The 72,089-nt window shown below is 40.7% G+C and overlaps 1 protein-coding gene and 1 long non-coding RNA gene across 3 annotated transcripts; both read left to right on the top strand.

Moving 5' to 3' along the window:
* The first annotated feature begins 15,046 nt into the window (after positions 1 to 15,046).
* LOC133821455 (uncharacterized) lies at positions 15,047 to 16,816 on the top strand. Its single transcript, XR_009887591.1, has 4 exons — positions 15,047 to 15,177; positions 15,258 to 15,332; positions 15,801 to 15,862; positions 16,581 to 16,816. It is a non-coding gene; the product is annotated as an uncharacterized LOC133821455 (long non-coding RNA).
* A 12,387-nt stretch (positions 16,817 to 29,203) lies between these two features.
* On the top strand, positions 29,204 to 33,898 carry LOC133823315 (uncharacterized). 2 transcript variants are annotated; one of them, XM_062255977.1, is made up of 9 exons: positions 29,204 to 30,207; positions 30,292 to 30,377; positions 31,066 to 31,145; positions 31,512 to 31,567; positions 32,268 to 32,316; positions 32,537 to 32,683; positions 32,826 to 32,921; positions 33,304 to 33,399; positions 33,505 to 33,898. In XM_062255977.1, the coding sequence occupies exons 1-9, from the start codon at positions 29,822 to 29,824 to the stop codon at positions 33,772 to 33,774; spliced, it is 1,266 nt and encodes a 421-aa protein (XP_062111961.1). In that variant the 5' UTR covers positions 29,204 to 29,821; the 3' UTR covers positions 33,775 to 33,898. The 2 variants fall into 2 exon arrangements, with proteins under 2 accessions (XP_062111961.1, XP_062111962.1); XM_062255978.1 differs by having other exon boundaries at positions 29,206 to 30,207; positions 32,537 to 32,677.
* The last annotated feature ends 38,191 nt before the right edge of the window (positions 33,899 to 72,089 follow it).

Genomic DNA, 72,089 nt, shown 5'->3' with positions numbered 1-72,089 from the left:
AAAGGTGGTGAGCGCTGGCGTGCAGGCGCCGACTCGTTGCCACCTTGAGCCTCTCGCTGAGAACCTCCCGCAGCTTGTACATACCTTCTTAAGTGTCCCTGTCTTATCGGAACTCAATCTCATCCTTCAGCTGGTTACACTCATTGGCGTCGTGCCCGTAGTTGTTATGGTAACGACAGAACTTTGTTGAATCTCTCTTGGAGATATCTTTTCTTATGGGTGTAGGTCGTCTGTAGGGCACGCTCGAGATGGTCGCTTGGAAAACCTCGGCTCGGCTTTCAACAAGGGCAGTGTAATTGGTGAATTTTGGTTCATACCAATTATTTTTGGGGCACTTACTCTCGGAGGCCGAGGGTTCGGCATTCGCCCGCTTTCCACCGTTCTTCCCATTGCTATTCCCGTTGCCTTTGTCGTTGCCATTGGGCTTAGACCCATTGGCGGCTTTGGTGGGTTCTTCCTTGGGCCCCTTGTCTTTTGCTGGCGACTTGCCTTCATTGGCAATCGCATCTTCGAGCTTGATGTACCGATCAGCTCGATCTAAAAACACCTGGGTACTTTTAACCCCATGCTTCCTAAGGCTACTCCAGATGGGAGAATGGCGCCTAACCCCAGCAGTTAGGGCCATCATCTTGCCTTTATCGCCCACAGTCTTGGCTCCTGCTACGGCTCGCATGAAGCGCTGAACGTATTCCTTTAAAGGCTCCCCCTCTTTCTGGCGTATCTCGACTAGTTGGTTCGCCTCGGTGGGGTGCACACGACCCGCGTAGAACATCTCCCAGGATACTATACTTGCAGGAGGGAACTTAAAGAACCACTCCTGAGCGGCATAAGAAAGGGTCGCCAGGAAGATCCTACAGTGAGCGTCTTCAGAGACTTTCTGAATGTCCATCTGTATCTCAAACTTGTTTACATGAGATACTGGGTCTCCATACCCGTCAAAGTTTGGCAGAGTCAGCATCTTGAACTTGCTGGGGGTTTTTGCCACAGCAATCCTTTGTACGAAAGGGGTGCCTCTCCTCCGATCGTACTCGATATGCGATGTCCGCCCCTTGACCAGCTGCTGCACAACCTGGTTCAGGGCATCGATTTGAGCCTAAATGACTTCAGGAATTGCTGGGGCCTCTGGTGCCGGGGGAATGTACTCATCGTGCCTTTCTCGGTGGTCATTGAGTACATCCCTTAAGTCATCGTGTCTTCGCCGCTGCTCGCTGGCTCCGAGTCGACTAAAGACGTTATTTTTTCTGGGCTACCCCCCAGCATTATGTCCTGCTTGTCGGTCTTCTCTAGGTGGGGGGCTTCTACCTCCACCTCTCTCCTCGTTCCTCCGACCAGCATTCCATCTGCCTGAGTCAGCCTCATTGTAGCCGTGGCCATCTCTGAACCTTGACTGGCTATGGTGGGATTGACTGTTTCCTCTATTGCCTCCTTGGGCTGGCATTTCCCGGGCGTTAGGGGGAGGCCTGCGTTGGTCGGTGGGTCCCTGTGCATTGTCAGGTCATGGGGGGCCCCTGACCGCAGAGCCTGTCTCTGAGTTCTTTCTATTGGCAGAAGGACGTTGCCCCCTGCTCGGTGGATGCGGCTCTTCACCCCCTTGGCGTCTAGAGCTGCGGGGCTGTTGCCCGGCCCTATTCTGCCTCGGGCGCGAGGGATTGCCTCGACCAGCTTGGGACGAAGGCTGCGTCTCAGGATCCCTAGGTGGGATATCATCCTGAGGCATTGGTGGCTGCTCCAGCCTCTGAGGACTTATTGGCTGGAGCGAAGGGCTAGGATTGGGACCTCTTTGAGGTGGCCCGCTTGGGGGTTGATCAGGCTGCGAGGCAGGCACAGCATGATTCCTAGCCAACTGGAGGGCTACTTCAAGGGCTGTCATGGCATCCCTCTGACGACGGTCCATCTCCGCCTGTCGTTCGCTCAGCTCTTGGCGCTGGTGCTCTATTTCCCTCTGCTGTGACGCCATTATCTCAGCGGCACTCTCCTGATTGGCCCTCAAAGCAGCCAACTCATCTTGCAACACCCCCAGTGTTGTCTTCAGGGTCTCAGAGTCCACCTCCTCCTCATCGAACTTCAAATGAGGTTCGTCTTTAGCCATATTTGGGGGAGGAGGCTGGGATGGTGCAGCGGCAGCCTGTCCAGTCTTCTTGGTAGTCTTTGCCATTAGATTTTCTTGGATTCAAGTCTCTCAATGAAAGCACCAGAATGTTGACCTTGATTTTGGTCAACGACACGGAGTATAGAAAATGACAAGAAAGTAATATAGAGCTTGAGAAAATGATCTAATGGAAAAACAAAGAACACAAAGATTTATAGTGGTTCAGCCCCAGTGATGGGTAATGACCTACGTCCACTTGATACTATTATTAGTATTGAGCTCCAAAGGTGTCATCAAAGAACTAGGGTTCCTGAGTTTCACAGACCTTGGAAGAAGAAAGCAATACAAACGATGGATAATAGTACTATAATTCTGAAAGAAAAAGATCGATCCCCCTCCTTGAGCTATTTCTCGTGTATTTATAGGCTCAAGAAGGATTACATGAATTAGAAAATAATATCTATCCTTAATAAACGGATCTACAAGTCATAATGAAGAGATATTCTCAGATATCATTACAACTGTATAGATCTTTACATAAATGAACGGAGTATACAACCAGTCTGGTCGTATATAAAACATGATATTTCCATGTGGAAATAATGCTGGCCGATAGGCGAGCCGTATCTCTTCTACGTGTCCACCACGTGTCGAAAATCCTTGCCACATCATCAGCCGCTGATTTATGGATAAACAGATGCCGGGTTTGCTCAACATATGTCCACTCACAAGATTCCTACTTATATCTAAAACATACAATACATTGGTCAATAAAATCTTCTTTCTGGATGTGAAGTAAAGATCTGCATTCCCATTGCCCAACACCTTGGACCTATGCTCATTGCCCATTTGGGTCTCATGACCATCTCTGTATTCTTCAAAGGTTTTGAAGACCTCTCTATCATAAGTCGCATAAATGGTGGCACAAGTGTCAACCAACATCCTAGCACTTTCCCTTAGATGGCATTAATCTCACTCAAGGTAGCAACCAACTCTTCTTCTGTTGTGTTGACCTTGGATCTGTTGCGCACCAATTTTTTTTTTATTATTAATTTTGTGCTTTGTTTTATTTAATTGTTAAGTGTTAAGAATTTTTTTATTATTTGTTAGAATTGTTGGTAGAAATTGTTTGAATTTAATTGTTAATTGTTTTCTTTATTTATTAATTTTAATTTGTGAATAAATGAGTTTTGGTTGAATGCACCAAGGTGCATGGTAGGTAGTGATGCACCCTACTGATTAAGTGTGTGCATGGTGCACTTGCATAGAATTTTTTACACACTTTCACTTTGTTTTATTAGAATTATTTTAGTAAATTAAAATGAAGAAAAAAATAATAAAGAAGAAGGAAAGAGGGTGGACGGCAATGAGTGCGAAAAGGGAAAGATTTTTGTTCCCATTTATTTTTCAATCAAATAAAATAGATTGGTTAATTGAAGTTAAAATAGGGAAAGGTTGTCATCTTTATATTTTTCTACCAATCAAGGGAAAATCAAATAAAATAAAAATAAATGAAAATAAACAAGAAGAGGAAACTTACCATTTTTTTGTATTAGGCTATTAATTGCTAGGTTAGACTAAAAAGGGAAGAGATAAAAGAAGAGAGCCATGTTTTGCATGGTGGCTGCCGAATTCAAGAGAGAGAGAGAGAGAGAGAGAGAGAACGTGAGCTAGAGAGAGAAGGAGAAGAAGAAGAAGAAGAAGAAAGAAAGATAGAAGAAGGGAGAAAATTGCAAACCTAGGTGAGTTCTTTAATTTTTGGTAGTTTAATCCTCTCTTCTACACTATCGTCTTCTTAATCTAGTTTTCATGTTAATGTTGTATTTTTTTTATATGGATTTCCAAACCTAGGGGTTTAATTGAAGGTGGTGACCATTTTTGGATTTTGGTTTCTATCAAGGAGGTAGTTGATCTCTAAACCTTGATTTTTATTTTTGTTCTATTTTGATAGGATCTTGAGGTTTTGATGTCTATTTGTGTTGATTTGATTTATTTTGAGATACTTGAATATGATGCATAATGAATTATGATTATGATTATTTTGTTATTTAAGGAAGATGTATGATTAAGTTTGACAAGAGTTTCGGTTTTGATCTATTAAGATATGATGATTGTTGATATTTTATGCTTATGTATATGTAGGTTTTGTCCAAGCATGTGTAGGGAATTTATATCACTTTTTTTTATGTTGCTATGTTGGATTCATGTTCTAGGGTTCTTGTTTTCTCTTGAGCTTTGAAATCACCTTTGGATTTAAGAGATGGTTATGATATATTTTGAAAATAGTACTATGAATGTTTTGGCCTTGTGAGTATGTTTTAAAGTGGTTTGATTAATTATTGTATGCTAATGGTAATATTAAAATACTTAAAGGAGGTGTAGAAACATGCTAGGGTTTGTGTTTAAATTGTGTTGATTAAACATGTATGATTAATGTATAAGTTTTGTAAAGCATGATGAAAATGATGAATTTCATGACTTAATATATGCTTGCTGATTTTTGTGTATAAATAGTATGAAATATGATGAAAATAATGATTTGCATGCATAAATATTTTTACAAGTGCTATGATAATTTTATGAAATTAAAAAGGTAGTTTAATTTACATTAAAATGATATTCTTACTCAAATAATACCTAAAGTTTTTTATATATATATTTTATGAGGAAAATATGAGTTTTAATTCTACGATGGTGATTTTTGAGGGTTTTAATTGTTGCTGGAAGATTTTGGTAAAAATTATGAAATGTTTTTTAAATAAACGGAAATTGTGTGTTTGTTGAAATAATATAATACCCTAAACTATGTATATATTAAAAATGATATTTTAAATGTAACATTGAATGTTCACATTTTAATGAGTATGATTTTCTTTATTTTAATTTAGAAAAAAAGTTGAGTTTAAATTCACTTGTGATTTTTAAACAAATTAAATGGTGGCTGAAAGTTTAGTTTAATAAATTATTAATAATTATTTTGATTATCACATATGAATTTATACTATATAAATTAAGCTTTAAATAATACAAGCAAAAATCTATTTTCTCACACTTAAAATAATATTTTTTCTCACATCAAATTTTGTAATTTTATTAATTTAAATAAAATTGTTATTTTCTATAAGAAACATGATATTTATAAGTACCTTTAGATAAACTCAAGTTTTTGTTATTTTCTATGCAAATCTAAAAATAATAAATAGAATTATTATATTTTTGAAAATGGCTAAATAAATTATTTTTATGAAATAAGCATAATGTCTTAAGATGTTTAATCAACTTAGGGATTTAAAGGAAATAAATAATGGTGAGAAATTATGACTTCTAAATCTTTATATTGAAAATGATAGAAATAAGCGCATAGAAATTATTGTTCTTAACGTCACTTTTTAACAACGTTCTCACTCATGCATGTCGTATGCAAATGCACTGTTACATTCAAAAATATGTCTAATATTCAGCCCTATGATTTTTACTTGAAAACCATGCATGTATAATAGGTAGAAGTTGCATTATTCTTTTGTGATTTTATGTGAAAAATGTGCATGTTTGGAAAATGTGTAAATTTCACCATGTGTGCATGGCCCATGCACCCATGGGGTATATGAGTTGGGCACAAGAAAGTCTTATGTGATACTAAAGAATGTTATTTGATTATGGATATATGCTCGTTGTGAAGTTGTTCAATTTTTCTTTGCTCGGACCCGAGGTAAGGAAGTTAGATAGAATTCTATTTATTTATGTTATGACTGTAAGATGGGTTTGTTTGAGGTTAAATGTTATGTATGATGATGTATCATGTGATATAAAGTATGAAATTTTATTTTAAAATGATATGATGAACCATGTATTTCCTTTGTGTTGATATGACTGGAATGCATGTATTTTGTATGTTGTATGAAAACCAGATGGTTGTTAGCGTGTTGAACGCGACACGACAAAGGGGTTCACTAAGGATATAAAGACATAACCCGAGTTACTAAGGATATAAAGACGTAACTTATAGGGCGGACGCGCCAAGGTTATTCAAGGACCAGAGCCTCCTGTTTACCTCAAGATGTGACATGGACAAGAGAGGGGGCCATATTCACAAAGATATGATGATGATGTTTATGATGATGATGTTTGAATATGTTAATGATATACGATGCATGATAATGATGTATGATGATAATGTTTATGTACGATGTATGATGATGACGTTAAGTACGATGTATGTATATGATGTTGTAAGAGTCTTACGATATGATTATGTTTGGTTGTGTTTTTTTTTTTCTTGTTTGTTGTTTGTACCTCCTTAATGAGCTTTTAGCTGTAACGACCCAAATTCGCTAATAAGGCTTAAGGGCCTTGATTAGTGTGCCTGGAGGGCATAATGGGAATTATGACGTGACCTTAATGATTAAGATGCATGATTATGATTTAAAACATGTTATATGACTATTTGAATATCTGAGATGCATGACTATGTGTATTAGTATGCATGTAGGCCCTGATTAGGTTAGAAGGGCATAACCGTAATTTTGGCCACTATGGGCATAACTGTATTGACATATGTGATAATTGTTGAGACCACATTATTATGTGGATATATCTGTGATCTGTGACTCGAGACGATCCTAGTGAGCAAAGTAGCGAAAAAGCCATGGCGGGGATTTATACCGGGCTCGGGGTGAGCCTAGGGGTATAAATGGGAATTTAGCGAGTATATTGGGGTCTATTTTGACATCAAGGAATATAATTGGTGATTAGTTGGGTATCGGGAATTAAGCGGTAAATATTTGAGACACTCGAGGAATTAGTGGGAATTTGGTAAAATGACTAGAATGCCCTTAAGTGGATTAAAGGATTAGAAATAAAGGGGAGGGCATTAAGGTCATTTGGCTTGTAAGGGATAGATATGCTAAGGCTTTATGTTAGTGGAAGTGGTAGAATGTAATAGAAGTCTGAAAAGAAAAGAAGAAAAAGAAAGGAGAAAGAAAAGGAAGGAAAAACAGAGTTGTTTTCCTAGGAGTCGGTTGGTGATCTCCTTCACCATTTTTGGGCGTTTTCTTGGAGCAAAATTCAGAGGGGAGCTAGGTCAACTAAGTCATAAGGTTTCTGAGCTAAGCTAGAGGGTTTGACAAGGGTTTAGCAAGGTTAGGTCATCACTTGAGGTAAAATTCTGTAATTCCTTCAGTTTTGGTTTTGGTGTTTAGCAAAGATATCTAAGCTGTGTTGATGGGGAATTCTAGGGAAGTTGGAGCCAAGGGTGGAGGAAGAGCAAGCCAAGGAGGTCTAGAGGCAACTTGAGGTCGAAGTTCCATCAAAGGTATAAACTTTAAGCTTCTAACTCTGATGTTTTGACTGGTTTCTGCTGAGTTTCTGAGCTTAGGGTCAGCTATGGTGAATTTTGGGATTAGAGATGCATGTGATTGGGTTTTGAGTATTTTGAGTGCTTGGGATGAGTGGAGTATGTTCATAAGGTTGTTTTCGAGTTTGGTAAAGGTTTGGAGAAGTTTTGATTGAGTTTGGTTCGAGGAAATCGCAGGAAGGGAAATTTGGAGTTTGCCTGTCTGTGACTAGCGCTACAGCGCTAGCCTTTGGGCGCTATAACGCTAGGCCATGCATGCTGAGGGGATTTTGCTTCTGTTTGTAGCGCTGTAGCGCCCTCCTAAGAGTGCTGTAGCGCTGCCCTGTTTTCAGAAGGGGATTTTAGGGTTGTTTGCAAGGGTTTTTGACCAAGGGTTTGGGGTTTGTGATGGGAATAAGTGCTCCCGATATTGTATTATGCAATGATGGTATTACGCCATGGGACATGTGATAGCGGCCTAAGGGTGCCGTACACTATATTTGTGCACAGGGCGCGGCTCGACCACTGGTAGCCGAGGACAGCTTAATATTCACTGAGATCGGTTTAAGCGGGCCAGAGTCAGTGGGATAACGGAGGGAGCAGCCTGAGGGCGCTAGCCCTAGTTATCATTGTGAACTGTTATATGATATAAGTTAACATGTTAGTATGTTGAATGCTTGATTATACTGTATGATTATATGGTTGAGAATATGTGATGCAATATGAGACATTGATTTGTTTGTTGATTGCTTATGCTCTGCTGTTGTGTTTTCTTGTTGGGCCTTGGCTCACGAGTGCTACGTGGTGCAGGTAAAGGCAAGAGAAAACTAGACCAACCCTGAGATGGAGAGCTGCGGGGTTGAATGTACATAGCCAGCTGTTCGATCGCCATGGTCGAGGAGTGGATCAGGACAGGGATTGCCTAACTGTCTATTTTGCTGTAGTATGGCTTGTTGTTGTATCTAAACCTTATGATTTCTGTAAACGGTCTTTAAACTTAATATTTTTGGGATCCCGTGTAAACAGGAAATGCTTCTTAATGAAAATGTGGCTTTTGAGGCCAAAACATTTTAGCCTTAGTTCCTTTATAGTTTCAATAACACGTTTTTAATTAAATGACTTGACTAGCAAGTCTAGCACTTTATAAACACACAGTGTAATGGTCTTGGCTATCCAGGGCGTTACATTAGCTCACCCCCTTACTTTCCCCTTTCAGGTAATAAATAGGGTTTCTCATTGGCACACGTGGTGATGTGGGGAGTTCCAATGTCAGGGTGTGTATGGCGTGGGGGTATCCTATGGGCGAGCAAACGATCAGCTTAAACGCCAATTTTGAAGAATGACGTTATGTTTTATTTTGTTTTCAGAACTTATCAGTGGAACTTGAACTATATTTATTTTCTTTAAAAACGTTGCATGAGAACTTTTATTTTATTTTAAAGTATTGGGCCCAACTTGCATGTTTTAGCAAGGCCCCACTGAAATTTTCATATAATTGGAGGTTTTCTTCTATAAGTTTATGAACATGGAAATGTTTTACAAAGTATTAGTCTAGGGTGTTTTACAGGATCCATGGTTATGGGGCTTTCAATACTTACATTGCCTAGTCATGTGGCCACTCTTGCCACAAACAAACAAACGGCTTCTCACGCCCTTGAATTGCCCTTCATTCTTCTTAGGGGCTAGGTAAGTATCCTTCGTTGATTGGGGCTTCTTGAGTCTTCCCTTTGGATTGAGAGGGTTTCTCTATGGCATTAGCCTTGGATATCCCAATATTGGACTCTTCCATACACTTGTCTCTAGAACGAGACTCATCATCAATCCTTAGGTGCTTCAAGATCTCTTCCAAAGATTTCTCTTCATTCTTATGGAGGATCTTCTTTCTATAGCTTTTCTAAGATGGAGGTAACTTAGCTATAATCCCTCCCACAATGAAAGGTTCCGGCAATGTTATCTTAAGAGTAGACAACTTATTCACAATAACTTGAAGTTCATATACTTGGGGGAGTAAGGGTTTAACATCAAAGAATTTAAATTTCATGTATTAAGTAATGAGGAATTTCTTGGTGCTTTCTTCTTGGGTTTTGTACTTCATCTCAAGAGCTTCCCATATCTCCTTTGTGGTTGTAGTGTTTGATTAGAGATCATAGAGATGATTCGACAAAGCATTGAGTATGTGGCCTCTACAAATGAGTTCATCCTCTTCCCTTTTCTTCCTTTATTTGATCACATCTTGAGTATCATCATGCTTTGGGGGCTCCAAAGTCTTCAAATCTTTGATAAGAATGTAGTGCACCTTCAAAGTTGTGAGGAGGAACTTGATCTTGTCTTGCCATCTTACAAATTTTGAGCCATCAAGTCTATCTAGTCTCACTAGATCTTGAGACATTAACTTGAGGGCTAAGATTGAGGAGCTTTCTTCCATAGCTTTGGTTAGTAGAAAAACCTTAGAGATAGACAAACTTTGATACAAAACAAAGGCGTAGAGATAGAGATTTTTTATTGTTGGGGTTAGAGGCTAATAACATTGGTTTTGTATTACAAATTAAAGCAATAATAACAAGTAATCTAACTCTAATGGAAGATAATCACAAAGTACATAAAAAAAATAAGTAAGTATAGAATGGACCTTTCTTGAAGAGTAGCCTTCTAACATAAACCCACAAGTCTATGATTTTATGTGAACCACAAATGTTACAAGACTTGACACAAATGAAGATTTGTTGTCCAAAAGTCTCTATTCCTAGACTTCTCCTTGGAGTTGCTTGAATCTACAACAATGGAATGAGATTGGGTTTCACAAGCCTTGATCCTTCATACAAGTCAAGCTTTCTTCATGAAGATCTTGGAGAAAACTAGTAATCTTGAAAGCTAGAGAGAGAGAGAGAGAGAGAGAGAGAGAGAGAGAGGTGAATGATAAAGTCACCAATTAACTCAAATGAACCATTTAAATAGTATAGGTTCCTCATTAGACTCAACCAATGAGGTTAGAGGATTTTAATTTAAATTTTGGATCAAAAAATATATCACTGTACGGACCCATACAGACGACCTAGGTGATACGTCACCTGGCACAAGGCGATACATCACCTGGTCTATCATTTCATGGTCGAGCGACGCGTCCCCTCCTAGAGGTGACACATCGCCGCTGCCTCTGACTTGGCGCTCCAAAATTTGTCTCAAAACATCCCCAAATGCTCCCAAAATTTTTGGGTACTCTCATATACTCCAAAGAAATATTTTGGACCCAAAAAGATGATTTATAAATGTCTATACCGAAAGTAACTCTCACATGTTGACTTTTGTAAAATCATTATAGTTTTTGCCCCTTTTTGTGCCTAACAAATTTAACGAATCATAACATCTCTCACATCTTCGACCCTGACTTATTGTGGCACATAATAGAGTGAAAGAAAAAGGCTACTCTGATGGACCAGGCCACTTCCGATGAGGATGGTGACTGGGTTCACGATGAGCCAACTCCATGCTTCTCTTCAGAGGGGACCCATGAGGATAAGCGACCTTCTTGTTTGTTTCCTACTTCTAGGATACAGGTGCCATATGCTTCTGCGGACCTAAACATCATTTCTCACTCCTGAGTACCTCCTCCTCCCCTTAGGTGCTTTGTTTTGCCAACCTATGATGACTTTGAAGTTGCTCCCAGTCACTCACCTAGCCACGACGCTTCTAGGGACCCTCCCCTTGGTCCATCAGCTCCTTCACCTCGTTCGACTAGTGGCTCCTCCATTCTCGCATATCTGAACGTCCCAGAGGCTAGTGAAGTGTCATGGGTACGTTTTGCGACAACTCCTTTCGTGGAGAGGTATACTAGTCTGCCGAGGGAATTCTTAAGGTTGAGTGGAGGGCTCTCGAGAGGTATATCTATGATATATACTCTCATTCAATTATACCAATGAACCTCCAAAATGTAAGTATAGGCTATGCCGCAGGGTAAACTTTTAACGAACAAATCAAAAGATTCATATAATGTAATTAATAGAAATATTATTACTTAGAATTTAGATCGATTTGACCTATGACCTACGTTGTGACTCTGATTAGATTAGATAATAACAATACTTATTTATCTATCAATAATCAGTGTCGTCCCTAGTCCAATGCAACAAAATACATTCGATCTTATCTACTTAGCTAATGTCATGGACAAGACATCACACCTAGTGTATAAGTAGATCATATCATAGATTAACAAAACAGTGAAAATCTTGTGCACTAATTTGATCTTAGGACTAATTATTTTAAACATATAATTATATTTATAGTCCATTGTGATCTAGGCACTATGAGTGTAACTTATTTATATGTTTGAGATTTTATATATGTTTGTATTAAGAAAATAATCACATAATTAAACAAGCAAGGAATGCAATAGATAAACAAAATAATTTCTACTTCTTTTATTGATAATAAAATGTGTTACATTAGAAATGTGGTTTTATAAGGGCATAAAACCCAACAAAATCTACCTGACCCATAAAATTCTAGACCCAATTTCATGAATCTATCAAGGTGTGAAAAGGCTACTAAATGAGAGATCTAGGGCTTACATGTCTCCAACATTACAAGTAACAACTACTCAATGTATGAAATTGATGACCAAGAAAACAAGAAAAAATGGAGATCTTACCAATATAATGATTAAGCTTGGGATGATGGATTCAGTGAGAAACTTGAGCTTAGAAAGAACTGTTCGATGAGAGAAGTGTTCTCGCCAACCTTCAGCGTTGCGTGAAAGAGGGGAGAGAGATTTGTCACTCTCCAGATTTCCATGCGAATGGTAGGCCAAATGGTCTCCTCCAATGTCTCGCTACCTCTTCAACAAGTGGGTGTCGCGCGAGAAGGGTGAGGGAGAAGAAGTTGATGTCTACATTTCCTTTCAAGGCCACTACGTGAGTGATGCCAAATGACTACCTCTTGCCATTTTAATAAAAGGCCATGTCTGGGTGGCCTTCCCCTACCATTGAAGCAGAGACCAAGTAAGAGGGACCAGTCAATATTTTCTGGAAAAGGCAGAGTTTGACGCCCAAAAATTCCCAAAAAACAAAAAAATTCAAAATTTTCAAATGGGAAGGACTCGCAAGCATACTACCATTGGCAAGCAGACCCCAGGTTGTGAATCCTATGAAAAGGTCAGCATGGGGACCTCACCTCGTCAATCGCGTCCATGACCTGCTGGTGACTCACCAGTACATAGATGTAACTAGCTCAGGATCCCCTATGGCTGTCTCAGAACACACAGGTATGGGTTGAGCAACCATCTAATCCCTGGAAACGTGTCGCCAGGAATAATAGTTGCATTAATGGAGAAGCAAAGTTAATACAAACCACACATTATAGTGTATCATCCACCTATAAATACAGTGCCAATGATCACTGGCGGAGCAAACTACCAACCAAAAGGGACAAACACATTCCTAGAAAGTTGCTCTCAATCAACCACCCACCAAATGAAATGCTACACCTCAAAGAACATCGCCCATAGTTTCATACAATCCTAGCAATGATGGACTCAAGTATCGTGAAATTCCCTATAAAGATGATGATTGAAGTATGAGTGCAGAGCAGAAAATGAAAATGGAAGGGAGACCAGCTCCTGTGGTGAAGAGTAATCAGTGTCAAGAAAATACAAGGGAACAGTATGCTTGCCAGTGCGAAGACTAATCAGGTTTGAGTATGCAGAGCATGCAACTTGTGCTTCGAGAAAGTTTCGAATGGGTCAAATAGCCCCTAACGGTCAGAGGCATAAAAAGGGAACTTTTTGAGATAGAAGCCCTACTTGAACGACAACCAAACATGGGGGTGATGTACTTAACAAGAAGTTGGTCCAGTGCTTCGAGTTGCTAAAGTTGTGACCCATTACAAGTAAAATCTAGTCCCCAATTCAAGTGACCACCTTCTCGTTTTTGTAAAACCAGCCTCATGGTTGAAGAAGGAGCAAGTGAGCATAAGCTGGTGAACTAGAAAACTTCCTACCAGTTATGGGTGAGGCCAATAGCCTTCTAAAGAGCTACGCCTCCATCATTTCCACCAGACGGCTTCACCTGCCTAAGAATCACAGATTTGGATAGCCCAGATGTAGCATAATAAAAGACACGAGTGAGCAGACCACATCTTGCTAATTCAAGTCAGTCTCACGCAAACGTGAAGCCTGACTTGGGGGGAAAATGTTATACCCAATTTTGGTATTGCCACATGGTGGCCTGCATAGCTGATCACATGTCAAAACAAGTGGTGAAGTGGCAAGACACCACGATCACTATCTTTTCACAAAGGGAGTGACCCTCATCATTCTCACAACACATAGACAAAAACGGACTTCATCGGCAAGAGTCCACCTCGCTAATCACACGAGTCAATTGGCTATTTTTCGCCTAGGACCCCGTCGCCAATGACTCAAGGCCATATCCGGTTGCATGGGCTAGTGTAACACCCAACATCACTATGGTTGCTTCATGGAATGAGGACTGACCCTGCAAACCAACACGAGTCTTTCCAGCGTGTTTTGTCCTTACTCACACGCTTCCTAGGAAAACTTCCCAGGCGGTCACCTGTGACGCCCCACGTCACTATGGCTGCTTTCTGGAATGACGCCTGGCCCTACAAACCAACACGAGTCTTTTCAGCATGCTTTGTCCTCACTCACATGCTTCCTAGGAAAGCTTCCCAGGAGGTCACCCATCCCTAGATTACCCCAGGTCAAGCACACTTAACTTTGGAGTTCTCAAATGATGGGCTACCGAAAAGAAGATGCATCTTGTTGATATAGGTAGTACCCATCAATCCATTTAAGCCCTCTTCAACTATGTAGTCCCATACCTACACAGTCTTAGAATCATCACACTTGACCTTCCCCAGGCAGTGTGTGTAGCACCCACATTATTTTGATATAATATAGCCAATAATCACATGATTGCATTGCATTACATATCATACAATATGTATAATTTGAGCATATGCATATTCTTATAAGTGTTTTCATGTATAAGTATAAAAGTTGTGTATGTGATGTCTATATGTATGCTCAATATTATTAACCTTGTGGCATTTGAGTTGTCTTTTATGGGTGTTTGATGTGCTCAAGATATAAGAAAGTATGAAAAATATGGACAAGGCATGGAATTAAGTGATGAAAGTGAGATATAGAAGGCAAAATAGGTTTAAGTAGTGAAAAATAGTACAATGTCGATTACTAGTATTTTGGTGTAAAATTGAGTATTTATGGATTTACCAAATGTAATCGAGGTATGATTAAGGTCTCATTGATGATGTAAAAATGGTTTTAGAACCATTAGATCAATTCTTGATGGGAGGTATACATAATCAGTGGTATTGATGCAAAGTCAAAACGAGCTTAGCATAAGTGCGCTACGCTCAATCGGGTAAGCATAACTATTGGGTATGAAGTCATATGGACCTAAGGTTTGGTGTGAGTGTTTTACACATAAGGATAATAGGCCTAGCAGATGATTAAGTCGAAATTATTGAAGTGATAAGGTTTTCATAAGTCAAAAGGTTAAATGATGAGATGAAAGGTGTCAACTTTTGACAATAAGGCTAAATCATTGAAAATAAGGAATTTTCATCAACCTTATCACTTTGCACGACCATTATTCTGAAAAACAGAGAGAAAAGAAAACCACAAACCATTTCTTGGCTGGTTTGAAGAAATTCTAAGGAGATCCAAGTGAAAGCAAAGCCAAAGAAGTAGATTAAGCTTAGTTCTAGCCTTTTTATGGTAAGTTCTTGTACTTGGAAGTTAAACTATGTTTTTGAATTTTTTTGAGAGCTTATATATGGTGTTTTATCCTTTTTAAGATATTTCTTGGGGTTTCCAAGTGGTTTGAGGTTTAGAAAAGCTTGAAGAGATTGTTTTCGCCGAAAAGTTGCTCGGTAAGTGAAATTTTGTGTTTTATGAGGTTTTTGGGGTTCTTGGAGTACAAGATGATTTTTGGTTATTTGATTGAGTTTATAAGAGAGTATATATGTTTATAAATGTTTTAATAGATGTGGAGACTCATTTAATTTGGATGATGATCTAGGAGATAAGAATTTTATCAAAATCGGTATATGATAACTTTATGATGAATCATGTTGGTATTTGGGATATATGGTTATGGCAGGTTAATTGATGTTGATTATTGGTGGATTTTGATATTTGAGGATAGCTAAAATTAAGGGGAAACTCTGTCAAAATTTCCCCAAATGTCTAAGATAAATCTAATGCTCGATCTAGGTGGTTTAAGGCGTTTTAGGCATGTTTTGGGTATGAAAGTTGATATGATGTTTTATGGGTATTTTTAAATGATAGTTCAATGTCTTACTGCCTTCATTGTGATGAGAAATCCATGCCATTGTCAGGATAAGCATATCAACACCTAAGACATCACTTGTTACACGGTGAAATATATTGTGGACAAAAGGTAAGTAAAGTACTCAACTGCAACACAAGAATTATGTGTTATGTGAAAGTATGCATTATATGAATATTTTGTGAGTAAGTGGTATTAACATACAGTGACACTTCATCATAAATTTGTATGCATGGCATAATAGTGATATGGTAAATTATTATATGATATAAGACCATGCATGATATTATGATGATTAATTATATGATGCCTTTGCAAGTTTTGTGCAACATAAAAGAAAGTTGTAATAAGAAGTTTAAGTTCAGTGCCACTGTTTTGAAAAGGCAAATGAAAGTGTTAATAAGTGTAAACGGAGGCCTATAGTAGGCTTATAGTGGCTGCCCAATAATTTGGGCTAGGTTTTAGTGAACCAATTATATTGTTTGCCATATTTCCGTTTTTATTTCTCCTCCATATGAGTTATTGTTATATGTATTGACACCACAGTGTGTGGCCGCCTTAACTCTTGAGCCTGACGGGGCAACGATGGAATAAGGTTTTTAATGTGCCCTACTGTGGTGATGGCTAGCCGGAGGAGAACCCATGGGATTTTATATTGTATGTGTAACAAGCCCTGCAGGCATTGACCAATTCAAACAGTGTGCACAATATTACGGGGCCCAAAATTTAAAAAGAAGTTGTGTATGTCCATTGATATTGGGTAATCATTAGCATTGCATGCATTACTTTTCTTACTGAGCTTTAGGCTCACAGTTGTCTTGTGTTGCAGGTAGAGAAAGAAATGTGTGAATGACATGAGGAGAACTGAAACATGGTCCTGACCCTGATTTGTACATATGAACATATCGACCTTTTGTGGGTTATTTCAGTTATCAGTGAGATGCTTGTAATAAAGTGTGAAGTTATGTTTTGAAAATAAATTGGGTTATTTAATACTTATGTATAATATTTTTGAGACCCACTTTATGTTTAATGTAAATAATGTGAAATAAGTTTTCAAGTTTAAAAAAAAAAATGTCCAAACTTTTGCAGTAATAAATTATGATATAGTTTTAAAACGTAACACCTCAAATATGGTTTTAACTAAAATAAGTGAGGGTGTTACAGTGTGGGATTGCACAACTTACCCAGTCTTTCCCCTTACAGATCACGGGATTCTGACTGTCACAATCACCCCCCCCCTTACGGGCCCGACGTCCCCGTCTGGCACACTTCCGGCTGGGTCAAGGCTCTGATACCATTTGTGACGCCCCACGTCACTATGGCTGCTTTCTGGAATGACGACTGGCCCTACAAACCAACACGAGTCTTTTCAGCATGCTTTGTCCTCACTCACATGCTTCCTAGGAAAACTTCCCAGGAGGTCACCCATCCCTAGATTACCCCAGGTTAAGCACGCTTAACTTTGGAGTTCTCAAGTGATGGGCTACCGAAAAGAAGATGCATCTTGTTGATATAGGTAGTACCCATCAATCCATTTAAGCCCTCTTCAACTGTGTAGTCCCATACCTACACAGTCTTAAAATCATCACACTTGACCTTCCCCAGGCAGTGTGGGATTGCACAGCTTACCCGGTCTTTCCCCTTATGGATCACGGGATTCTGACTGTCACATCACCCATCATGAGATTACGTCGACCACACTTCCGGCTGGGTCAAGGCTCTGATACCATCTGTAACGCCCCACGTCACTATGGCCACTTCCTGGAATGACGACTGGCCCTGCAAAACAAAGACGAGTCCTTCCAGCGTGTTTTTTCCTCACTTGCATGCTTCATGGGAAAACTTCCCAGAAGGTCATCCATCATGAGATTACTCCAGGTCAAACACGCTTAACTTTGGAGTTCTCAAGTGATGGGCTATCGAAAAGAAGATGCATCTTGTTTGCATAGGTAGTACCCATCAATCTATTTAAGCCCTCTTCAACTGTGTATTCCCATACCTACACAGTCTTAGAATCATCACACTTGACTTTTCCCAAGTGATATGGGATTGCACAACTTTTAGTCTTTCCCCCTGCGGATCACGGGATTCTGATTGTCACAGCCAGGGGCTCATCATCAATCCCCCCATCATCGATGGTTGTTTCCAGTTGCTAGTGGCCATCGGCATTTGCTGGTGGCTCTCACCAGTAGGGCTGCACATAAATGGTAGTGGCCCGACAACCCAACCCAACCCACACCGAATTGGGCCGAAATGGGCCGATTCTTACCAAGCCGAAGCCCAATCGGTACACATGGGAACAGGCCGAGCATGTACGGCTCGGGCCACGGGTTTCAACCTCTTTGGGCCAACCCAACCCAACCTAACCGTGTATCCCTAACCCTAACCGTGTATCATTTCATTTTTCGAAGGCACACACACTCACTGAACAACAGAACGGCTACTCTCCCTCTCTCTCTGTTCTTCAATCTTCAAAGTTCATCTCTTCCATTCCAGTCAGAGGCTCTGTGTCTACCGTCTCTCAAGTTCTCTTGGTAAGTGTTAAGTTATATTATATATACATATATATATACATATATGTGAAGAAAGCAATTCGTTTTCCAATCTTGCTGTTCGTTTTCCTCTCCTGCTATATATATATATTAATATATATACATATACATATATAGTTGCTCTTGCTGCTGAAAACATTTTCCTCTCCTGCTATATATATATACATATACATATATACATATATAGTTGTTGTGCTTCTTTTGGTAAATGATAAAAAGGGGCTGCCTATATACATATATAGTTGCTGTGCTGAATATACATATATAGTTGCTGATGCTAGATAGATCAAGAACATTTCTTGAGGCCATTTCTTGGCCATTTCGCTTAAATATATATATATTTATTCATAGATCATCTTTTTATTTTTCTGCTTATAAAGTTTTTTAGTTCATTGTCTTTTGATTTTGTTTTTTCCTTTCTATATATGTTATGTTGTAGGCCAAAAATGATATTTATCATAAATAAATAAAAAACCTGAGACAAGTAAGTGAAGAAGATGATTGAAAAGGCAAAGTATCAACGTCATTTGTGTTGACCATGACTTCTTTGGGGTTGAAAAATACTAATGAGTGGGACCACACATCAATTGACAAAAAGGGGCTGCCTTTTGTAACGCCCTACTTCCTTAGAACCGTTACCAAGTGAGTTTTAATACAAAACAATGTGCAATGAACTCGCTAACCGAGGTTTTTAAAACGAAAGTGTGACTAATCAAAATTTAAGGCTGTAATCTTTGAAAATGCGTTGTTTCATTAAAAACTTCTAGTATTAAACATTTGGGATCCCAAAATAAGGTTTCAAAACTATTTACATCTTAAAATAAGTTTACAGTTGATTAGTTATAAAAATCATAGATTATTACAGCCATTTATCGAATAAACCCCCAACCAAAGCAGTCGGGCAGGCCAAACATGTAATGCAATATGGGGCCGTGCCCTGCAATCACACTATGGGCCCATGCCCTGTCCTATGGGTGCTATAGTTTTCTTACCTGTCAATTCGATAGCTTTCAACACTTGACTCCTTGAGCACGATCCCACTCGAGCCCTAGCGCACACCTAAACACAACCATAGGTCAAAGTCAACACCGAACCCCAAGTCCGAAAACCTAGCCTCGGGACCAATCCCGAGCCCCCCGGGAAGTCCTAGATCCACAAAACAAGGTGGTGGAATCAAGCCCCAAACCCTTGGTCAAAATCCCTCAACAAAAGCCCAAAAACCCCTTTCTGTGAACAGTGCAGCGCTACAGCGCTCTAAAGAGGGCGCTGTAGCGCTAGAAGCAGAACCACACATCCCCAGAAACAGGGCCTAGCGCTACAGCGCCCAAAGACTAGCACTGTAGCGCTAGTTGCAGGCTGGCAACACCAAAAATCGTTTTCTGCAATTTCTTTCAACCATTCTCAACCCAAACTTCCCCAAATCTTTACCAAACTCAAAATCAAGATTATAAACACTCTCCATTCATCCCAAGCATCCCCAAATCTCAAAACCCAAGCTCATGCATCCCAAATCTCAAGATTCACCATAGATGAACCCTAAACCCAGAAATTCAGTCAAACAACAAAGTTAAAGGCTTAGAATTCATACCATTGATGCAATTTCGACCTTGATTCATTTCCTAGACCTCCTTAGCTTTCTCTTCCTCAAAGCTTGCCCAGAAATTCCCTAAAGTTCCCATCAACTCAGCTCAAAACACAGCTCAAACCAGCCAAACCCTTAAAACTAAAATTTCTAAAAACTTACCTCAAAAGTTGATGTGTTCTTGCTAATCCTTGCCAAATCTTCAAGTATAACCTTAAGATCCTTGATGCTCAGCCTATCCTAGCTCTCCAATGAGCTTTGCCCCAAGAAATTTGAAGTGAGACGGTGCTAGAATCCTCAAACCGCCCCTTTGGAAAACCCTCTGTTTTTCTCTCTTTTCTTTTCTTCCTTTTTCTTTCTTTTCCTTCAGATTTCTCACACTCTCTAACAAAATCACTCACTATATAAAGCCTCAAATAATATATCTTTAAAAAGCCAATTGACCAAAATGCCCTCCCTATTAGTTCTAATCCCTTTTTGTCCAAGTAGGGCCATTTTAGTCATTTTACCCAATTCCCGCTAATCCTCAAGTGTCTCTAATACTTTCCCGCTTGCTTCCCAATACCTGAAAAGTCACCAAATAATATTCCTTGATATCAAAATTAACCTCAATATATTCTCTGAATTTCCTGCTTATACCCCCAGGCTTAACCCAAGCCGGGTATAAAATCTCCGCCTCGACTTTCCGCTAGTTTGCTCCTTGGGATCGGCTCGAGTCACAAATCACAGATACATCCACATCACAATGTGGTCTCAACAATCATCACATATCAATACAGTTATGCCCAACATGGCCAAAATTACAATTATGCCCTTCTAACACAATCAGGGCCTACATGCATACTAATACACATAGTCATGCATCTCAATTAGTCAAATAGTCATATAACATGCTTTAAATCATAATCATGCATTTAACTCATCAAAGTCACACATAAATCCCATCATGCCCTCCTGGCACGCTAATCAAGGCCCTTAAGCCTTATTAGCGAATTTGGATCGTTACACCTTTAGTTCTCCAAATTCTATCTTCTACAGCTACACATCATATATAAACTAATAAGCATCATTTATAAACTAATAAATACGAGAGACTTATCAGAACAATTTTTTGCTCGGCAATGGCAAGAACAAGAGAGGAAAACCAATCATAATTGATCCGAGACTCTACAGCCTTAATAAATCAGAGATCTGGTGGGTTATTAAACAGAGAGCTCTCCCAATTGCATTCAAGCTCTACACAGGTATCTGTAAGTTTCCTTCCCTCTTGAGCATAATATAAAAACACATATATATGTTGTTTTTGTTTGATTAGAATTGCTTTAATTATGCATGCTCAGTTTTTTTATTTATTAGAATGGGTATTAGACTATTAGTATTCTATTTTAAATCCAGAACCTTAAGTGTATGGGCTGGAAACTAGATGTAAGAGGCAGATCTATACAAGTATGCTTTAGACTTGCAACAAATAGTTGATCTGGTCTATCAGAAAGTTTTCTGTCCTTTCAGGTATAACAAAGCCACGCACAACAAGGTTGTTGACTGGTATCATAAATGTTTTGCTTAGTTGTTATTTTATTTTTAATTAAGATTGGTTTCATTATGATATTGCTTAGTAAGTTGTTTTTATTTGTTGTATGTGGTAAATTATAATTGATAATTGCTTGCATTTTTTTTACATGTATATGAATGATGGATAAGTTTCTTACCCCAACTTCCACCCAATTAGGTGAAGTGCTTGATACCACAAATACTACCCCAAACACTACCACGAACATTACCCCAAACACCACCACAAACACAACTCCTATTGAGCTTAAGTCACCCAAAAAAGAAGGAAATGATGAACCAACCAAATCTAGGAAAAAGCCAACTAGGAACTCTACTGTTTGGGATCACTTTACAAAAGTGAAGGATGGGAATCCTAAAGACCCTAGATGCACTTGTAATTATGGTGGGAAATATTATGCTTGTGATAGTAGGAGAGTTGGGACAAGTAGTTTGTGGGTCCATTTGAACAACCAATGTAAGAAGTATCCATATAGGGTAGCTGATAAAAAACAAAAATTGCTTTCATTTTAAAGTGCTAATGATGGAGAGGGAAATTTGTTGGCTGTGACATTTAATAAGGAAAGATGTCGAAAAGCCTTAGCTCGGTTTGTGGTGAAGGATGAGAAAGCATTTAATGTAGTAGAAGGTAAAGGTTTTAGGGAGTTCGTTCAGGAGTTGCAACCCAAGTTTCTTGTCCCTAGTAGAATGATTGTTACTAGGGATATCTACCAGTTGTTTTGTGATGAGAGGGTTAAGTTGAAGAAGAAGTTAACCAAGGTTGGACAAAGATTATGTTTAACAACTGATTGTTGGACATCTTCCACCCAAATGGCTTATATGTGTCTCACTGCACACTATGTTGATAGTGATTGGCATTTGCAAAAAAGAGTTATAAATTTTTGTCAAATTTCTAATCACAAGGGTGAAACTATTGGTAAGGTGATAGAAGCTTGTTTGTTTGGTTGGGGAGTATAAAAGTTTTTTGCTGTGACTGTTGATAATGCATCAGCTAATGATGTAGCTGTTGGTTATGTAAAGAGGAGGGTTTATGCATGGAATGGGTCTGTTCTTGATGGTGAGTTTATGCATTTGAGGTGTGGTGCTCACATAGTAAATCTAATTGTGAATGAGGGGTTGAAAGACATGCATGATTCAATTGCTTCCATTCGCAATTGTGTGAGATATATTCGGTCATCTCCTGCAAGATTGCAGAAATTTAAAGCTTGTGTGGAAAGGGAAAGAATTGATTACAAGGGGTGGCTAGTTTTAGATGTCCCTACAAGGTGGAATTCCACTTTTATGATGTTAAATGTGGCTCTTAAATTTGAAAAAGCTTTTGCAAGGTATGAAGAGGAAGATGATAAATTTTTAAGTTTCTTCATGGAAAATGAAAATGGGAAGAAAAGGATTGGACCACCTAGTTCTAGTGATTGGGAGAGTGCTATGATTTTTGTTAAATTTCTTTCTACTTTTTATGAAGTTACTCTAAAATTTAGTGGCACCTTGCATGTAACTTCCAACAACTTCTACCATGAGATTTGTGAGATTCACACTCAATTGAGTGATTTGGCTGCTAGTAGTGATCCTTTGTTATCGACCATGGCTGCTAGTATGAAAAAGAAATATGACAAATATTGGGGCAATTCAGAGAACATCAATCCTTTGTTGTTTTTGGCTGTTGTGCTTGATCCAAGGTATAAGTTGAATTATTTGAAGTATTGTTTTGAGACTGTTTATGATGCTGAAACCGTTGCTAAGATTGTTATCAAGGTGGAACAAATCCTTCAACGATTGTACAATTGTTATAATGTTGAGGGTGAGAGTGATGGTGATAAGGTTAGTTGCTGATTTTTTATTTTATTTCATTGATTTTAATATGTTATTATTTGTTGAGTTGTTGTTTGTATTTCTTTTTCAGGCTAGCAAAAGTGACTCACCACCAAAGAGTGATGGCAAAGAAACTCATAGGAGGAGATTATTGGAAAATTATTTGCAACAACAACAAATGTTTGTGACTGAGAAAATGAATGATGTTGACAGATACTTGGCTGAAGAACCAGTCAATCCAATGACTTCCTCATTTGATATCTTACTTTGGTGGAAGGATAATTCTAATAGGTATAAGATTTTATCTATGATTGCTAAAGATGTTCTTGCTATCCCTGTGTCTACTGTGGCTTCTGAATCTGCGTTTAGTACTAGTGGACGTATTTTGGACTCATTTAGGAGTTCTTTGAGTCCAAAAATGGTGGAGGCACTAGTATGCACTCAAAGTTGGTTGAAGGGGAGTCATGAAGGGATTCAATCAATGGAGTATATAGATGAAATACAATCTTATGTGTTTCTTGAAGAAGGTAAATAAACTAAATAGATTTATTTAATAATAGTGCTCTTTGTTTTATGCTTATTTATTTTTCAATAAATTATTTAACTTATGTTTTTTAATTGTAGAAGAAAACAAACCCAAGGCCAAGGAAACATCAAAGGAGAAGACCAAGACTGTCATTGTTGATTGATAAATTCAATTTTTTTTATTTTGGTTGAATTTTTTTATACTTATGTTATGGATGATTGTAATAACTTTAGGACTTATGTTTGGATGATTGTAATGTTTTGGGCGGTTAGACTTAGATTTCAACCACCAAGACTTCATTTTCTTGTTTTTATGTTTTAATTTTATCAACTTTTTTCTAAATTCTGATAAGAATTACTTATTTTGAAAATTAAACTTCATAGGAATTTTAAATTTTTAATATTTAAAAATTATGTATAACCCAACCAACCCAACCCAACCCACAATGTAAATAGTAGGGTTGTGTTATACAATAAAAATATTTCGAATGGGTTATGATTCTCTAACCCGATGTAATTGGGTTGGCTCATTCAAATGTCCTCAACCCGGCCAACCCAACCCATGTGCAGCCCTACTCACCAGTAGAACCTCCCTTAACAAAAATGTGTAATTAACCTCCTCACGCAAGGGACACACTGGATTGCCATATTTGAAGGGTACAGAAACCTAGAATTCTTTCGTCTCAGGAATCAACTATCTCATGAATTTCATTTTACTGCAACGTAAACTGTAAAAGGAGTTGGTTAGAGATTATGTAACGACCCCTAATTCGCTAATGAGGCTTAAGGGCCTTGATTAGTGTGCCGGGAGGGCATTACTGGGTTAAATGTGGTTTGCATGACTTTATTGATTTAAATGCATAATTATATGGTTAATAATGCTTGTGTGATTATATTGGATTTAATGTAATATGTGTATATGGTAATTGTGAGAACCACATTATTATGTGAGTAGGTTTGCAGAGCACGACTCGAGGCGATCCTAGGGCTAGTTAGCGGGGAAAAGTCACAACAGAGCTTAACAGTTGACTTTGGATAAGTCAAGGGTATTTTAGGTATTGGGTAGTTATTTAGACTATCGGGTTATGAAAATAAATATATGGAGATATATTTGAGGTTAGGAAGTCTAGGCGGGAATATTGAGGAATTTTACCGTTTTTCCCTTAGGGACGTTTCCGGCACCCCGAGCCTCGGGATTTACTTAACGGGATAAGGTTAGACTAAAGGAATAGAAAACAGTAGATAGAAATATTAGACCGGCTCTTTCTCAGCCCTTCTCTCTACTCTCTCATTCAAGGAAACACAAAGAGAAAACCACTGAGAATTTAGTGAATCAAGCTGGGAATTTATGAGAATTGAGGTGGGGATCTGGAGGCTTAGCTCAAGAATTAATCAAGAACTAAATCAGGGCTAAGGTAAGCATTTAATTTCCTTTTCTGTGGTTAGAAATTCTGGTTTTTGGTTGGGTTTTGAGGTAAATATGGTTTTGATGTTTAAAGACAGAATTAAGAAGGAAAGCTTGAGAATTGGCTTGGTTTTGGCTTGGTGAAGTGGTCCAGCAGAAGAGGTAAGTCTCAGTTCATGATTTAGAAGTTTTAGTTTGGGTTTGAATGACTGGTTTGAGTGTTTATAGCTCTTGAGTTTCAGAAATTGAAAGGGGAAACTTAGTGTGTGTTAGGCTGGGTTTTCTGTAGAATTATGCTGTTTAAGTCATGCTAATAGTGTTGGGATTGTTGGGTGTTGAAGTAGGGAGCTTAAGGGTGGTTTTGGCCAAGGGTTCAAGCTTAGAAATGGTGGGAATTCTGGGTTCGAAGGGAAGGGTCGCGGCTCTGTTCTAGAGCGCTGCGGCCCTAGGATGAAGATGAGCCAAGGAGGCTCGGCCAGGGGTGAGCGCCATAGCGCCCAAAGCAAGGGATGTGGCACGTGTCTTTGCCCAGGGTGGTCCTTGGTTTTGTTTTGAGGCTAGGGCCGCGGCTAAGCTTCAAGGGCCGCAGCCCTTAGTTGAGCACTTGAACTTTTGGGGATTTTAGGCATGAGAATGTAGTCTAGTATGCTTGGGATTGACTTCACCACCGTGCTTGGTGGAATTCGGATTCCCGGAAGTTAGTTTTGTAACTAGAAACCTATATTTGAGTATTAATGGAACCCTATACATTGGTTGTGACTAGGTGATAAAAGCTTAGGCTCGGGAAAGGATCGTGCTTGAGGAGTGTTGCTCATAAACAATAACCGTAAAGATTAAAGGTAAGAAAATTGCACCTGGTTGAATATATGTGACGGGACTAAGGGTTCCCTATCATGAATGCTTGAAAAGATGGTATTATGCCATGCAAGCTATTTAGTGAACCAACGACCTAAGGGTGCCAAGGGTTACACTAGCACACAGGGCGCGGCTCAGCCACTGGTAGCCGAGGACAGCTTAATATGCACTGAGCTCGGTTTAAGCGGGCCGGAGTCAGTGGGATAAACAGAGGGTGCGGCCTAAGTTGTCAGCCCTGATTATTATGTGATATAAATGTTATAAGTGTTTGATTGCATCCATGACTCTGAATATATACTGAATGATATTATGTGAATTTCTTTATAAGAGTTCATGCTCAATGAATTTACTATCTGTTATCACTGTTTGTGTTGCATATGTTTTCTTGTTGGGCCTTGGCTCATGGGTGCTATGTGGTGCTGGTAAGGGCTAGGGCAAGTTGGATCAGCCTTGATTGGAGAGCTCAGTGAGCGGAATGTACATGACCAGCTGCTCAGCCGCCACGGTTGAGGTTTAGGCAGGGACGCTAGACCCAGAGATTGTCTATTTTGCCTTAGTATGGCTTACCTTTGTTTATGTACTTTTGGAAGTCTGTAAATCAACTTACAACTTTGTTTCTTTTGGGATCCCGTGTATATAACAGTTTAATTATATAAAATGAGTCTTTTGAGACCAAAACCTTTTTAACCCTAGCTCTTACATGTTTAATGACACGTTTTTTTTAAACTAATGACTTGACTAGCAAGTCTTGCACCTTTATAAGTACACAGTGTAGCGGTCTTGGCTATCTAGGGCGTTACAGACTATTCACCATCTAGAGAGCATTCATTCTCCATTATTGTAACTACCTCAATCATAGAAATCGATCTAAGTGTAACTGTTCTTGTTGGTTCAAAGTTCATCATAGATACAACCGACTAAAGTATATGTAGATCATATTTTTGGGGTTGAATCACTATAAATCTATGTCTCTTACATTTATGAAGGAATATATTTCTCTATCTTTGTTTCATTATTCACAAAAAATATTCCCCTTAGGATTTTACACACAAAACAACTCTTCATTTATTATTCTGCGTAAGTTGACGAAAAAACCAATTAACAATATATATATATTGTACATATGATATAAACTTGTAATTTGATACAATAAAGTCCTTAGTTTCTTATGTATACCAGTTAGGATAGTTCCATTATGGAGGATTTATTAGTTTTTGTTATTTGTTGCTATCACAGAGAAATTTTATTTAGAATCATATTAAATTTGGTTTTAGACTAAAAAAATAGCTATCCCACACAAACATTTTTGTTCAGGTCATAAATTTGGTCATGATGACTGTTATCCCCAAAAATTGGAGATTGATGACGAGGCAATAGAGGTGACAAGTGGCAGTAAAAGACACATTAATAGTCAATAAATACATTGACTCCTCAAAGTTGTGATAAAGTGACCCGGTAGACTGATGAAGAGTTTTGACTGCTTGAGAGGTGTCATGTCCAAGCAAGTGCACAAGTGCACCCGAGGAGACCCCAAGGGTGTGGTCTGAGGAGACCCCAAGAATTTGGTCCGAGGAGACCCCAAGGGTGTGGTCCGAGGAGACCCCAAGGGTGTGGTCCGAGGAGAGCCCAAGAATTTGGTCCGAGGAGACCCCAAGGGTGTGGTCCGAGGAGAGCCCAAGAATTTGGTCCGAGGAGAGTCCAAAAGGTCTGGTCCTTATGCATATGTCCAGCAAGTGCATGGTTGTCCAAAGAGAGAAATGGCATGCTAGAGGAGAGTGCCATGTTAGACGAGAGGAGTGCATGTCCTACCACCATGCACACATCCGACCAGCAAATGCATGTCCTACCAGCAAGTGCATGTCCTGCCAACAAATGCATGTCCTACCAGCAAGTGCATGTCCTACCAGCACTTGCATATGTCCAGCATGCGTGTGTCCGACCAGCACTTGCATGAATGGTCAGTAGGAGATATGGGTCGACCAGATAGAGGAGGACTAAGTCAAGATTCCCAGAAACGGCTTCAACAAGAACCGGTCTTGGCACACGCGGGAATCTCTCATTCTTCCCACAAATTGGGGGTTTTGTTACATTTTGAATGTTTTTTGTAATTTAAATATAATAAATATAATGAAATATCTCGATTCTAGGGGATATCAGATGTATGATCCTAAGCCTATAAATATATGGCTTATGGGATCAGAAAGGGGCTTCCTCTGCTTCTTTTGAGACTTTTGGGAAATTTTGGGTCTGAGTTTTCTAGAGAGAGAAAGTGCTGGTATCATAAAGAATTCTTGTATTTTTGCAATCTATACTGAAGAAACTCAGTAGGCTCAGTCCATCTGATCTTGAGTACAGATCTATAATCACAACTCTAAGTGGATTAGGCTATTACCAACATATTGGGGCTGAACCACTATAAAAATCTTGTGTGTTCTTTATTTTCTTTATTAAACCGTCTGTGTCGTTTAAATTCTCTTGAAAGTTTGTTGTTTTTAATGTTCTCACGTCGTCAGCCAAAAACTTGGTCAACAATGACGAACGAAATATGTGATGAGTAAGCCAAACTCTATGGGAGTTTCTTTCTAACTCCGTTAATGTTATGTTTTGCATTTTAACTGTTTTAGTTTAAGACTCTGCCGATGATGATCAATGGCATTGTGCTACTATGCGTGTTATGCCCTTTCTTTTGGTTTGGTAATTATTGAAATGTATATATTTATATGAATGAATGAATATATATATATATATATATTTGATAAATTTCAATTATCTCTGCGGTTACCAATGGTGGTCATTATGCTCTTTTAACACTGTGTGGTACCATGTTTTGTGGTTTGTCTTGTGCTTGATGAGACTAGATTTCTGCCATGTATGGTGGCTTACCTTGTGCTTTTGGAGGCTATTTTTATGGCATGCTATATGGCTTGATTGTGCGACTTTTGTGGCTAGTTTTGTGTCATCGTCATCCTCCTCGTCGGCTCAGGCTACCTTTGTGCCTTTCCGAGACTAAGGGTCATACTTTTATATTCGAAGACTTTAAAGATAAGATTTATTTTATTACAATAATATTTACTTCTTTTTGTCTAAATACTTATAGATATTCTACAATCCAAAATGCTTTTTTTTTTTTTTTTTTTCTTTTTTCATTTTTGCAGCACCAAAATACTTCTTTTAACTTTATTTTAAACAAATTATTATTATTCTTTGTTGGTTTGCGGTATGTGTATTTTATTGGCCTAATGAACATACTAGATCTAATGGTACACTTTCAGCTTTGAAATCTTCATATATAAGTTCTAGCTCCATCATTATACAAAATTTTCCAATACAATTTTTTTATATCATTAATATTATCATTATCATAATTTAAGATTTGATACTAATTCATTTTTATTTGTTTATTTATTTTGTAGTTATTGTTTTGGTCGGACAAATTTGTGCTTAAACTATAAGAGTTCTTTTTTTTTTTTTTTTATATTATAGGTCTACTGTTTGAATTCGGAATCATCCTTTCTCGTGTTTTGATTGTATTATAGATTGGCTTAGATAGCGTAGTATACAATGAACTCTGTTGTACGAAAGAAATCACTTCTCAAATCTATCTGTAACGTAGTTCCGATTCATTCCTAATAAGATAAAGTCTTCCTTTAAAAAAAAAATTTAGTGGAGTAACTATATATATTCTTTAGATTGGGCCTCTAAATTGATCGTCCCTGATCGAGACTTGATCCGATTCATGACTCGTCTTCTTCAGTTGTGGCGCGTTGTGTATGCCTGACCATGACCAGGACGACCCCATGGATTCTCCTCCTCCCAGAACTTCTAACCCTACGCCAAATCTCGAACCCACAACCTCTTCTTCTTTTTCTTCTTCAGAAACTACAATGAAGACCCCCACGTCTCCTCCGCCGGAACAACCGAGTTCTTCAGAACCAAAGCCACCGGAACCCCAAAACGAAGCTTCCGTTGAAGAATTCGAATCGAATTCCCTGAACTCCGAAGTTGCAAAAACTGGTGAACCCTGTGGCAAGCAGAGCTATGATGAGTACCAACGACATGTCGTTCCATATACGATTCCCCCTTGGAGTGAAGCTCCCGGCTACAATTTCTACTTTGAAATTCTAAAGGAAGGTTCTAATAAAGATCAATTTGATGTGTAAGCCCTTTTTTTTCATTCTTCAAAGAATTGGACTTTACAGTTGTTCATTCATGGTAAGCTGAATTTTGAGTTTTGATTCAGATACCAGAAAGGGGCTTATATGTTTGGACGTGTGGACGTCTGTGACTTTTTACTTGATCATCCCACCATTTCTCGCTTTCACGCAGGTACTCACTTTCATTCATCCCTTTTAGATGCCTAACTTCACCTTCATTCATTTGCTTTAAAATTATTGCTTTGTGTTTAAAAGAAACTTACAACTGAGCTCAAATGCATAACTTTCTCAATTATAAAACACTTAATTTTCTCAATTATAAAACACTACATTCCATGATTGTGTCAAATGTGTCTTATGACATGAAATGTGAAGTGATTATTTGAAAACTATTCACTTTTGCTTAGTAAGCCTATTACTGTAGTGTTAGAGTTGGGCAGAGCGGAGCTGTTCGTTTATTGAGGTATTATAGTTGCTCCAGTGTTTTGAGCCAAGCTTATCCCTTCTTGAATTAGCTAGTTCCCAGTGCCCATTTCAGCTCTGTCAGTGATGTCAATGATTTCTCCACTTTTTTATTCATTGTATTAAACGCAAAATTCTTGTAGGCAAAGCTGCGTTTTCTCTTTTAAATGTGTGTGCGTGTGTGTGTAACTAATTTGGGATTAAAGATTTTGAAATATTTCTTCTTCGTGTGCTATGACCTAGTGGTATATCGCACGATTGGATATTTCATATGTACATTTTCAGTATGTATCCATGTGATTTCTTTGTTCGGTATATAATTATATACATACACACTCATATATATATGTATATATTTGCTTTATCATGCTCATGCTAATTTGTTTTCTATATGCCAGTTCTTCAGTTCAAAAGAAGTGGAGAAGCTTATATTTATGATCTCGGAAGTACTCATGGTACTTTCGTCAACAATAATCAGGTATGCTGCACAAACAATTCCTCTTACCCTTGTATTGTTAGCCTTCATCACATTGTATGTCTTTAATTTTATTTCTTTCAGAAAGATATCTTTTTAAAGGTTAAACATTAAATTTTTATGTTGATTGGTTGTAACTGGGAAATATTCTTTAAAATTTTAATTAGAGGAAGTACTTTATATGATATGGTTTTATCAATCAAATTAAAGAACTTATATTACTGTGATAAGTTCTTCGAGTTTATTATGCATGTAAATAAAAATTTGCTTATATATACTTGATGTCTTTTTTGTAATCTATTTACTATTCTAGTTACATAAGTGTGCAATGTGTAATACAAATTTTGTCTTCTATTTCCTTGAGATCAGGTGAAGAAAAAGAGCTATGTGGATTTACATGTTGGTGATGTCATTCGATTTGGACAGTATGTTTTCTGTTTCCCAAACACTCACTTTTTTATCTATTTGGATGATCGTTAACCTATGTTTTCTTTGAATTTTGGACACTGGTTTATGTTTTTTCTTCTCTCAATTTGTTTATACTAACATGACTAGTATGAGTTCAACCCACCTATCTGATCCTCTCTGACCTGCTCTTTCATTCCTAAAAAAAATTGTGTGATCCATGTAGAGCTTACTTAGCAATTGGAATTTGAATTATTGTATTGTGTTGCTGAAATGCATAAGGTACTAAAAATGTCAGCAGATATTGTCCATTAACTTCTTTTTAAAATGCTACAATCAATGCCGTATTAGTTAAGCTCTCCATAGGAACACCTTCACTAGAGATTTTCCCATAAATTATTACTTTGACAAGTATTAGAAGGCTAATATTCAGATTAGATTGCTAGTCTAATTTTTGGTTGCAAAATGAGTCAATCTTGGGAAGAGATCAGATTAGTTATCGTCAGAATTTTGCTCAGTATTTTTTATTGCCCTTTACTGATTTTAATTCTTAATTTTCAAAGCCAATGTATACGACTGCTACTTTAATGACCACCTCCAACATTAATTTAAAGAAGTAATATACAAGTTTGAGCAATAGTTGTTTTAATTTTCTTTGACCCAATGCTTGTTGCTGGACACTTGTTACAGCTCAGTAATCTCACTGTTTCTTTTGTACAGGTCATCTCATTTGTACATTTTTCGAGGACCAACAGATTCAATGCCACCAGTAAGACTATATTCGAGTTTGTACAATTTCCTTTTGTTTCAATGTCTTGTTGAACTTAGTATATTTTTCTGTTCGTTGAGTTTCTTGGTGGTTTCAACAGGTTACATAGTGAATTTAAATATATTTCATTTACCAAGTTCTGCTTTATTTACCATCTTTTCCACATTCGAGATTATGGCAGTACATTTGATCTTTTACTAACACTGTGGTTCTATTCTAGGAAGCTGACTTGGAGAGAATAAGAAATGTTAAGGTCCGAGAAGAGGTGCTTGATCGGGAAGCTTCACTTCAAGGAGCAAGACGTGAAGCATCTCATGTTGATGGTGTCTTATGGGACATAGAAGAAGATGCTATTAAAGAGGTTGAGGTTTATAAGCTGTAAAGTCAATTCGTATTGGATGTAATTTTACATATAAATGCTCATTGAATTACCATAAGCATTATTTATATTTATTTTTAAATTTAATCTCTTAATCTAATGATCATACTGATTCATATGGTACATTTAGGACGAAGCAGATGAGGTAACTAGGCAGACTTACAAAGGACAACTAACAGAGAAGCAAGCAAAAACCTGTGAAAAGGCTATCAAAAGAAGGGAGAAGGTTAGTTGTTTGCTCTGTTGTGGCATGAAAAAGCCTAATATGATATTAATACTTTTTTCCTTTCTAACACCAAGATGAATGTGCTCCCTTGCATACTAGATCACTCTCTACAATTTATTTCTCTATTACATTATTATTGGTGCTGTTGATGTTGGTACACATATCTTATTCTTTTTCGTTGTACGCAGTTTAAACTTTTGTTTTTTTTTTTTTAAAAAAAATATTGATATCAGTGTGTATATAAATGACATGTATTTTAGGTCGTGAATTTCATTTCCCTTTTTTTTTCCATAAATTCATGATTTTCTTCTCCAATTCACTGTGGGCTGATTCATGTTTTATTTTCGCTTTTCTTTTCGTATTAATGATTATGGCTGAGAAGGAGAATCATAATCAACAATCGAATCAGGACGAGCTGGCTGAGTCGCTCAAGGATCTTTTCACTAGTGTGTTTACCATGGTCAAATCTGAAATTCAGGTTTGTGTGAGGAGCCAAACAACATAATTTGATGATAGAATCAAAGCTCACTTTCATTATTCGTGTTAAAAAAGAATATAAATGTTTTTTTTTCATTGGGTCTAGGGCACAAACAACAATTTAGAGCTATTGGAAAAGATCAATCTCCGAGTAGCAGAGGAATACAATGGCCATGGAGACGTGGCTTCAGGACTAAGGGTTTTCGTGGAGCAACTGAAGTCCAAAAGCTCTAGTTTTGATGAATACGTGCGACAAATAGACACCATAGAGCAACAAGTGATTGAGTTTGAGGCTGTAATCTCTATGCTTGACAGATATGTATCTATGTTGGAATCTAAACTTCTATCTGCTTCTTCTCATAATCCATCCCTTTAATTTGACCCAAAGAAAACTCATTTCAGAGTTTATTTGAAATAAGAGACACAAATATTCTTTTTTTCTTTTTCAAATCTTTTGTAGAGTTTGGAATTGTAATTAATAACATTTTTTTTCCTTCCAATTAGATCGATTTCTACATCAATTGAAAATATAGCTAACTTGAAAAATTGGCACAGAAGATTAAGTCAAGAGCAGATTGACATTGATGATGAAGTTAAGAGCACATTATATTTACATTGTTTCTTCTTTAACATATAATTGTCCTTTATTTTTTAACAATTCAAGTGATTCTGACTTTCATCATTGATCCTCAAAGTTCTTCGCAACATTATATTATCTGCAAAATACGACTCATTCGCATATTGATGTTGCAGCCAAATTTATGTACTTTTGGGTAATATGATATTTTTTGTGAGATTTCTCAAGAGAACTTGGCCTGCTTTCGGTGATGAAAAGACCGTCTAGGTTTGTATCAAACTAATATTTTGTAATATTCTTATTTTTCATGTTTTGACGTAAATGATGCATTTCTTTGGGTTTGAAATAGTGGCATGATTATGGAGATCTCCAAGAAAGGTGAAAATAAGAAATGTATTTATATTTGAAAATACTAAAAATATCTACATTATCCAAAAATATTTGTAATTTTTTATATGATAGTGTATATTGTTGCTATAACATGTATTCTATCCATTTTTGAAAAATTCTGAATAATTTATGGTACTGAAATTTAAAAAGTTTGTTTTACACAAGTATAAAAATAAATACATCCGTGCAACAAACTGTTCGACACTGTAAATTATTTGAAACACCTCTATACTAGAATTTTCCTATATATAAATTTTCTTAAGTAGGGACAAATTTATTTTCAGCACGTGGATAAATTATAACATTTTTTTTTTATATTGTGGTATACATTGTAGAATTGGAAGACATGCTACCATTTTTTCTGAAAATTCTGAATAATTTACGGTGCCGAAAACATAATTGAAAATAGTCAGTTGCTTGCATAGAAAAAACAGGCACGCGTGCAACTAACTGTCTGAACCATGTTTTCGGCATCGTAAATTATTTAGAATTTTTCGAAAATTGGTGGGATGTCTACTATAACTACAATGCACATTGTCATATAAAAAAAATTGGATTATAATTTCTCCACGTGTCAAAAACAGATTTGCCCCTACCGGTAGGGGCAAAAGTAATGCTACTATCTAAGAATTTCCCCATATATTTATTTATGAAAAATTATTGTGTAGCATCCTAGATAATTTTAGTATTTTCGGTGCATGGATAAGTTGCAACTCTTTTTTTTATCTGACGGTGTATTATGTAGTATAGATGACCTCCCACAAATTTTTATGAAATTATAAATAATTTAGGATGTCAAAATCAAGATTCAAAAAGCTTGTTGCATGCTCGCTTGTTTTAATATATATGCTCGTACAACAAGTTGTTTGAATTTTGATTTCGACATTATAAATTATTTGGAATTTCTTGAAAATTTGTGGAAGATCCCCTATAACTACATTATATACTGTCATGAAAAAAAAATAAAGTTGCAACGTAACTAGTAACCGAAAACACTAAAAGTATCTATGGGTGCTATATGTGTATAGTAACCTCTCTCTCTCTCTCTCTATATATATATATATATATATATGGAAGACTTTTCAATGGTTACTACCCATATATGACTACTAACAATTATGATGATGTGGCAACATAGTAATTTGGCATAGCAAATCACCAACAGGTAATTATTTCTTTCTACATTAATTTCGAATTTAATTAATTTATTTTTTTCCCATAATTAATGATGTCAACCATTCCAAAAATTTGAAAAAATCAAAATTTATTTTTAGAAATATTAATTAACAACTATAAATATAGACCATTGATTTTAATCCAATGATTAATATTAAAGTAACCATCTATGGAAAGTAATCATTAAGAGTGCACTCATATATATATATATATATAAGAAAATTAAACTAAACAGTATTGGTATATTTTATAGGGTAAACAAGAAAATTTCCCCCTGAACTATGATCACGATAGAGTTTTGCCCCTTAATTTTTTTTCGTGGCAAAAATCTCCCTAAACTATAGCAACTATTGTAAATATGCCCTTTATATTGCATTTGGTTCATTTTTTAAAAAAAAATTTCTCATGTAACACTGATGTTGCGTTAATGTAGCAAGATTCGACAGTTCTAACAGGCAAATACATACATACATAGTATTATAATGACAATTTTGAAAATATATAACTGCATTTTTAGAACTAATTTTTGTATGGTTAGCGTCAATAAATTCGATTTTGACTAATTTAAGTTAATTAAATAGACTTCCGTACTGTAACTATATGTGGCTACATAGCAAATTACTTTTAAAAAATGAACAGAATGTAACAAAAGAAGCATATATGCAATAATTTTCATAATTCAAGGGGCATTTAATTTAGGAAGCAAAACTCTTCCAAGGCTTAGTTCAAGGAGAAAAATTGTTATTTGTCCTATTTTATAAGTTTTTTTTAGGAGCATTTGGTTATCTTTATTATCTATAAATATATATATTTTTTTTAATTGTATTATCTCTATATATAGTTATTTAGGAAATACTGGAGTGAGTGGGTGAGGATAACATGAACAAAAATAAAAGTGTGAAGTTTTTATTATTAATACATAATTTACAAAACGCCATCCGTATCCTACTTATTAATTCATAATTTTTATTATTTGTTGTTAGCGTGAAGATTTTAAAGAAAATACTACATTTGAGAGTACATTTTTTCTTTTTCTTTTGCAGCATTAATGAAAAATTTATTAAAAATAATCATAATATATTACATCAAAAGGAAAGAAGAAAAATCCTCCAATCAAATAAGTTATTATCTATCCAAAAGAGATGCATAACTAATTGATGAGAAATTGGGAAATTGGACAACCATATTAAAAAATATCTAGAAAAGATTCTAAAATATTAAAAAAATATATAGATATTTAATATTGCTTATTCAAAAATATTATAATGTATATTGTGAGATGCAAAAGTAATATTATAGTTGTTATATCCAAATTTCAAGAATAAATAAATAATCTTGAAATGTAGGCTCGTAAAGTGTAAGTTCATGATTAACAAGTGTTAACATTATACTTGTATAAATTGTCACGAAGTTTCAATGATATGTACTGCTCGAGCATGAGTAGCAGGCTCGAAGGCAACAAGAGTCATCCAAAAGATGAGTCTGAAAGAGCAATTGAGCAAGAAGGTAGTGACAACTAGAACGATGAGCTCAATGTTATGTGTGATCTCGAAAGCGCATTGGAGTAGTATTCAAGCTCGAAGACACGTTTAATTAATGCACGGAGATGCCATTGGGAAATCGCTATAATCCGGGAAATCGATTTAGTCCAAACCGTGTAATCAACCATATTATTTAGGGATATTTATTCGCAATAAATGCGTTCGATTGTGTTTATACTACCAGATTTTTTGCCCCAATTTAGACCAGATATGTATCTTATATTATCCCTATGATTAAGGGAGTATTCTTGTAACCATGCCTATAAATAGACTGGGAATAGTCATTTGTAAGGGAACACCATTTTGTACTGAGAAACACTCTGTGAAATTGCTCTCCCTTGAAGCTTACACGCAAAGTTCAATAAAAGTGACTCGTGGACATTGACAGATTTTAATTGCTGAACCACATTAAAATCTTTGTCAATATTTTCTTATTGAATCATATATTTGTTTAATTGCTCTTATTTTTATTTGACGAAAAACGTCGTCAGCAGTTTGGTGCTTTTGTTGAGAGCACTAAGCAACTCTATTCTTCCCAAACCTTCCAATTGAACGAGCAATGTCTGCACCCGCTGGAAACGTTCCTAGGACTGGGAATGGTCTACCATTTCCAAGAATTCCCGAAGAGAACACTCCCCAAACGGATGTACCTCCCCAATAGCCTGGAAAACAACTAATGAATGAGGAAAGTTCTGTTGAAGGGAGTGCGTCATCAAATCCACGAGAACCCAGCTAGTGATCTAGGCCACCTAATGAAGATTACTATATTCTTGAGAGATATGTGCCAATGATGGAGTTGGAGAATCGAAGGCTGCAAGAAATTTTGGCTGAGGCAATGTGGGAGAATGAAGAGATGATGAGGAGGGCTGCATAAGTGCAAGCGCCCCCACGTCGGGCTAGAGGACGTCCTTGAGGTAGCACTGCGACAAGGGCAGCCGAGTAGAGGGCAGCCCAAAAAAATCAAATACCAAGAACTGGAGCAAGTGCTGGAATTAACCAGTCCGGGGTGCCATCTCGAAACCCCTTGTGAACCAACCAAGAGAATTTCTGGTCCCCACTGGGAACAACCGAGCTGCCCCTCAAGTAGCTCGGAATCATAACCCAGAACCACCAAGGCCGACCGTGAACAACGAGAGACCACCTCCCTCTCCAATTAGGCATTCTCCATATCTAATCAGGCATCCTCCATCACCTATTAGACATCCATCTCCGGCTCAAGACGTACCTCAGCGAGCTCCTAGTGGAGGCCGAGCTGGGGGATGGGCACCACAGGGGCCTGCCCAAAGTGCTAGGAGTGGAAGTCGGGGCAGAAGCCATCAGGCTCGACCCGAACAAAGGAATGATCATGAGGTCCCGCCAGAGGCACACCAAGGACAAGGATGGGCTAGGCCACCCTAGCCATCAGGAAATCATGGATTGAGGTCACGTGGTACCAGAGTTAGGGTACACGTGAATAATCCACCTCAAAGAGATGCCCTGCAACGACAACTACAAAGGACTGTTAGCTTCCTAGAGGAAAGCCAGGATTATAGCAGATCGGTGAGTGCCTATAACACCGAGTCTGGGTATTATGATAACTATCCAAATGATTATCATGATCTTTGAGACCACCTGAACCAGAGTCGGGGGAAGTTCAACCAACGAAACTCGGACTTAAGGGCACACTTAAATGCTCAAAGGGAACCCCTTCAGCCGACATATGGAAATTATTATAACCCTATGCAGCAACAAGGAGCTAGAGTACCTACGAACAATAACCAGCTCCCGATGGTACAGGCTCACCCCCTGGTGGAATCAGTCCAAGAAAGAATTAACCAACTCGAGGAAGCGTTCAGGATTCATTGAGAAGGGAAAAAGAATAAGGAGGCTTATGAATTAGATGAGGAGCTAGAACCCTTTGCTCCCACGTATCTCAAGCACGCCTTTCAAATGAGTTTAAGATACCTCAAGTCGCACCTTATGACGGGACTACCGACCTAGGTAGCCACCTGAGCTCCTTCAACACGGTAATGAGGGCTAGAAATGTCGGATACGAGCTCAGATTCATGCTCTTCCCAACCACACTCACTGGGCTAGCAAAGAGTAGGTTCGACAAATTTCATGAACATTCGATATCATCCTGGGAACAACTCTCCAAGGAATTCAAGAAGCAATTTCAAGCTGTGAAAAGCATCAAGTCCGAGGCTTCCTCCTTGACAAACATAAGACAATAGCCAAGGGAGTCGCTGAAAACTTACTTGGTGAGGTTTAACATAGAAGTAGCCCGAGCTCGCAATATTGATGATAGCGATCACCTCATGGTAGTACGAGCTGGTGTATTACCAGGAAGCCCCCTCTGGGACAATATGCAAATGAAGCCCGTGAGTACGATACTTGTAACGCCTTACTACCTTAGAGCCGTTATTAAGTGGGTTTAAAATGTGCAATTAACTCGCTAAACGAGGTTTTTAGAACAAAAGTGTGATTAAACAAAAAGTCATGGCTGTAATCCTTAAAAGTACTCTATTTCATTAAAAGTTCAAGAGTTAAACATTCGGGATCCCAAAATGAGGTTTGTAAAATGTTTACAATTCAAAATAGGTTTACAGATGACTAATTATCAAAGACATAGTTTAATACAGTCATTTCTCAAAATGCCCCCAACCAAAGCAGTCGGGCAAGCCAAACATGTATGCGCCGCCCCCATGCTCTCCGTACTCATGGCTGGTTGACTTTCTCCTTGCCCTTACCTGCAACACAGAGCACCCGTGAGCCGAAGCCCAGCAAGAAAACTCATACAACACATAACATACGCATAACATAACCATTATGTCAGATAATACACAGATAAACAGATATTCTATAGGATTTAAACACATATACTGCCCTGTCGTCCTAGAAGCGTTACCAAAGCCTGGGTTCTCAGTTCACACCGTAAGGATATCCCATGTATCCATTGGGGTCTCACCCTAACCATAAGCACTCCATGTGATAAGTGATATTCCCGGCCCCACTGCCGTTCTCGGCCCCTCGCCGTTCTAGGCGCCTTTGCCGTTCATTCTACTATATCCACACATATAGCATACCTAAATAGCATTCAAGCATATAATAATTCAATCAAAACTACACCCTAACAATAATGCAATCTAGGGCCGTGCCCTGCAACAACACTATGGGCCCATGCCCTGATCTACGGGTGCTACATTTTTCTTACTTGATCCCGAGCTTTCCGATGCACCAAGGTCACAAGTACGGTCCTCTATCCCGAGCCTCTCCGAAATCTTAGTCACAACACATATAAAACACTTTTAATACTCACCAACCCCAAAACCACTTCCCGGGACCAATCCCGTACTCTCGGGACCTCTAATTCCCTAAAACAATGTATTGGAACCATCCCCCGAGCCCCCGGGCAAAAGCCCTAAAAATGCAAAATTTGACTGTCAAAAATAGCCTAGGGCCGTGGCACTCCCATAAAGGGCCGCGACACCCAGAAGCTTTCCCTGATCCTGATGCAAGCCTGCGCCGCGGCACCAAAGAACAGGGCCACGACGCCCCTACGCGAACCCAGATTTCTGGGTTTTCTCCTGCATTTTTCCCGAGCCAAAATAGCTCCAATTCAACCCAAACAAGTACCCAAACCCCAACATCAATTTAAAACCCCAAATGAACCCTTTAACAACCTATAAACATCATAAATAAGCTTAATTACACAATCACACCCAAAATCCACACTTGAGTTTCAGATTTCAGAAACTTAAACCATGGCTTCTAAGACCTAAACCAGAGCTTGAGAAATATAAACCATGCCTCTAAAATCTCAACCATGCTAGATACGAAACTCAAACATGATAAAAACTCTTACCTCAATCAAGAATTTAGCTTGAATTCACCTCAATCCCTGCTTCAAGCCACTTCCCCCTTGATTATCCAAACTGAATTTTCCATGAAAAACCAGCCATAACTATCTTTCAATTCTCATTCTTACTTTCTAAAATCAAACTTAAAACTCAGTAAAACAGGGACAATTCTTACCTTAGAACAATCTTGATTTATGATCAACTTGATTGCCTTAAACCACCTTGATTCTCCTCCTAGGTCTCCCAACTTCAGCCCCCCTTCTCCCTTTCCTCTTCTCTTCTAGTTTTCTTCCAATTTTCAGCATAAACAAAACATGCCCAAGTGTTAACACATAAATCCTCTTTTCCCTCAGCTGAAGTTTATCTAAACCTTTGCCAAAAGTCCATTTTACACCTCATAGAAATCCTTTCCTAACTAAACCTCAAGGCCCTTTTTGTCATTTCATCTCTATTACTATTCTACCATTTTCCCATCACAACTTGTTACCTTCAGCAGTTACTAATGGTTACTCAGGTTACTCAATCACCAATAACCATTAACCACTAATTCTCAACTCAACTTACAAGATTCCCAAAATACCCCTAGGCTCCTCCCGAGCCGGGTATAAAACCCCGTTGTGACCTTTATGTTAACTAGCTCCCTAGGACCATCTCGGCACGTGCATCACATTAATATCACCACACTCACATGGTACAAATCACATAATACAATTATCACATTTATGCCCTCAGCAGGCTAAAATTACCAATTTACCCCTAACATACAAATGGGGCCCACATGCATATTTATACCACCTAAACATGCATTCTAATCACATACTCATTTAAATTCATATATTATCATGTTAATTCACTTATTGCCCTCCAGACACGCTAATCAAGGTCCTAAACCTTATTAGCAACTTGGGGTGTTACAATACTCGAGCTTAGAGGCTTGTCAATGTAGAAGAGGCGAGGTCAACACTTAAACTGATTCCTCCCCCCTCAATAACTACAACGACCAACATTAACTCAGCTACGAACTCGACCACAACATCTGTAGTTCAACCCTCAAGTGACAATTCTTCTAAAAGAAAGAAGAACGAGGGAAATAACTGCAAGGCAGATGGGGGTAAAAAAAAGGGAGATAAGCATTTCTCCATATACACCGTGTATATCGAGCTCGCAGACACTCCTGAGAACATATTTGTTGCAAATGAAAATCAGGTCCCATTTAGAAGACCTAGAGGAATGCAACATAAACGTAGAAAGAGAGATTCGAATATGTTCTGCGAATTCCACAAAGACATAGGTCATATAACTGAGGAATGTAGACTACTAAAAGATGAGATCAAGGAGTTGATCTCAAGAGGCTACCTCAGACAGTATGTCCAAAATCAGAATCAAACCCAGGCTCCACCTAATCAAAGGGCAGTTTCAGCTCAACCTGCCCAACAGATCGTGGTGCCACCTACAAGGGAGGATAATCGACCTCCTTCAATTGATGGAGAAGACGTAATAACCATCGCTAGGGGACCTCACATTGCGGGGAGAGCAGAAATGCTCACAAGAGAGTCCAAGAGCTAAAGACTAAACCGCGAGCTCCAAAATAACAGAGGGTCAAGACCCAACCAATCACTTTTACCGAAGAGGACGCTTCCCATATCCAATTTCCTCACAATGACACCTTGGTCATAACATTCCAACTCGCAAATAGGAGGGTTCGCTGAGTCCTCATTGATAGTAGAAGCTCGATCAATATCCTTTATAAGGTGACATTAGAAAAAAATGGGGTTTTCTATTCGAGATTTAAAAGCCTACGAAACATCCCTGTATGGATTCATAGGGGAGGGAATCGCCAATATAGGATCCATCGAGCTTCTAGTCACCTTAGGAGACTATCCAGTCTCGATAACTAAGATGTTGGAATTTATAGTAGTGGACGCCCCATCAGCCTACAATGTCCTACTCGGGATACCAAACCTGATTGGGTTGGGGGTAGTCACATCTGTTAGGAATTTGGCTGTAAATTTCCCAATGCCCAGTGGTATCGGGAAGTTGAAAGGGGATCAATTAGCAGCTCGAGAATGCCACAATATCTCCATGAAGGGAAAAGGCCAAACCAGTGCAGTGATAATCACAGAGGAAATTAAAGAGAGAATATACTAGGTTGAAGAAGAAATTGGCCCCAGAATCGAAGAAAACAGGACCGATCTTGGTCCCATTGAAGAGCTCGAAGACATTCAGCTTGATGGTAATGACACCACCAAGGTGGTAAAGATTGGGAAGAACCTAGCAAAGGAAGCGAAATAGCAATTAATTTGATTCCAGAGGAAACTCAGGATGTATCTGTATGGTCACACTCAGATATGGTTGGGATCAATCCTAACATCATAAGCCACACATTGAAAATCAATAAAAACTACCCTCCGAAATAGCAAAAGAGAAGACTTCTCGACAATGAGAGGAAGAAAGCCTTGAAGGAGGAGGTTGAGAGATTAAAAAGAAAACCAGTTTATCCGAGATGCTGTAACGCCCTACTTCCTTAAAGCCGTTACCAAGTGAGTTTTAAGACAAAACAGTGTGCGATGAACTCGCTAACCGAGGTTTTTAAAACGAAAGTGTGATTAATCAAAAGTTTAAGGCTGTAATCTTTGAAAATGCGTTGTTTCATTAAAAACTTCTAGTATTAAACATTTGGGATCCCAAAATAAGGTTTGAAAACTATTTACATCTTAAAATAAGTTTACAGTTGATTAGTTATAAAAATCATAGATTATTACAGCCATTTCTCGAATAAACCCCCAACCAAAGCAGTCGGGCAGGTCGAACATGTACGCGTCGCTTCACGCTCTCCGTACTCATGGCTGGTTGACTAAATTTATGCCCTTACCTGCAACACAGAGCACCCGTGAGCCGAAGCCCAGCAAGAAAACTCATGCAGTTCATAACATAAGAAAATTATACAGTTAATCATATCAGATAGTCCACAGATAAACAGGTCAACCATTTGACTTAAGCAACCCGGCCATGCCGCCCCAGAAGCCTTACCAAAGCCTGGGGTCTCGGTCCTCACCGTAAGGATATCACCTGTACCCATGGGGTCCCACCCTGACTACAAGCACTTAACGTTCTATGTGGTACTTCCGGCCCCACTGCCGTTCTCGGCCTTTCGCCGTTCTCGGCTCCATTGCCGTTCTCGGCTCCTCGCCATATCATTCAACTATAATCACAGATAGTCTAACTCAAATAACATTTGAACATATATCAATTCAATCAAGTCTGCACCCTAACATGTAATGCAATATGGAGCCGTGCCCTGCAATCACACTATGGGCCCATGCCCTGTCCTATGGGTGCTATAGTTTTCTTACCTGCCAATTTGATAGCTTTCGACACTTGACTCCTTGAGCACGATCCCACTCGAGCCTTAGCGCACACCTAAACACAGCCATAGGTCAAAGTCAACACCGAACCCCAAGTCCGAAAACCTAGTCTCGGGACCAATCCCGAGCCCCCCGGGAAGTCCTAGATCCACAAAACAAGGTGGTGGAATCGAACCCCGAACCCTAGGTCAAAATCCCTCAAAAATAGCCCAAAAACCCCATTCTGGGCACAGGGTAACGCTACAGCGCTCAAAAGAGAGTGCTATAGCGCTACAAGCAGAATGAGCACCACCCCAGAAATAAGGCCTAGCGCTACAGCGCCCAAAGACTAGCGCTGTAGCGCTAGTTGCAGGCAGGCAAAACCCAAATTCCATTTCTGCGATTTCTTTGAGCCAATCTCAACCCAAACTTCCCCAAATCTTTACCAAACTCAAAATCAATCTTATAAACACTCTCCACTCATCCCAAGCATCCAAAATCCTCAAAACCCAAGCACATTCAACCCAAATCTCAAAATTCACCATGATCAACCCTAAACTCAGAAATTCAGTCAAACAACAAGGTTAAAGGCTTAGAATTCATACCGTTGATGCAATTTTGACCTTGATTCATTTCCTAGACCTCCTTAGCTTGCTCTTCCTCAAAGCTTGCCCAAAAATTCCCTAAAGTTCCCATCAACTCAGCTCAAACCAGCCAAACCCTTAAAACTGAAATCTCTAAAAACTTACCTCAAAAGTTGATGTGTTCTTGCTAATCCTTGCCAAATCTTCAAGTATAACCTTAAGATCCTTGATGCTCAGCCTATCCTAGCTCTCCACTGAGCTTTGCCCCAAGAAATTTGAAGAGAGACGGTGCTAGAATCCTCAAACCGCCCCTTTGGAAAACCCTCTGTTTTTCTCTCTTTTCTTTTCTTCCTTTTTCTTTCCTTTCCTTCAGATTTCTCACACTCTCTAACAATCCCACTCACTATATAAAGCCTCAACTAATCTATCTTTAAAAGCCAATTGACCAAAATGCCCTCCCTATTAGTTCTAATCCCTTTTTGTCCAAGTAGGGCCATTTTAGTCATTTTACCCAATTCCCGCAAATCCTCAAGTGTCTCTAATATTTTCCCGCTTGCTTCCCAATACCTGAAAAGTCACCAAATAATATTCCTCGATATCAAAATAAACCCCAATATACTCATTAACTTCCTATTTATACCTCCAGGCTCGCCCCGAGCCGGGTATAAATCTTCGCCTCGACTTTCCGCCAGTCTGCTCACTGGGATCGTCTCGAATCACAACTCACAGATACATCCACATCACAATGTGGTCTCAACAATCATCACATATCAATACAGTTATGCCCAACATGGCCAAAATTACAATTATGCCCTTCTAACACAATCAGGGCCTACATGCATACTAATACACATAGTCATGCATCTCAATTGGGCAAATAGTCATATAACATGCTTTAAATCATAATCATGCATTTAACTCATCAAAGTCACACATAAATCCCATCATGCCCTCCTGGCACGCTAATCAAGGCCCTTAAGCCTTATTAGCGATTTTGGGTCGTTACAGATGCTTTCTACCCGTAATGGATTGCCAACCCAGTATTGGTCCCAAAACCAAATGGCAACTAGCAAACTTGCATCGAGTATTCAGACCTTAACAAAGCATGCCCGGAAAGACTGTTTTCCATTGCCTCGAATCGATCAGCTCATGGACGCAACCTCGGGACACAACATCATGTCATTCATGGATGTGTATTTGGGATATAAACAGATAGCCATGCATGCAACTGACCAAGAGCATACGAGATTCATGACAAATAAATGGCTATATTGTTACAACGTGGTGCCGTTTAGGCTTAAAAATGCTGGGGCCACATACCAGAGACTGGTAAATAAGATGTTTACTGAAAAGATAGGAAATAACATGGAAGTGTATGTGGACGACAAGCTGGTCAAGTCCAAACACAGTATTAACCATGTTGATGACCTCGCAGAGTGCTTTGCTATACTTCAGAAATACAACATTAGACTTAACCCACAAAAATGCTCATTCGGAGTATCTTTGACGAAGTTTCTCGGATTTATAGCAAACGCTCGAGTCATCGAGGCAAACCTAGATAACATAAAAGCCTTAATTGATATGCCTTCACCTTGAAATCATAAAGATGTTCAGAGCCTAACTGAACGAATGACGGCGTTAAGTAAGTTCGTTTAAAAATCTTTGGACAAGTGCCTGCCTTTCTCTAATCTTTTGAGAGGAGGCAAGAAGTTTGAGCGGTCAGATGAGTGCGATCTCACCTTCCAGGCTCTCAAAAAACATCTCGCTGAACCATCAATCTTATCCAAATCAGTCACGGGGGAAATATTATACTTGTACCTCGCTACAACTGAGCATGTAATCAGTACAAGCTTGTTCGAGAGCATAAAAAAGTACAATGACCGGTCTACTACGTCAGAAAAAGATTTTTGGGAGCTTAATCAAGATATCCACCGATGGAAAAACTAGCACCATGCATGGCCAATGCATCTCGAAAGCTTCGACCTTACTTTCAAGCGCATCCTATTCATGTGTTGACCGATTAGCCGCTAAGGAAGATACTAGTGAAACTAGAAGCATTAGGAAGACTATTAAAATGGGCGGTCGAACTCAGGCAATTAAAAATCACATATCACCCAAGAACGACGATAAAAGGTCAGGCCTTGGCTGACTTTGTAGTCGAATGTACAAGAATCACTGAAGAAGGAGTCATAACCCCAGCCCACAAGCTGTGGAGACTTTATGTCGATGGATCTTCCAATGATATTGGATTGGGGGGAGGCATTATCCTTATAACCCCCTCAGGAAGCAGGTTTCACTCGGCCTTAAGGCTCGGCTTTGAGGCTACAAATAACAAAGTGGAATATGAGGCTCTACTAGCAGGACATCGAATAGCTTATGAGCTAAAAGCTAAAGCCATACACTATTACCGATTCTCAATTAGTAGTCAACTAAGTGTTAGGGGAGTACCAGGCTCAGAGAATTAAGATGGAAACATACCTTGAAAAAGTAAAAAAGGCAATTGAACAATTCGAGTTCTACGTGATCGAGCAAGTTCCACGAGAACATAACTCAAACGCAGATGCCCTAGCTCGAGTAGCCACAACAAGAGAGGTTGACATGATCAATGTGGTACCAATAGAGTTCTTGCCAGAACCTAGCATAACCGAGCTCGACAAGGTCAAAGTTGACATGATAGATTCGCAGCCTACATGGATGACACCTATAATCGACTATCTTGAAACTGGGAACCTGCCTATGGACTGGAACGAGGCCTAGAAACTGATGTACAAGGTACCAAGGTACACTATCTTGGAAGGGAGATTGTACAAACGAGGATATTCCATGTTTTTCTTACGACGTGTAACCCCCCCCCCCCCCCCCCCCCCCAAATTTCTGGCCAACGGTAAAGGCATACTTATTTGAATACGTAAAACGTTATGATAAGTGTCAGCAGTTCGCCTCGATATAATGAGCTCCACCAATCAAGCTTAGCATGATGAGTTCCCCTTGGCCATTCGCGATGTGGGGAATTGCTCTCATTGGATCCCTACCAATGGGAAAATGTGGAGTCAAATATGCAATAGTCACCATGGACTACTTCACAAAATGGACCAAGGCTGAACATCTGGCCACAATCACCTCGAAGAAGGTTTTGGACTTTGTGATAAAAAAACATCATTTTGTAGATATGGGATGCCAAGGAAGATAATTTCAGACAATGGAACCCAATTCAACAACAAGTTGTTTACATAGTTCTGCAAAAAAAAACAGGATTACTAAAAGCTTCTCCTCGGTGGCCCATCCCCCAAGCAAATGGTCAGGTCGAAGCCGTAAACAAGACTCTCAAGAACTACCACAAGTTCTATGGGCCTATAGGACAACCGCTCGGACCTCAACCAGACACACACAATTCTCCCTACCCTACGGCTGCGAGGCAATGTTGCCAATTGAGGTCGAAATTCCCACTATAAGGCGTGAAGCATATGACCAACACTCAAACCAATCCCAGCTTCAGGAATCCCTAGATCTAATTGAAGAAAAGCGAGATGAAGCTCAGCTTAAAAATATTGCATACCAACAAAAGGCTACAAGATATTTCAATTAAAGGGTTCGATATAGAAATTTTGGGTTAGGAGACTTGGTCCTGAGGCACGTATTTTTTGCCACATGAGACCCCTCTGTAGGCCTGCTTAGACCTAATTGGGAAGGACCTTACCAAATTGAATCCAACATTCAACCTAGAGTCTATAAACTAGCTCGATTGAATAGAGTATGGGTCCCACGAGCTTGGAACATTGAGCATCTACGACCATATTATCAATAAATTATGGAATGATGTTTATTTAGATAAAATCAAGATTGTATTTTCCCTAAGGCACTATTTTCCCTTCTTGAGATTTTTCCACATGGTTTGCTCTCGAAAGTTTTAATGAGGCCTCTTATAAATAAAATGTTACTTCATTTTCATCATTTTTATTTGTTATTTTTCGCAAGCTCTCAGTGTTCAACAACATAAAATCTCTCAATCATATGAATTTAAGGGGGCATAAGTTGTATACAATCATACCATAGGCTTGGAAAAATATATAAAAAATAAAGATAAATATAAGTGCATGAATCGATAACCAAACACAAGTTTAGTTTCATTACGAGTCTGGATTAACCAGTACTGATAAATCAATACAAGGATAAAGTTGGAATTCTAGATTAACCAATAATATTCGTAAAGCGAAACAATTCTGGAATTTCATGCAAAAAATTTCAACCTCGTAACCTCGAGACCATATTCGAGGATGAGGAAAGTTAGTATTACTAAGCAACAAATAACTAGACTAATGAGACTACACGCCAATAAGTGTATTCAAAATGCAGGGTATAAGTAGTATTCAACCTTGAAAATAACAAGGTCGAAATTGAGCAATCGAATAAACTATGTATGATTACATGGAAATTCAAACTTAAGCTTGAACATGTACTTGTGTGAGTAAACGAGTATGACAGCAAACCCTTAGTACTAAGCTCAAATATTTCGACACAGAAATATGATGCATAATATTAAGGTAAAAAGCTAAAGGTGTGTTGGTTTTTATAGATCAAATTAGATATTATACGCAGCGGAACAACAATCAAAATTGTTAATTTAACCCCACACGATTTCTAGATCTACTTCTTCACATACATATATATATATTGAATCAAAGAGATGAATAGAAAAATTACCTCAAGTCATTCCTTGCTGCTATCTTTTTGTAAGGCAAAATCATTGAGATCTCACACCAAGATCTTCCAAAATGTTTTCAACACACAAAGAACGAGTGTGGGCTCGTTATACAAAACAATAGGCAAAATATATTTATCAGATGTTCTCAACACATGAGATCTGATAAAGTTTAGACCTAAATTTGTAAAGAACAGTGAACTATGCTTGTGTTATCCAGATTTCCGGATAGCGTTTAGATTGATGACCTCGGGGAAGCAGAATTATCGATGTCTTTCACGGAGGGTGACCAGAGCTCGCGGATGGACAGAAAGACTTTGCCTCTCCTGTCTAGTATCCGGATTACTCTTCCAAGCAAGCACAACACGGAAACTCGTCGACTCTCCCAGACTCCCGAAGGATACCCCTCGGGGAGGCCCCTTCCAGGAGAGGCTCTTCGAGTGGTCTCCGCGGAAACAGTTCCGTGCCCCGCACAGAACAAAACCGAACGGTCGAGTCCGGGAGAAGGCATATTTGGAATGATATCCATCTGACACAGGATCCCGCCTGACACGCCCGTCAGGTCAAAGCCGTACACATCCCAGCACGCCTAAGGGTACCTTTTCGCCTACTGTTCCGCTGACAACTTGGAAAAGACGGCTGACTTTGTGTGTTCCCCATACTTTCACGTAAATATACCCACATAGAGTCTGGTAGCCATGCTACTACAGTAATTGTATCCCCTATTTATGGCTGGTGTAATTAAGACTCATGTAGGTAGAGAAAAACCCTAATCCGAAACCCTAGCTATAAAGACCCCTTCCTTTTACAAGAAGGGGGACCGAGAGATCACATAGCAAAAACTCTACCAAAATCTCTCTAGCTTCATCTTCTTCAAGAGAACCCGAGAGAAACATTGTGAGTGTGTGAAGTTCTTATGCACCAGCCATCTTACTGTAACCTTTTCCAAGTATAATAACATCGACTCGTGGACTAGGGCTTGTTAACGCCTGAACCACGTAAAAACACTGTTTGTTTAGTTACATTTCAGTATTTCTACAGTTCTTATCTTTTTATTATTCTGTTAGTTATTCGTTTCCGAAAAACTCGGTAAACATTTTGGTGCTTTCATTGAGAGCTGTAGGAAGTTGTTAGTCAGCTCTTTTTCTGTGTACGTTTTTTGTATTCACTTCGTACTAAAGAGATGGTGACTACGCGAAAATCCGCTGTTGACAAAAATGCTACGGTCAACCCCGATACCGTGACGGAAGATGTGGTGCAAAGCGAACCCTTAGACTACCGAGGTGAAGACCCGACATCCCGCCAGGATCAGGTCAGTACCGAAGATACAACATACTTAGAAGACGAAGAAGAGTATGTCCAAGACGGTTATTACAAGGACGGCTGCTACTATGAGAAGGACCCAGAACTGGTCCAAGTAGCCGAAGAACTGGTGGCCACTAAGGCCAAGCTTGCTGAGCAGGAGCGCGTCTCCGAAAGAATGCAACGCATGATGGAACGCCTCCAAAGTAAGTTCGGAGATCTAGGCGACTCGGACGAGGATACCTCTGTTCGAGGTGGTGCTGATGCCCCCATGCCGGATCCAGCCGCTGCTGGACCATCCAAAGCCGCCCCTAACAAGGGCAAAGAAAAAGTTGGAGAGCCTGTGCGCGCTGACGCCCCTGCACCTCCTAAAGGCGTGAATCACCAGGCCGACTGCCCCCCCCCCGCGCGCAGAAGGTCTCTGGCGCTCCTAAGCCCAGACGCCCTTCAGCCCCAAGGGGGCACTCTGTGCCTAAAGGGCCCGGTGCTAAGGCACCCAGGCCTAGGGGAAGGAACAACCGCCCCAGTGATTCCGTCAATCAGGACGGTCGGGCTGCGAACTCGCACTCCGAAGATAGCTGGTCCACGGTGGACCTAAGAAGAAGGTTGGAGGCCAAGTATGAGAAGGCCAAAGGGGAAAAAGCCCGGCCTCGCGGAGATGACCTCCGAAATCATATTAATGACAAGCTCCGGGGACGTGACCTCCCGGAAAGTGATACGAAGAGGCTCGAGGAACAGATTGCTGCCTTGACCAAGCTAGTCCGGAAGCAAAGTGGGGCCCTGTCAGATTCTGAGGAGGAAGACCCGGAACCATGTATTAGGAGGATCGTGGAAACGTCCCTCCCGGATAACTTCAAAATGCCTCACATAGAATTATATGATGGGAGGACAGACCCGCGTACCCACCTAGCTAAATACAATAAAATGATGCAAGTGGCGCGCGTCAGTGAGGACGCCAAATGCATGTGCTTCTCACTCACCCTTACCAAGTCCGCGGAGGACTGGTGGAAAAGATTAGCTCCCGGATCAATCCACAGTTGGAAGGAGCTACAGTCCGCGTTTAGGAGGCAGTTTATTGCTGCCCGTGACCACGACATGGAGGTTGGTTCCTTAACCAACATCAAGCAGCAACCCACTGAGAACCTCAAAGCTTTCATTCAGAGAATGATGGAAGCTGCTGCAAAAACCAAGGTCAGCGATGACATGAAGCTGATCGCCCTTCAATCGGGCCTTACTGTCGGCTCCCTGCTATGGGGGGAAATGCAAAGGAGACGGGCAGAAACCCTGTCCGAATTCATGTCAAAAGCTCAGGGAATCATCAACCTTGAGGATGCCTACCAGCAAGCCTTTGGAGTTCCCCCGGCTCCAACCCCTTCCGTGACTGCGCCGAGCTTTGCTTCGCAAGCTCCCGCACCAGCCCTCACGCTTCCAGGAGCCCGATTCACTCCGAGTGTGTATGGGCCTTCCGCGTCTGCTCAGACGCCGGGTCAAACCCATTTCTCTGGGTATGGAGCAGTACAAACCGGATGTAGTATCGCTCCTAACATGCCGCAGCCGCAAGCGGAAGCCCCGGAACGAAGTTTGAGCCAATCGCGGAGCAAACGAAGCGGAAGAAACTCCAACCGGGAGACCATTCAAAGAAACCCCGAAAGGATTATGAGCCCAAGTTCACGGAATATACCAGTTTGATAGACTCGCGAGAGAATGTCTATCGGGCGACCTGTAATATGGTCAACTACAGGAAGCCCCCGAAAGTGTCTCACGGAGGAAGGCGTCCGCGAGACTCCAATAAGAGGTGTGAGTTCCACGGAGACGTGGGGCACACCACGAATGAGTGCCTTCAGCTGAAGGATGAGATCGAGTCCCTGGCAAGAGCGGGACACCTCGGTCAGTGGGTGAGAATACCCATAATCAATCCCGGACAGGGGGTAGTTCATGGAGCTGCATATTCACCGGGACAGAGGGGGGCCGCTAGCGCTCCTGGAGCCGGTCACCCCCAAGCTCCCGGGTCTCAGTTCCCAGCACTTCCTCCTCCACCTGCTCCGGCGCCCATTGCCTTGTTGGCTCCAGGGCCAGGCAACCCATATCCGCCCGGCCTTGCTCCGCCACCCGTTGACGGACACGTCGCCACCATATCCGGAGGACCACACCTTGCCGGAAGCACCCGCAACTCCCAGAAGAGGTACTTGAGGGAGTTAGAGCACGCCGAGGAGATGTGCGCCTTGGTCCAATCACCTGCTCAACGTCCCCGAATGATGGATCTTCCCATCACCTTCACGGAGGACGATGCTCGACATGTGCACTTCCCCCACAACGATCCCCTCGTGGTGGAAGCCCAGATTGCCAATAAGAAGGTCTCACGGATCTTGATCGATAACGGAAGCTCCGTGAACATCCTCTTCAAAGCGGCCTTCCACGCGATCGGATTGACCGAGACGGACCTGGCCCCATGCCCCATCCAGCTTCAAGGTTTCAATGGGGACGCACTCATGCCATTAGGAAAAATTCAACTTCCGGTCACCCTCAGAGGAGAAAGCGACGCTTGTGCCTTCAAGCATAGCACATTCGTGGTGGTCGACTGCCCCACGGCGTATAATGCCATCTTAGGCCGACCGGTCCTGATCGATTGTGGGGCCATAACCTCGATACGTCACTTATGCTTGAAGTTTCCCTGCGACGATGGGCGTATTGGCACCCTCCGAGGAGACCAGAGAAGTGCACGGAGCTGTTATAACGTCTCCGTCCGAGCCGTCTACACGGTCCGAGAGACGTTTGCTGCCATTCCTCTGGCGGAAGTATTGCCAGAAACTAGGGATGCTCAGGAGGCATACTTTGACGAACTCGACCCAAGAGTGGGAATCGAGAAAGCAATAGAGCCGATGGAGGAAGTCGAAGAGGTGATCCTCAATCCGGGAGAACCCACCAAGGTCATTCAGGTGGGGAAAAACCTGCCGTCGGCCGTTCGAGATAAGATCGTGGCCACTGTGAAGGATAATCAGGATATCCTGGCATGGTGCCACACTGATATGACGGGGATTAATCCCAATGTTGCGTGCCACGCACTCAACATAGACCCAGCTGCAACTCCAATTCGCCAAAAGAGGAGGCCGCTGGACCCAGTGAGAGCCGAAGCCGTCAAAGCTGAAGTGGACAAATTGATGTCCATAGGCTTTCTCCAGGAGTCGCACTATCCCATGTGGTTGGCCAACCCAGTTCTGGTCCCGAAACCCGATGGGTCCTGGAGAATGTGCATTGACTTCACGGACCTAAACAGGGCCTGCCCGAAAGATTGTTTCCCTCTCCCGCGAATCGATCAGATGGTGGACGCTACTTCCGGGTACGAACTCTTATCCTTCATGGATGCGTACTCCGGATACAACCAGATCAAGATGCATGTCGCGGACCAGGAACACACCAGCTTCCTCACGGATAAGGGTGTCTACTGTTACGTGGTCATGCCTTTCGGTTTGAAGAATGCTGGGGCGACTTACCAGCGCCTGGTAAACAGAATGTTCAAGGACCAACTGGGGAGGAACATGGAGGTGTACGTGGACGACATGTTGGTAAAGTCCAAGACCTCCGGGGACCACAGTAACGACCTTGAGGAAGCTTTCGCCGTGATCCGAAAGTACGGGATGAAACTAAATCCAAAGAAATGTACTTTCGGGGTCTCGTCTGGGAAGTTCCTCGGTTTTATTGTCAGCTCCCGCGGAGTGGAAGCCAACCCTGAGAAAATAAAGGCGTTCATAGATATGCCTTCCCCCCGGAAGCATAAGGATGTCCAGAGCGTTACCGGAAGGATAGCTGCTCTCAGCCGCTTCGTATCCAAGGCCACCGACAAGTGTATCCCCTTCTTCAATGTTCTGCGAGGGAACAAGAAGTTCGAGTGGACCCCCGAATGCGAAGCGGCCTTCCAACGCCTCAAAGAACATTTAACCCGAGCCCCCATTCTGTCCAAGCCGGTCGAAGGAGAGGCGTTGTTCTTATACCTAGCTGTGACTGAGCACGCAGTAAGTGCCGCTCTCGTCCGGGAAGATGGCCGTATCCAGCTCCCTGTGTATTACGTAAGCAAGAGGTTATTGGACGCCGAGTCCAGATATTCGATGATCGAGAAACTCTCCCTCTGCTTGCTGATCGCTTCACGGAAGCTGAGGCCATATTTCCAGGCGCACACCATCAAAGTACTCACCAACCACCCTCTCCGACAAGTCCTGCAGAAGCCCGAGTCTTCTGGCAGATTGCTTAAGTGGGCCATGGAACTAAGCCAGTTCGACGTCCACTACCAACCGCGTGTTTCCATAAAAGGTCAAGCTCTCGCGGACTTTATTGTGGAGTGCTCGGGAATGAATGACCTCCCAAAAGATCCTGTCCCGGAACTTCCCACCTGGAAGGTCTACGTAGACGGAGCCTCAAATGAAAAAGGAGCTGGAGCGGGGGTCATCCTAATATCTCCCCAAGGGCATCAGCTCCAGAGCGCCATCCGTTTCGCATTCCCAGCATCCAACAACGAGGCAGAACACGAAGCCATGTTAGCTGGGTTACGACTGGCCAGAGAAGTCGGAGCCCAAAAAATCGAAGTGTACAGCGACTCCCTACTTGTGGTAAACCAAATATCCGGGGAATACCAGACGAAAGGCGAAAGGATGGCTGCCTACGTGTCTCTCTCCCGCGACCTACTGCAGCATTTCAAAGAACACCAAATCCGCCAGGTCCCCCGGGACCAGAACTCACTCGCGGACACGCTGGCCAAGCTTGCAACGGACCCGGAGATTGAACAGTATGGCTTAGTCCCCATCGGGCACTTAGAAGCCCCCAGTACTGAGACGCGAAGGATAAACGCCATCATCGACCATTCCCACTCCTGGATAGGACCCATCCTCAGATTTCTCACCACCGGAGAACTCCCCACCGATAAAGCTGACGCAAGGAAGCTCCAGTATCAAGCTCCCCGATACGTGGTTATGGATGGAAAGCTTTACCGCAGGGGGTTGTCCATACCCTTCCTTAGGTGTGTTGCCGGAACCGAAGTCAGCACCATCATCCATGAGATTCACGGAGGCTTCTGTGGCGATCATACCTCCGGGCTGAGCCTCTCCAAAAAAATCCTTCGACAAGGATACTTCTGGCCCACCATGAAGAAGGATTGTGTGGATTATGTCAGGAAGTGTGAGCAGTGCCAGAGGTACGCCAAGGTTCTGCGAGCGCCGCCTACGGAAATTACCCTAATGACCAGCCCCTGGCCGTTCGCCGTTTGGGGCATTGACCTAGTAGGTTCCCTCCCCACTGGAAAGGGTGGAGTGAAGTACGCCATAGTCGCGGTAGACTACTTCACCAAATGGGCTGAAGCTGAACCTATGAACACGGTCACATCTAAAAAAGCACTGGATTTTGTCATCAGGAATATAGTGTGTCGTTTTGGGCTTCCACGGAAAATTGTGTCCGACAACGGAAAGCAGTTTGACAGTGAACACTTCACGAACTTCTGTGCTTCGCATGGAATTATCAAAAGCTTTTCCGCAGTCGCCAGACCCCAGGCTAATGGACAAGTGGAAGCTGTAAACAAAATATTAAAGACCACGTTGAAGAAAAAACTCCAAGCCTGCAAGGCTCACTGGCCGGAAGAACTTCCGCGAGTACTTTGGGCCTATCGCACAACAGAGAGAACTTCGATGGGGCACACGCCTTATTCCATGACCTTCGGTTGCGAGGCCGTCATCCCAGTAGAAGCTATGATCCCCTCTCACAGGCAAGACACCTACGATCCTACCCGGAACCATGCCCTCCTCCAGGAGTCCTTAGACATGATCGAAGAGCTCCGGGAGCAGTCGCAGGTCCAACTAAAAATGTACCAAGGCAAGATAGCCCGACACTTTAACACGAGAGTCCAGAGCCGTGCATTCGAAGTTGGAGACCTTGTCCTACGGAGAGTATTTCCTGCTACGCAGGATCCGGGAGTAGGAGTCCTCGGACCCAACTGGGAAGGCCCCTACGAAGTCCAAGAAAAAGTGGGCCATGGGACGTATCACTTAAAGAGACTCGACGGATCTAAAGTCCCGCGCGCCTGGAACGCGGAGCACCTCCGCCGTTACTACCAGTAGGCCCCGGACCATCCAGTCGGAAGTCCTTGGTGAAAATAACAAAAGTGAAAAATGTGGAAATAATCCTCCCTGTTGTAAAACTAATGCCTAGCAGGCTATTTTAATGAAACACGGAGGGATTCACTCCGCTTTTACTGCACTTTTTATCCCTATGTTCAAAGCTGCGTTTTAACAAGTGACCACGCGGTCCGGAGACGTCCGGACCCCACGCTCACTTGGGGGGTATACATGGCTAAGGCTTAGCCATACGCCCCTTGAACAAAACGTACACAGAACACCACTTATGTGCTAGCATTGTGTTTGAAGTTTTTAAATTGTTTTGCTCTAATTGTTAAGCTTAGGTTTATTTGTTGCCATGAACATGCTTGCATTACGTGTCATATGTGCATTATGTGCTTAAGTGAAAATTGCCACAGAAATGCCTGCCATTATGTATCATGAGAATTATCTCTTGTGTAGCCCAACGATGGACGGGACTGGGGGTTGAGGCACGTTCATAAAGCTACGCCAAAACATCCCCAACTCCTTGACAAGTCCTTTGCAGAATTCTCCGCGAGCTCTGTAGAGCTTTGCTTCGCAAGCTCCAGCTCCGGGTCCCGCAAGGCGAAAGATGGCAAGATCCGCGAGCGCTGAAGAGCTTTGCTTCGCAAGCTCCAGCTCCGGGTCCCGCAAGACGAAAGATGGCAAGATCCGCGAGCGCTGTAAAGCTTTGCTTCGCATGCTCCAGCTCCGGATCCCGCAAGGCAAAAGATGGCAAGATCCGCGAGCGCTCTAAAGCTTTGCTTCGCGCGGATCTAGCCTCGCAGGGCTCCATGCCAGGTCCCTGAAGCCAGCCACCATGAGGTTCGCAACAACAGTTAGTTTTGCTTCGCAAAGATCTAACCTTAAGTCTAGCGACGCTCACCAAAAGAACTCCCGTTCCAAACAATGGAACGACTCACCTTAGCAATCCCAGCGAACAGTATAACTACAAGTCCCGGGATTGGCTATTTGCCTCAGGAAAGATAAAGTACGGTGAAAGGAGCCTGGCCGTTGGAACCAGAAAACCTTCGTAACCTAGAAACTACGTGGGGAAAGACATCATCCGTTAAAGCTTCAAGTGGGAAGTGCATAAGTTTTGGCCGTTGGAACCAAAACCCCATACGCCCCTACAACAGTTTCTACCGTATAAATGTCTACCTTAAGCGCAAAGATAAATAAAGAACTCGGCAGAAAAGAAAGGAGAATGCTATGATTATGGAAAAAATGTCCGCAATGAAAAACTCAAAATGAAAAACAATTAAAGATAAAACCCCTTCAAGCATTGGGGGTAACTACAGCGTCCACGACCGCAGCTTCGGGGGCATCTGTTTCAGCTGAGGCTGGCGGAGTCGGCTCATTGGAAGGAGGGATTTGGTCATGAGAAGGTTCAGAGGTCCCCGCCTCTCTGGGATCTCCCGCCTCAGGAGCTTCAGCACGTTCGTCAATGTTATAAGTTTGGACGTACGCCTCTGGGCCCTGATCCCACACGAGTAGCTTCTCCCTCATGGCTTCGGCATCATCTCCCAGATAGCCTAACACCTTCGGGTTCACTTTCCAGAGTTGAGGCATGAGGACCACATGCGATATATTAATAGTCCTGTTCAGTATCACCTCAGCATCCTCCTTCTCCTTCAACCGCTCCGCCTCAGAGGTTGCCAGCTGTGCTTCCGCGGCAGTTAGTTGGGCCCTCAATTTTTCCATTTCGGCCTTGGAGGCATCCCGCTCCCCCTTAAGAGAATCAATCGCCTTGCGCTGCTCCCTATTTTGGTTCAGCACGGATTGCTTCTCGGTCACATGCCCCCTGGCAGTGAATTGCAAAGCCCCGATCTCTTTATCCTTCTCGGCGAGCCCCAACTGAAGCATAGACACGAGATCCCTGCTCCTCTTATGGAGTTGCTCCTCATCGTGCAGCTTACTCTGAAGAGTGGAATATTCCTCTTGCCGCCTAAGGAGGAGATCGTTCTTTGATTGCAAGCGGGCTTCCAGGGTATCTTTCTCCACCTTGGCTTGGGACAGCTCTTCCCGGAGCTTGGAGTTTTCGGTCTTAATCCCATCCGACCGCTGTCTAAAATCATTCTCTGCCTTGGCCCGGTACTCTTGATATTTGGCAAGATATTTCTTCTCCGCCTCTTCTTCAGCCGTGCGCCGGGCCTGATCAATCTTCTCCGAAGCCCCCAAGGCCTGTTGGGTCAGTTTCTGTTTCTCCGCTTCCAAGGCCTGGCGAGCCAGTTGGCTCTCCTCCAGCTGAACCAGAGCTGCACCAACCTCCCGGAACGAGCGTTCCGCGATCATAGAGGCCTGCAAGGAAAGACAACAGAATGAGCTAAAGCAGGACCAAAAGACAGGTGGTCCCAAAAAAATAATAATAATAACAACTGACGGCTTACCCCGGACAGTTGCTGCTTCACAGCGTGTGTCAGCAACAGCGGATCCTTGCTGCTGCTGATGGCCCATTTCTCAGAATTGAGCTCGCATAAGCTCAGGGCCATGTCCTCCATCATCTCAGCTCCGAACGGCGCCAATGCACGTCCGAGCCTAGGCACCAGCCTCTTCTCCAAGGCTGGACCATCCAGAACCGCTCCGGCCGGGTGAGGAGATCTCACCCCCTCGGCCAGCTCAGCCCTCTTCACGGCAGACAAGTTATCTGCCCTTCCCTGAGTAACGGCCTTCTCCGCCTCTAGCCGCCTCTTCAAAAAACTATCGGCCCGTCTTACACCCTCCAGGAGGGCAGCGGGAAAACTGGTTGGCTTCCGCGGAAAGTGGAACTTCAGGCCAGGCAGGGGAAGATTGGTTGTCTGAGAAGACGGAGACCCCGGAAGGGTGGACCCCCTTTGGGCTGGAGGAGGAGGCAGCCGGGGTATTAAGGCCCCGGTCTGTTGCTTTTGCTGCTGCGGTAGCAGAAGTAATTGCCCTTGTTGCTGCTGCTGGTTTGGATGTTGCTGTTGCTGCTGCTGCGGCTTTGGTGATTGTCTCTCTTGTTCCTGTTGCTGCTGTTGTTGTAGTTGTGATTGCTGTCGTTGCTGTTGTTGTTGCCTTCGACCGGGAGAAGAGTGTCTAAGGCGTTTGTTCTTAGCACCCTCAGCATCTTTTCCGGGACGCTTGCTCACCCCAGTTGTCCTCACGGGGAACACAAGCCCTTCCCCGTCGCTACTGCTACTCGAGACCATCATAGTCTCGGAAGGCCCTTCAGCAGGGGACTTCTCTACCCTCGGAGACGCTTGCGCCTCGCCACTTGTCTTCTTGGGGGAGGCAGCCTTACCTCCCCTACCAGCCTTGGTCTTCCGTCCTTTCCCCGTGGGCGGGTCTTGGCTGGTGGCAGCCTTCTTAATAAGCAAAGTAACCCTCCCCAACATCTTGGCTTCGGGATACTCTGCAAGAAACGTACAAAGCAAGGTTAACGAACCAACAAGAAATGAGAAAGAAGATAAGCGGAAGACAAGACAATCAGCAACATAAAAGTACAAGCAAGCCCGCCAGCAGGGAACAAGAAACAAGAAAAAGAAAAGTTTGAAAGGGACGACCATGCACGAGAAACGTGGATGGCCTTCCCCGAGCAAAACAAAACATCGCTCCCTGCTCCAGGAAGCTCCCGTACTCCTTGAAGTCCGGGAAGAACATGCTGAGAGAAGAAGGGTCAACCATGATGACACCTTCTGGCAGACTACCATCACTCAGACACCAGAGGAGCTCATCTACCCTATCACAGTACCTGTCGAAAGGTATCCTACGCGGATCTAGCCTAAGGAAACGGGGATCAAACCCCATCTGAGAGGTCTGGGAAACCTCAGACAGGCTGGGGGTGTGGACCAATCGAAAACTAGTCTTACCTCTCCCGGAGGAACTAGCCCCCAGAGCCCCTTCGTTAGGGTAAGCCGCGGCGTGGCGAGCCTCGATCTCCTCTCCCTCCGGCTGGGGGTCGGGGAACCTCTCCGCCCAACTAGGAGATAGAGTATTTTCGTCCCGAGCGACTTGGGTGATCACCTTAGACAGCTCCAGGGCAATCTGCTCCCGGATGTCAGCCGACACCTGAGTCTGCCCCCTACCACTTACTGGCTCGATATTTTGGAAGGAGGCGAGTAACCCATACTCCCTCAACGATTCGGAGGTCACAAGTCCCTCCACTCTCAACTCTTCCTCAGAAAGCCCTTCGTAGAACTTGGACCTCCTTATCATCTCCGCGCAGCGAGGTGTCCACGGAACGACTTCTGCAAAAATCAAATACAAGCGTTAGAGATCCTCCCAAAAGGCAAATCAAACGCAAAGAAACAAAGTTGAAAAGCAAAAGAAGGAACACTTACCAGGGATTTTGAAGTCCAAAGATAGGGCTGGCACCCTCTTCAGCGGGAAGCCAGTCGTCAGGAACCAGTATTCCCGGAGGTCTGGAACCCTCGCGGTATGACAAGTGGGGCACATCACATCCGGGTGCCTTTCTAGCCTGTAAAACCCCACCTTGTCTGAGTGACCCCTCATAGGCTGAGACTTCAACCCATAAAAGTACAGCACCTCCTCCGGGGTAGGAGCTTCCAGTCTCCGGGACTTGCAAAAGATGAACCACCCCGCTAAGAGCTTGTAGCTGGGAGGAATTAACTGGAAGGGGGCAATCCCCGCCTTCACACAGAAATTGGCGAAGTAACTCCTTAGGGGCAAGTGCGCTCCGCACACTATGTGTGCCCAGCTCCAGGCACCAAAGCCCTCGTGGCTCTGGCTAGCTGACTCGCCCAACACCGACAGACGGTGCCACATCAGACCTGGGATGTTCTTCAGGCCTGCCTCAGAGGAATACAGCTCCAGCATGCCATAATTCCTGAAAAGGTTCGGTTTTTGGTCCATCTCCCAGATGGAACTATTGGAGGTTGGTGGGCTAGCCGCGACCGCTTTCGCCTTTCCTTTCCCCTTTCCACCAGCGACAGGAGAGCCCTTCTCTTGGGCAGATTCAGCCTCCCCCGCAGCAAGGAGTTGTTCCTTCGAGATGTTCGTCACTGGACAAAAGAAAAGAAAGAAGAAAACACTCTAAGCAGTCAGCACCCTTGTCATACCCTAGTGGTATCAAAGGCGTCGGGGAGACCCTCCCCGAAAACTGCTTGGAGAGGCTCCCACCGAGCTTGCCGAGGGATTGGCACCATGCCACCCGAAGGACAGCAAGGAACCAGACTCAGACCCCGAGCCTAAGCCCACCAAAAGAAGTGTTTTTCCAGAGAAAGACACCCTAAAGGCGTTCATGCTTATGCCCTAAAACAGCAAAACAAGGGACGACTTTCCAAACGCAAATCGCCAAAACACGCAGAAAAGGCTACTTATCGACTCACAATCAATCACATGCCTACCAAAGCCCTATTCACACATGCACATAAGCAATAATGGCAGAAACCTCTACTCTAACAACTACCAACAACCTAAAGTTTGGGAGGAAAGAGCAAAGTAGAAATACTTACTGATATTCGGGTATGTGGAGGTTGAAGGAGTAACTGGATCACTGCACAGCACGATCGCGAGAAGTAAAAGCTGCAAAGATGAACGGCGATTCAAACCAGGAACTTCGGGGGATAAACCCACTGCCAAATCAAAAAGAAAAGTTTCCAGATACTTACCAAAAGAAATGGCAAGTTCGGAGGAACGTAAGCTGGGAAGCCTGAGAGTTCGAAGGTTTGGAAATCTGAAAATCCTAAAGATGGAGAATCTGAAAGCGTAAAGAGGAAGAAAGGTCCTTTCCCTCGTTTTTATAGCAGGGAAGAAGCCCTTTCGAATTCCTCAAGTGGACGGTCCCGATCTTCCCATTCCATGTGCGTCAGATCCAACGGCTGGAGAGGAAGCGACGATCCTATTTATGACTCCTCGGATGGGAATAAAGTATTTATTTCCCATCATTACACCACCTCGGGCCCTGAGTACCATTAAAAACCGTCAAATCATTAGTCAGATGACTGACGCACGCATCCTCAACCAGTCCCCTCACGCACACGTCTTGGTCGCAGAACCATTCCCAGAATGACACGTGATCCTTGCCGCACTTGAGTACTTGATCTCAAACAGAAGAAATTCCTTTTCTCTTTCATACTAATACTCAGGCGGGAAAAAAAAACCCTTCCGGGAACACAGAAGGTGCCCCTTCGCCTAGTCTAAGAAACCGATTGTACAAGCTCCCGGATCTCTCAAAGCTCCGCGACCTTGGGGGGTAAATGTTATCCAGATTTCCGGATAGCGTTTAGATTGATGACCTCGGGGAAGCAGAATTATCGATGTCTTTCACGGAGGGTGACCAGAGCTTGCGGATGGACAGAAAGACTTCGCCTCTCCTGTCTAGTATCCGGATTACTCTTCCAAGCAAGCACAACACGGAAACTCGTCGACTCTCCCGGACTCCCGAAGGATACCCCTCGGGGAGGCCCCTTCCAGGAGAGGCTCTTCGAGTGGTCTCCGCGGAAACAGTTCCGTGCCCCGCACAGAACAAAACCGAACGGTCGAGTCCGGGAGAAGGCATATTTGGAATGATATCCGTCTGACACAGGATCCCGCCTGACACGCCTGTCAGGTCAAAGCCGTACACATCCCAGCACGCCTAAGGGTACCTTTTCGCCTACTATTCCGCTGACAACTTGGAAAAGACGGCTGACTTTGTGTGTTCCCCATACTTTCACGTAAATATACCCACATAGAGTCTGGTAGCCATGCTACTACAGTAATTGTATCCCCTATTTATGGCTGGTGTAATTAAGACTCATGTAGGTAGAGAAAAACCCTAATCCGAAACCCTAGCTATAAAGACCCCTTCCTTTTACAAGAAGGGGGACCGAGAGATCACATAGCAAAAACTCTACCAAAATCTCTCTAGCTTCATCTTCTTCAAGAGAACCCGAGAGAAACATTGTGAGTGTGTGAAGTTCTTATGCACCAGCCATCTTACTGTAACCTTTTCCAAGTATAATAACATCGACTCGTGGACTAGGGCTTGTTAACACCTGAACCACGTAAAAACACTGTTTGTTTAGTTACATTTCAGTATTTCTACAGTTCTTATCTTTTTATTATTCTGTTAGTTATTCGTTTCCGAAAAACTCGGTAAACAGCTTGTAGCACTATTCTATTTCTCTCAGGGAGATTTCACGATATATTTTCTATCTCTGAAAAGTATCGCTCTAGAAATACTGATCTCCTATATTTAATATATCCAATATATATTAAAATAAATAATATTAGTTATTTTAAATAATTTTAAACAACTAATCAGTTATTAGATTTTTGTTTAAATAATAATATTTTAATCATATTAAAATATCTCATTATTTATTTAATATTTAAATAACTAAAATTGTTGAACCAAGATTCTTCTGGAATCTTCTTATGCATGTAGCACAGTGTCTGTGCACTGTGCTGCACGCCCAACCCATGCCAGGAAGGGCATGTGATTTTCCCAATTTTTTCATCATTATTTAAATATCCAAAAATCTCAAAAATAAATTAATTCAAAATTAATTATATTTTTGTTAAATCAAATAATTAATTAATTCTCAGTTAATTAATTACACATAATCATACAATAATTATGTTTAGTGCATAGAAAAATATTTTACTTATCAAATAAGTCATTTTGCCCATTTTTGTATTTATCTTTGTCAGTGTTTGTTTGAGTCATTTTGGGGACCATGGACCTATAACATTAAGCTCTAATAAATTAAACTCTTTAATCATAATAGTTAATTTATTAATTCTGATATTTCTCCACTATAAATTCAGAATTGAACTCTTTATGTTATAGATATAATTTTACAGAAATCTTATTTTAATTTGTCCATTGATATAACCATCTTACAATAGTTCAACCATCTAATTAATTAGTTCATAAATTAGAATGGAAGAATTACCATTTTACCTTTCTAATTTACTTCTTATTCCTTAAGTACCATTAATTCACTAGTGAATAATTAATCTATAATCTAATTATAGATTTGAGCTCAAAATCATTCAATTCCAGAATTAACCCTTAAGGGAACCAATATACGATCCGTTAGGACAGATTAAATTTCGTATTGTTGATACATGTTCCCAGCCATCCATGATATTAAATCTCCAAAACAAAAGTCATTAGCCTTAATCTATGAAGACACCTTAACGAATGAATCAAAATATTTAATAAACATAAACATGAGTTCATGACCACTCAGGATTTAGGATGATCTATAAATGATCATCAGTTATGATATTAATTACAAATCTTTATTATTAAATGGTTTTTGGATAAAGACTTTTATTCATATCGGTCCTTGTCATATATAATCATATTATATAAAGCACCTTTACCGAGATGTCTACCACATCAATAATCCGAATCTAGATTATTTGTATCAACATGATACTCAGTAAACCGTACTTACAACCCTAATTAAAGAATTCCATAACTTCAATTTGTTGTTGACTATTTTTATTCATTCATGTGATCTTAATTCTCTCGTACTAATACAAGATCACATTCTCAATAATGAATATGGAATTTTTCTGATATTTACAAAGAAATTATTCATACAATAATAGACCATTGTATTTATTTATTCATCAAAATAATAAATGTCTTTTACATGCTTTTAGGACATACTCCTAACAATCTCCCACTTGTACTTAAAGAAAGTAAGACATTTCTCTCAATCCCATATTACGTACATGACCCTCGAATTGCTTTGCAGGAATCGTCTTCGTAAACGGGTTTGCCAGGTTGTGTTCTGATGCAATTTTCAGAATGGACACATCTCCTCTATGTACAATTTCTCTGACTAAGTGGTATTTGCGCTCTATATGCTTTCCCCTCTTGTGGATTCTTGGTTCTTTAGCATTAGCCACTGCTCCATTGTTGTCATAGTAAAGAACAAGTGGTTTGTCCACTTCTGGAACCACTTCCAGATCCGTGTACAAATTTTTCAGCCAAACTGCTTCTTTAGTTGCTTCACAAGCTGCTATGTATTCAGCTTCCATGGTTGAATCAGCTATACTGAATTTCTTAATGCTTCTCCAGACAACTGCTCCACCACCAAGAGTGAATACTGACCCAGAAGTAGATTTTCTACTATCTTTGTCTGAATGAAAATCTAAGTCAGTGTATCCAGTAGGTTCAAGGTCACTACCCGAATATACTAGCATATAGTTCCTTGTTCTCCTGAGATACTTGAGATTATGTTTCACTGCAATCCAATGTTCCAAACCTGGATTTGACTGATAATGACTGACAATCCCTACTGCATAACATATGTCAGGTCTAGTACATAACATTGCATACATTAGGCTCCCTACAGCTGATGCATATGGATGCTTTCTCATGTCCTCTTGCTCTTGTGGTGTCTTTGGAAAATGATCTTTGCAAAGAGTAATTTCATGTCTGGTCGGCAATTGACCCTTTTTGGAATTTTCCATAGAGAATCTTTCAAGCACTTTATCAATATAATTTTCTTGTGAAAGTGCCAAGAGATTGTTCTTTCTATCTCTTAGAATTTTAATGCCTAGAACATAGCTCGCTTCTCCCAAATCTTTCATTTGGAATTTGTCAGCCAACCATTTCTTTACATTTAATAATGTCTCTACATCATTCCCAATGAGTAGGATATCATCAACGTAAAGAACTAAGAAAACCACAACTCTCCCTTTGATGTATTTATAAACACATGCTTCGTCAACATTTTGTTCGAAGCCATATGTTTTGATAGTTTCATCAAAAGTTACGTTCCAAGATCTTGATGCTTGTTTCAATCCATATATGGATTTCAACAACTTGCATACCTTTTGATATTAATCCTTCTTAATAAACCCTTCTGGTTGTTCCATATATATGGTTTCATCAAGTTGGCCATTTAGAAAGGCTGTCTTGACGTCCATTTGCCAGATCTCGTAATCATAGATGGCAGCTATGGATAAAAGTATGCGAATAGTCTTAAGCATGGCTATAGAAGAAAATGTTTCTTCATAATCTACACCCTCTCTCTGTGTGTAGCCTTTGGCCACAAGCCTTGCTTTATAAGTCTCTACCTTTCCATTTGCACCCCTTTTCTTCTTGTAGATCCATTTACATCCAATGGCTTTAACATTGTCAGGCAGATCTACAAGTTCCCAGACAGAATTGGAATACATTGATTCCATTTCTTGATTCATGGCAGCTTGCCATTTATCAACATCAGGGTCTTCCATTGCTTCTTTAAAAGTCAATGGATCGTCCTTTTCAGTATCTGATACAAGAATGTGTGTCTCATGTTCATAGCGAATAGGTTGTCTCACAATCCTCCCACTACGACGTTGCACTGGTTTTTCCTTTTCAGGAATTGTGGTTTCTTTGGTTGTTTTATCATTAACTGATGAAAAAGAAATTTTATCTGTCATTAGTTCTAGTAAAACTAATTTTCTCCGAGGTTTAAAACCATTCATATAGTCATGTTCTAAAACTGTTGCATTCGTCGAAACAAATACCTTTTGATCACTTGGACTATAGAAATATCCGCCTCTTGTTTCTGGAGCATAGCCCACAAATATACACACTTCAGACCTTGAATCCAGTTTTCCAGATTTAGGTCTTAGCACATGAGCAGGACAACCCCAAATACGGAAATGTCGTAAACTAGGTTTATTTCCATTCCATAATTCTAGTGGTGTCTTTGTCATAGCTTTGGACGAAATCACATTCAAAATGTAATTAGCTGTTTGAAGTGCATATCCCCAAAATGATAAGGGAAGTGAAGAGTAGCTTATCATAGACCTGACCATGTCCAACAAGGCCCGGTTTCTTCTCTCTGAAACTCCGTTTTGTTGTGGTGTTCCAGGTGTTGTGAGTTGGGATAGAATACCATGCGCCAGCAAGAAATCTTTGCATTTAGAATCCAAATATTCACCACCACGGTCAGATAGGAGTGTCTTTAAAGATTTACCTAATTGCTTCTTAGCTAAGGCTTTGAAGTCTTTAAACCTATCAAAGGTTTCTAACTTCTTAAGCATTAGATAGACATGACCGTATCTAGAATAGTCGTCAGTAAATGTGACAAAATATTCATAACCACCTCGAGCTTGAATGTTAATTGGACCACATACATCACTATGTATAAGCTCTAGTGGTTCTTTGGCTCTATTTCCCTTTGAAGTGAAAGGTCGTTTTGTCAATTTTCCTTCTAAACAGGATTTACAAACCGGTAGGGTTCCAACTGTTAGTTCCCTCAAAGGTCCATCTTTAGTTAACCGGTTTATCCTATCTAGACTAATATGACCTAATCTTAAGTGCCAAAGATACGTATCATTTTCTTTAGAAACCTTTTGTCTTTTGTTACTTTGTGGATTAGCTACTTTGAATAATTCAGAATTATTGAGCGATTTTTCAATTGGATCAAGCATGTACAGTCCGTCCTTTTGTTTTTCATGACAAATGTTGTTCCCATTCTTTGAAATAAAAATCACATTATTATAAAAAGAAATGCAAAAATTTTGTTCATGTAACAAAGATAAAGAAATAATGTTTCTAGTAATTTCAGGAATAAAGAGAACATTATTCAAAACTAGAAAATTGTTCTTAAAATTTAAACGGACTGTTCCACATACTTTAGCTGAAACAATTGCTCCACTTCCCACTCTCATAGTCATCTCTCCTCGCTCCAACTGCTTTGCGGACTCAAGCATTTGCAAACAAGAACAAACATGGTTAGTGGAACTAGAATCAGCTATCCATGATGACTTATCATGTTCCACCATACAAGCTTCGAGTACAAGCAAATCTAATTTACCTTTCTTTTTCTCTTTCAGCTCGGCGAGATACTTTGGACAGTTTCTCTTCCAATGACAGTCGACATTACAATGGAAACACTTTCCTTTGGGTGCCTTTTGTTTGGGGTCATTGTTCTTTTTATTCTCAGGTGCCTTAGATGACTTCTTTGTCTTTTTCAGATTGTCCTTTTTTAGGCTTGCAGTCATTGTTATTGCTTTTCCTTTTCTTCTTAGAAGAAGATGGTTTTTCTTCAACAACATTTGCTTCAGCCTGACTTGAGATTGTTTTGTTCAAAGACTCAAAAGTTTGTAATGTTATATTATTTTATAATATAATGTAATATTATATTATAATATAATTTTTAGATTAAATAAATGTGACAAAGTGTGTCACATATTGTAACATATAATAGAGAGTTACAATATTTAGATATATGAGATATATCCAAATAATGTAACATATTTGGTGTTACAAATTTATAACTTCCAAATATTACCCTTTATTGTGTAAAATTGTTGTTACACAATATTGAGATGAATTTCATAAAGCCATATGTGATATGGCTGTTAGAGATATGATTTTAACCCCAATAATGTGTTTTGGGAGTTACAAAATCATTTGGGAGGGTTTGGAACCGTTTGGAAAAACAGCACATTTTTAAGTGCTGAAATTGGTCGGTGGCCACGGCCACTGAATGTTGGTTGCCGCGGCCTGTGGGACAGAGACCAGTGGCTGCGGCCACTAATGTCTCTGGCCGAGGCCACAGGCCAAAAAACTGACCAATTTTTCAGTTTTTTCAATCTTTGTTGAACGGCTCAAAAAACCCAAATAACTCCCAAATCTCTTGTTTAATTCCATATTAATCCAATTAAACATTGGTAACAGCCATGGGGGTTGGTGGAATTTGAAATTCAAAGGGTGTATCTACACTCTATAAATAGGAGCCTATAGCTCACTTGTAAGACACAACATTTCTATCCATTAGAGCACTTGGCTAGAAACACCTTGAGGCTTGATAATTCCATAAAGCATTTCCTATAATCTGTGAGAGATCCCTTAGTGCTTGAGTTAGGGGGAATTAAGCTTTTGGACAAAGGTTTCAAACCTTGTTCAAGTTGGTGATCCCCAACACTCTTCACTTTGGTAGTGTGAGTGAGAGTTGCTTCTATTTTAGTTTGTTTGTTCTTTCTTTCTATTCTATTCTATTTCTCTTCATCTTTATATTCTTCTCTTTTTGTTTATTTGTATTTCTTGTTTTGAGTTGTAATCTTCTTTTCTTTATTTCAAACATTTTACTTTACTTGTAACATTTTGCTTTGAGTTGTATTTTCACCATTCTATTCTTCTTTTCTTCTTCTTGTTCTTTAGTTTATTTGTATTTTCAGTTATAGAGTTGTAATCTTATTCAATCAATCATTATTTATTTGTAATATATTGCATAGAGTTGTAATAATATTATCAATTTCCATTGAGGCAAAACATTTTTTCCTAACATTCAAAAGCTTAACCCTTTTTTGTTTCAATGGAAAGGGAGACAATCAAGATCATGAACCAAGACCTAGTGAGATTGGATAGGTTTGATGGATCCAATTTTACTAGGTGGCAAGACAAGGTGAGGTTTCTTCTAACCACTCTCAAAATCGCCTACATCCTTGAGTCTTCCTTGGCACCTCTAGTCGAGCCATCCGACAAAGACACTCCCGAGGAGGTGGAGAAAAGAAGGAAGAGGGAGGAGGACAATCTCCTTTGTAGGGGTCATATCCTCAACGCCCTATTCGATAGGCTCTATGATCTCTACACCGAGACCAAATCGTCCAAGGAAATATGGGATGCACTTGAGAAAAAGTTTAAGGCGGAAGAGGAAGGTACCAAAAAGTTTTTGATATCTCAATACTTCAATTTCAAATTTTTTGGTGATAAACCTATTCTTCCTCAAATTCATGAATTGCAAATAATTGTTAACAAACTGAAAGTTTTAAAGATTGAGCTTCCTTAGGCCTTTCAAGTTGGTGCTATAGTGGCTAAATTACCACCAACTTGGAAGAGCTATAGGAAAAGAATCCTTCATAAAAATGAGGATTATTATTTGGAGGAAATCCAAAAACATATTCGAATCGAAGAGGAATCGATATGTAGAGATAAACTTGTGGAGGGGTCTAATGGAGAGACTTCTAAAGCAAATGTGGTGTCACAACCAAAACATCCCAAAAACAAAGGGAAAAAGGATAATGAGAAACCTTTGGGTCCAAAAACCAACCCAAACAAGTTTAAGGGCGAGAAAGGTCCTTGCTTTATGTGTGGGAAAAAGGGTCACTATGCTAGAGAGTGTAGGCATAGAAAAGACCAACAAGGACCTAAGGTGAACGCAACTCAAGAGGAAAACATAGTTGCTACCCTTAGTGAGGTGAGTGCAGTCCAAGGCAAGGTGAAAGGGTGGTGGTATGATACATGTGCCACCGTCCATGTCACCTATGACAAATCATTGTTCAAGACCTTTGAAGAGTCAAAGGGCAACCATGAGATACAAATGGGAAATGAGGGCAAATCCAAGGTACTTGGCAAAGGTACTATTGATGTCTACTTCACCTCCGGCAAGAAAGTTACATTAGTGAATGTACTTTATGTTCCCGAAATGAGTAGAAACTTGGTAAGTGGTGATTTGCTTGGCAAGCCCGGCATTAAAGCCGTTTTTGAGTCCGGTAAACTTATACTTACCAAATCAAATGTATTTTTGAGAAAGGGGTACTCTTGTGAGGGTATGGTTAAATTGTGCACCAATGATGTAACTTTCAATGTTATCAATAAAAATGTTAATTCCGCCTATATTGTTGAGTATGATTCTTTATTTTTGTGGCATCTTAGACTATCGCATATAGGTTTTTCTACCATGAAAAGAGTAGTAAAATGTGGTATGATTGCATGCAATATTAAAAACTATGGTAAATGTGAAACATGTGTTAAGGCGAAAATGATTAAGAAACCATTTCCTAGTGTAGAAAGATCATCTAATTTACTAGATTTAATCTATAGTGATCTTTGTGAATTAAATGGTGTTTTAACTAGAGGTGGTAAAAGGTATTTTCTTACTTTTATATATGATTTTAGTAGATATATGTAACGACCCGAATTTGCTAATCAGGCTTAGGGCCTTGATTAGTGTGCCTGGAGGGCAATAAGTGATTTAATATGCTTATATGTGGATTTATGATTTTGATGCATGTTTAATTGAGATAAATGTTTTATATATGTGATATGTCTGTACAGCACGATCCGAGACAACCTGGGGAGCGGTTAGCCAGAGTGTCACAACGGGGTAGAGATTCGGACTCGGGGCGAGTCGAGGGGTAATTTGGGTATTAGATGAGTTATGGGGTTATCGGGACATGAAAATAAATATTTGG

Source organism: Humulus lupulus, chromosome 3 (assembly GCF_963169125.1).
Source record: "Humulus lupulus chromosome 3, drHumLupu1.1, whole genome shotgun sequence".
NCBI classification, from domain to species: domain Eukaryota; kingdom Viridiplantae; phylum Streptophyta; class Magnoliopsida; order Rosales; family Cannabaceae; genus Humulus; species Humulus lupulus.
The sequence above is the reverse complement of the archived record's forward strand: the minus strand, read 5'-3'. Positions and strand labels throughout refer to the sequence as shown.

Bases quoted from the DNA above. Each gene is read 5' to 3' on its own strand.
- LOC133823315 (XM_062255977.1), top strand. From the start codon at position 29,822: ATGCCTGACCATGACCAGGACGACCCCATGGATTCTCCTCCTCCCAGA. The intron at 30,378-31,065 runs GTACTCACTTTC...TCTATATGCCAG, and splicing joins CATTTCTCGCTTTCACGCAG to TTCTTCAGTTCAAAAGAAGT. The intron at 32,317-32,536 runs GTAAGACTATAT...GTTCTATTCTAG, and splicing joins CAACAGATTCAATGCCACCA to GAAGCTGACTTGGAGAGAAT.